The 70,957-nt window shown below is 43.8% G+C and overlaps 1 protein-coding gene, 1 long non-coding RNA gene and 2 other non-coding genes across 5 annotated transcripts; all 4 read left to right on the top strand.

The window, feature by feature from the left end:
• The first annotated feature begins 13,792 nt into the window (after window positions 1-13,792).
• On the top strand, window positions 13,793-17,264 carry rpl12 (ribosomal protein L12). Of its 2 annotated transcripts, none has more exons than XM_087835594.1 (6): window positions 13,793-13,954; window positions 15,802-15,875; window positions 16,288-16,386; window positions 16,478-16,559; window positions 16,645-16,731; window positions 17,102-17,264. In XM_087835594.1, exons 1-6 carry the CDS (start codon window positions 13,918-13,920, stop codon window positions 17,218-17,220), a joined length of 498 nt encoding a protein of 165 aa, XP_087691720.1. In that variant the 5' UTR covers window positions 13,793-13,917; the 3' UTR covers window positions 17,221-17,264. The 2 variants fall into 2 exon arrangements, with proteins under 2 accessions (XP_087691720.1, XP_087692166.1); XM_087836040.1 differs by having other exon boundaries at window positions 13,924-14,064.
• Window positions 15,916-16,043, top strand: LOC118455053 (small nucleolar RNA SNORA65). Its single transcript, XR_004844001.1, has one exon. It is a non-coding gene; the product is annotated as a small nucleolar RNA SNORA65 (small nucleolar RNA).
• Window positions 16,806-16,934, top strand: LOC148106237 (small nucleolar RNA SNORA65). Its single transcript, XR_015719495.1, has one exon. It is a non-coding gene; the product is annotated as a small nucleolar RNA SNORA65 (small nucleolar RNA).
• A 25,647-nt stretch (window positions 17,265-42,911) lies between the features above and the next one.
• Window positions 42,912-44,478, top strand: LOC148106236 (uncharacterized). The gene is made up of 3 exons (XR_015719300.1): window positions 42,912-42,990; window positions 43,584-43,730; window positions 44,277-44,478. It is a non-coding gene; the product is annotated as an uncharacterized LOC148106236 (long non-coding RNA).
• The last annotated feature ends 26,479 nt before the right edge of the window (window positions 44,479-70,957 follow it).

Raw genomic sequence — 70,957 nt, 5'->3', positions numbered from 1 at the left:
AAGCTGTATGTAGCGTGTCTCGCGGTTAGTATCATGGTTGCTAGGCAACCTGAACAGCGCGACGAAGCATATACCGTCCCATTTCACAAGCCTCTCACTTCCGCACTTCTCGTACTTATAGTACGCACCGTACGTAGTACGCGTAGTGTGCGTACTTCAAGCGTGCAGACCCCGAATTGGGACACAGCAACCGACTGAGCAGAAACACACGGATTAAGTACACATAAGGAATGATCAGGGGAAGCAGAATCACATGGGAAAACAGCTGACAACAATTAACATAATGACAGGACAGGGACGTGAAGCTAAATACAATAAACAAAAACACAAGGATCCTTCAAAATAAAACGGGAAACATAACGAGACCCAGACATGACTCGAACTAGACCAACAAAGAAAACTTGGACATGAAACATGACAGAAAAACACACGAAGACTTAACACAGAAAACTTCACACAGGGATGAGACCAATGGGAGCTCGATATGAAGTAAAACTGTAACCCAGGCATGACAGAACGTAACCAGATCAACTGAAATGAAACTAGACTGAAAGGAACAAAAACATCAAGAATACTGGGTCACATGACCCAGCACCATGACAGTGATGGTGGTGACTCGATGAGAGAATCTGTAAGGAATCAAATCAATAAGTGATACTGATAATATAATCATTAAATTCCTATTGATTCCCATCCCTACGATAAAACCTCTGGTAGGTCCAGGCTCAGGGAGCGTTGATGCATCCGAGGTTGGGGAGGTTCTTGTAGCATTTTTTCACTTGAGCGCTCGGTCACTAGTTTGAAGAGTTATTATCACAGAAGTATTTTCACCTTGTAGTTCGAGGTGCAGCGATAAAACCCAGTGTGGTTTCATTCATGTCAAAAACTACATGAGAGCCAAAAGAATCAACTCGAGGCTTCGGAGCAGAAATAACTGTTAATGTTAAATCATTAACAGTCAAAAGGGTGGAGTGCCCACTCCGGGTCGGGGATGAGTTCCTGCCCCAAGTGGAGGAGTTCAAGTATCTCGGGGTCTTGTTCGCGAGTGATGGGAGAAGGGAGCCGGAGATGCACCGGTCCGTCGTGGTGAAGAGGGAGCTGAGTGTAAAAGCGAAGCTCTCAATTTACCGGTCGATCTACGTCCCTACCCTCACCTGTGGCCACGAGCTGTGGGTAGTGACCGAAAGGACGAGATCATGGATACAAGCGGCAGAAATGAGCTTCCTCCAAAGGGTGGCTGCCTCTCCCTTAGAGATAGGGTGAGAAGTTCGGCCATCCGGGAGGGGCTCAGAGTAGAGCCGCTGCTGCTCCACATCGAAAGGAGCCAGCTGAGGTGGTTCGGGCATCTGACAGGGATGCCTCCTGGGCGCCTCCTGGGTGAGGTGTTCCAGGCATGTCCCACCGGGAGGAGGCCCCGGGGCAGACCCAGGACACACTGGAGAGATTATATCTCTCGGCTGGCCTGGGAACGCCTTGGTGTTCCCCCGGATGAGCTGGAGGAGGTGGCTGGGGAGAGGGAGGTCTGGGCCTCTCTGCTTAGGCTGCTGCCCCCGCGACCCGGCCTCGGATAAAGCGGATGAAGATGGATGTTAAATCATTTAGTATTCACATGTAGAGGAAACTGTAGAAGAGGGTGAATCTCAAGCAGATTTAAAAAAACTAAATGCAATAATTGTATATTTAATCACAGAAGACAGTCACGTGATGTTTGTGGTGGTTGTTCTTGTCTCTCTCCAGACATGCTTCACAAAACCTCAGGGGGCAGTGAGTAGATCAGCATCAGATAGATCAGGGTTGATTCAGGTTTTCTGATTTTGCTGAATTTTCATTGATTATTGCAGTTTAACGCCTGCAACTGTTAAACGAACCATCTAACCTGTAGTTAAAGTAAAACTCTACATGATGTATTAGGTTACTTTAAAGTGCCGTCAGTGATGTAAAAACTATATAAAGAAAAAAAATGATATTTTAAAAAAGGGATAAATGAGCCAATAGAAAGATTTCTCAGGCTGAGTGTGACGAACGAATAATTTCGAGTATGGTTGTGTTGTCAGGGTTCACAGACGTCAACGCTCATCTCGTTTCATTGTTTTGTTTTGTTTTAACTGTTATTTAATCGGAAGTGAAACTCTGGAGATTAAACCTCTGAACACAATCAGTGCGCTCTGCTTTTGCTCTTCAAACGTTTTCACTCACTGTCGGTTCATTTTTCAGACAATTAACGATCTCTATTTAAACACAACCAACCTCGCAGAAGGAGAAAAACACAATTACAATCCGAAAATTATTTTAAAGAAGACAAATTAAAGTTCGATTTCTGTCAACACTATTTTCAAAATCTTTGTTTATAGTATATTTTCAGGTGTTTAGCGTGCAACAAACAGCCACAAAGATCAGCAGCGAGGGTCTCTGTGAGCTCGTTTGGTTCACTGGTTCAGCTCTTCGTGAAGGCTGGGAGGTGATGGCCGTCATCTGTTATTTGAGCCAATCCCAGCTGACACAGGGCAGGAGGCAGGAAACACCCTGGACAGTCCGTCACACGACAAACAATCAAAATAACTTTATTTAATGATTTTTTTTAATGAAACATGCTTTTCTTTGCTGCCTGGTGGTTTGATGGTTGGAGCACTCCCTGCAGCAGTGATAACACTGAGCTGCTGTACTGCCTCACATTTAAAGGACCACTCCACATATATTACATAAGCCAGTATTGCCTCAGTTACCTCTGAGCTGGGCCAACCAGGCTAAACTTAGCTGGGCCCCAAAACCACAGCAGAGAGCTCTGTTTAACCTTGTGATGTTATTATATTTAGTCCAACAAACAATTTCCCAAAATGAAAAGTATCTTTTTTAAAAAGGTAACATCTCAGAGGGAGACGTTTCTCTAAATGCATCTTTATGCTTCTTTTCTTTCGCGTTCCAGACAACAGTTTCTGTTCTCGTGGTGCTGCGTGGCGTGCAGATTCTCTAATATGTGACCGCACTTTTAATGGAAGCTTCTAATAAAAATGTGGTGGGGGGATTTGGTGCCTCTCGCTGCTTGTCCACAAGAGATGACGTGCTGTTACCCACAAACCCGAGCAGCTCTGGCGGATTCACGTGGCTGCGTGTGCAGCTGGTAACGTGCTGAAATGTAGCGCTGTTTTCCATTAATGCACTGTGTTCACACTGTAAACAGGTCGATGGGAAGCACACGTTGCGATGCCTCCCACAGCTGTGTGTGTGTGTGTGTGTGTGTGTGTGTGTGTGTGTGTGTGTGCGTGCGTGCGTGCGTGTGTGTGTGTGTGTGTGTGTGCGTGTGTGTGTGTGTGTGTGTGTGTGTGTGTGTGTGTGCACCTGTCTTTGAGCTGGACCTGCAGCCCCCGGGCCCGGTGCTCGACCCGTATAAAAGCTTCAGGTTCGCTCTTTTCTCTCCATCTCTGACAGCATCACTATCTTTTGCTTTGTTTGGTTTCCACTCCACAGCACCTCCACCTCAGCCCGCCCACACACCCACATGCACAGCACTGACGTCGCTGACTAACACACATCACTTTTAAATGACTCCATTTGGTTTATAACGTTCGTTGTATTTTCCCCGTTGCTGTTTGCGTTCTGATAAAAATCAAATCCTAATAATCGAGAGTTACTCTGCTGTTCTGCTGTTTCTCATGTTCAGACTGTGGATGTGCTCTAAAGGCTCAGTGTTACGGTTTCTCTACTCGTGGATGTGCCGTTTTGTTAAAGCGGCGTTAAGGGATCCTTTTGCATCTATGCCCTGACACATTTGCAGCAAGTGACGTGAAATTAAACAGGAAGTGGAACAGAGAGGTCCCAGCAAACATAAACCAGTTTGCCTCATAAACCTGCCAATTACACCATGTGGTTCTCCAGCCTTGCAGCCTTCCTAACTCACACTGTGTAGGACCTCTGTCAGCTCAAGCGTTACTTTGCAGGAGGCATCTTAGATCAGCTGCATTACAACACTGTTGTGCTATGGTAACATATCAGCACAGATGCCCCGCCCACCTGCTGTCCAAACTTTATGTAAATGAGGGGAAGTTAATTAGAAGAAAGTTGTGTGGAGGGAGAGAGCTCTAAAGGAGGACGTTTCGCACAGAGGATGAACTGAGGAGCACCGAAGCCCAGATTAAGATACAGAAGGATTATTTTTAGCTGTTAATCATGCAAAGCTGCTGTAGTGCTAGAATAACAACATATGGTGCTGATGAACAGAAGAGCTTTGATTTAAAGGTGCTTATAAAAAATAAATTCCCTGTTTCACGATGTGGATGTTGTAGTGTTACCATGACGTTTGGCCACTCTTTGTTTCTTAAAGTTAACTTTAACCTGAGTTGCCAAGAAAACGGTCGTCATGAACTGGAAAAATAAAAATAATCTTAATTCTAACCAATATAGAAATTATCTATTAGATTACATTAGTCTTGATACAGCCTCTGCCACCACATCAGATCAATCGCTCTGAGCTCCTTTGATCAGCTCCATCACCTAGTGGGGGTGGGGGGTCATAGTTTGGTCCCACCTTGGCTGTTGTGATTGGTGTGGGGGTAGGGACAGGCTTGGGGCATCGGGGGGTTCCCCAGGAGCATCTCCCTTGGAGGACTCAACCCGGGGTAGCGGTCATGGCCTATTAAAGGGCTCTGTTGGCTCTTAGGTGACGGTTTCCTCGTGGCTGCGTGCAGCGGGGCTAGGGGAGGGTCTGCGCTGACGGATGCTGGTTACTGACCTGGTAGCCTGGCTGCTCCTGGGTGGGTCCGGGGCGAGCATGGGGGTGCTCCGTCTCCGGGCTGGGGCCCTGGCTGGGCCTTGGGGGCTTGGGTCCTGGTTGGCGTGTTGCCTGGGTTGTAGGCAGGTGGGTGTATGGGGGCTCAGCCTTGGCGCAAGGTGCCGCCAGTGCATCGAGCCACCTGGGGGGCTCTTTAACTGGTGGGGAGGCTGTTACATCTTTGCAGGTCTGCTCTCTCCAGGAGATATAGGAGAAGTGGAGGAAGAACTCAGCCTGGGCGTCTATTGTCCTGTGTAGTCTGGGAGATGAGTGGATGATGTGGTGGGTGCAGTTTTCTCTGCAGTGGGGTCGGGTGGGCTGCCCCGGGCTCTGTGGGGCCGGGCGGCGCTACTGAACTGGGCCCCGGTCCGGATGGGCCTGGGCCCCCTTGCCCTGGTCTCTGGGCCTCGGGCTCGGTCACTCTGGCACAGCTGGCTGCCGGCGAAGCTCGCGGGCACGTCACTGCAACCCCCCCTGGCTTCTGCTCCGCAGCTGCTGAGTGACCCCTCATCTGGGACTCTCCTCAGCTCTTTCTGGGACAGTGGCGCAGCTGCCCCTGTGTTGGTCTTCCTTGGTCTCTTGTGTTCTGGGGGCCTCTGGATGTCTGGAGCCTGGATCTCCTCCATACCTGCTTCATGCCCTGGAGGACGGGGCTGTGGCCCCCCCCACACCCTCTAGCAGATCATTGTGATGATGTTGTTTATTATATTGCTCTCTTTTTGCTTGTTTTCTCTTTTTTCTTTCTCAACAGGTGATTGATGTATTTTTTGTCTGTTTGTTTTGTTGTTTTTTGGTTTTTGCCCTTTATCCCCGTTCATCTTCCCCGCTGTTTTTCTTTCCCTCTTTCTTTCCCCAGTCATGTCTGTCCCGTGTTTAGCAAGTGAAAATAAAATAAAATAAACAATAAAAGCAAAGGTGAATCAAATAGACCAATACGGCAAGGTTGGGATGGTCCATTTGGTAAAGTAAATCCGTTGGGCACCTTTCTTCACCTTTAGACAATAATTCTGATGAAAAAGAGCCAAACGGGACAGGCGGGAAAAAAAGAAAAAACTTTTATCTGGGTTGTCCTACCTTTCACCTGAACCTGATTCTGACCTGAATCTCAAACAGCTCTGTAAAGTTCCTCCCTAAAAGAAATGACCAAGCATAATGTCCCTGCTTCCCATCCCGACGGTCCTCACAAAGACAGACATACAAGCACACACACCGTTGGACAGCTCATTTGTTAAACTCGGGGGGAATGATCTGATTTCCTCTCCTCCGTCTCCTACTCGACCTTTTCCCCGTGTTTGCCAATCAGTCTCTCTGCCTCTGCTCCTCTCGTCTTCACTCTAATTTTCTCTGCTTTATAATTTCCTCCATTGATTTTATGGAGGACGGCTACAGTCGAGGGAATCGGGCCAAAGCACACAGCCGTCTCTTTTAACTGAACTCGAGGAGAAGAAATTGTGTTTTGGCTCCTCGATCGTTTCAGTTCACGAGCTCGTTCACCACACGAGCACGTCTGACCTTGTTTCACACTGACCGGGTTTGTAAGAACTTTCATCTCCACTTCATTCGGTGCACAATAAAGTCGTGATTAAAGTCTTATAGGGTTTTAATTGCTGTGTCCAAAATCACACTTTCCTTCTTTTGTTGGTGACTTCCAATAGTTGAGAGTACAGTAGCTCACTCCTCTGACCCATCACACTAACTGCTCACAGCAGTGACCTCCAGTTCGTCACTAAATGTGTCTTTTTAAATAAGTTTGGCCATAATTAAGACCACAGATTTGGCATGTTTAAAAATCTAAAAGTTAAAGCAGCCCACCTGCCTCCCCTCATGTTGCTCACATCTAATCTCTTTGGCTCAAGTACATAATAAAACAGAAAGCATAAATATGTCTCCAGGGCTTATCTCAGTAATAACAATAATAACAGTGAAGCGTAAATAATATTTTTATATAGTCACACAAAAGATCACTTCCTGATGACCAGGAAAGCTGATCTAAAAATTAGCCAATGAACTAGACACAGTACACGTTCTGCATAATACAGAGAAAGCCTCCGAAGACCAAATGGATTCATCCAGTAAATCTAAAATATTATGACTAGTGCAACATTTATGGTCTACGGAGCCCCGCAGGGGACATGGGAGAAAAAAAAATTAAGACGGACTTTTGTGAGATCTCGCAAAACAAACTCGGGATCTCGCAAAACTTTTACGAGATCTCGCAAAAGTTGAATTCCAACAATGGCGGCAGCTACTTAGTTGTAATATTACTCTTTCTGGGTCACAAAATACACTTTTAAGATATTTTGAGGCGTGAATGTAGTTGTGTAAACGTCAGATACCTGCTCGGTTTACAAGACACATATTTGCAAAAGTGCTCCGACGTTTTCGGAGATCTGACACCCACTAGCTCGAAGCTAGCGGGAGGTCGAGACCTACTACAGCCGGGAGGAACACCGCTTTCCCGGCACATCGTGCCTCGACCTCCCGGTCGGCTTCGAGCTGGCGGCCTCCGAAGAATGCAGCTAAAACTTTTGCAGCTAAAGTCCGTCTTAATTTTTTTTTTCTCCCATGTCCCCTGCGGGGCTCCGTAATGGTTTGAACTGACATGGGATGGGAAAACTTGGCAGTCTAGGATTGGGTTTTATCAAAACCTGCAGTTTCTCTGACGTCCAGCAGAGGCAGCAGTGAGTCAGTCCTCATAGACTCCCATGTTAAAACTTTGCAGCTAATACAAACGCGTTCACAGCCTCATACACACACTGTTTGGACTCTATAGGTAACTTCCTCCTTTATAACACCTGTATGGAGGGAAAATGTTTTTATGCCTCACCTGGATTATAGTTTATATTATTATGGGCGTGGTCTGTTTTGACTGATAGGTGGATGGTGACGCAGGTATCTGCTACCTGTCTGAGGCTTCACCTCAGCTGTCGCCAGTGTTGGGGAGTAACGGAATACATGTACCGCCGTTACGTATTTAAAATACAAAATATGAGTAACTGTATTCCGTTACAGTTACCGTTTAAAAAGGTGGTATTTAGAATACAGTTACTTTGTTGAAATAAATGGATTACACGGCGGTACTTCCCTGTTTCATATTGTGGCGGGTCAGGACTGTTTGGGTTTTGTTTGACAGCTACGTTCTGTTGTTCCAGGCAGCAGCGTTATGGTTGCCATGGTTACAGGGTGACGCTCTCTCTCTCTGTGTGTTTCCTGGGTGAGAGAGGCCTTTTTGTTGTTGTTGTGCTAAGCTAACAGGCAGAATGCTACAGGTATAGCTCTAAAGAATGTAGCATCATGGGCAGTGTAGTCCGTGCTGCAGGGAGAATGGACTGCCATACCCGTTATGTGTCTGTGAGCGAGGGAGGGAGAAAAAGGAAAAGTACGAGCTGTCATCGAGCAGAAACGGGAGCTGGAAGCATGTAAATATAATAATAACCACTGCAGCCAAGAAGAGAGCCTGACGAGCCCAGCTGTAAGTAAGCTATTAAGACTCGACTGTACACCGTGTTCGTGTTTTCCTCCAAAAACAATAAGTTCCGTTGGAGCAGCCTTTCAACGCCTCTCTCTGTCTCTGCTAGCAAAGTTGACCCAGACAACAAAGTAAAGCTAGTTTTCAGCTACGAGCCCAACACAGAACCCACCGTATTAGCCAGAGGTCCCTTTACTACGGTTCGGAGCCGCGGACCTTCAGTAACAGTAATAAATCACAGCAATAGTACATTCATGTAGTTGTAAACAGCATGATAATATATTAAGTAATCCAAAGTATTCAGAATACGTTACTCTCATTGAGTAACGTAACGGAATACGTTACAGAATACATTTTGGGGCATGTAATCTGTAATCTGTAATGGAATACATTTTAAAAGTAACCTTCCCAACACTGCCTGTCGCGTCGCTGAACTGGACCACTGGACTGTGTTTGTGCTGTTGGAGCCTTTAGGGGCATTTTAATGAGATCATGTGACCTAGAAAGGAATGCACTGAGGTTACATGCACTAGTTTGTTGGCCCTGCATCTCTTACCTTCTGTTCCTAAAGCATCAGTGTTTGGATCAATCTTGTTTCAGGGGCAGCTTGCATCCATTGATGTGTTGAGCTGCGTGCACCATTTTCATCTTTGTGCTGAATCCACAAATCAGTCTCTCTTTGGTAAAAGTCTCTGAGGACATGAGGTATCAGACCAAAGCTCTTTTAACCTGAGGCCATAGTAGAATTAGTTTGTCTTTTAACAACAGCAGCTGAATGTATGAGTAGCTCGAGTCAAGTATTTGTGTAGGTGGCCTAAAGCTATCCACCGTTTTCCACAACTGAGTTATTTATGATCACTGGCAGAGGAGTGACCCCTCCCCCTTTCCCGTGGTCTACTATAATCGCTTTTGTCTTGCCAACATTCAAACCTGTTTTACGCGATTTTTCCAGGGTAGTCACATCTTCCCTGAAATCAATCTCTCCCACGAGTGCTGTGCAATCTGCAAACTTCGCAGTGACCTTATTGGCCTTGTTTGCCATGCAGCCATGGGTACAGATCGAGTGCAGAAAGGGACTGGTACACACATTCTGACTATTAGTGAAGAAGATGTATGCTGTCCACCTTACTTCTTGAAGATGCCCAGTCAAAACCTCTGTGATCTAGTCATAAAACGGAGATTAGACCAGTGGTGTGCAGTGACTTTTACAAAATGGCAAGCACGGGGAAAGCTGCCGGCCTCTGTGTTCCAGTCACTGTTAATGGGAGACAGATACACCCTTAAAATGGAGACAGGTACAGTTTCCTATGGGTGCGAAACAAGAAGTGCTTTCAGCGACAACAGCTGACTCCAAAACAGTGATGTCTGAGTTTGAGGAGCAGAGAGATTGAATTTCTTTGGTATGTTTTTATTTATTTTTAGATTTGAGAAGTCAAACACTGCTGGCCTTGCTGGTCCTGATGGATTGCCACTGGTTTACACTGAGATCCCCAAACTTACTGACCAACAGCTCGTCCACAAAGAGCATCCTCAGTCCCCATATTGGTGACCCTCCCGGATGATCTGATATCGTCGTGTTGGTGTTGTTCCCAGATCATCATGAAAATGTTGTTCCAGGTTCAACATTGCAAGTGACCAATCACATTATTGTGACGTTATTCTTTTGCGCACCAACCCATTCGTGCATTTATGAAATTCCAATGTTGCAAGGACAATATCAATTCTGCTTAGCGTTTATTAAAGGGTCAAGGTTAGGGTCCGTTGATCAGCGGACAAAGGCGGTTTCTCGCAGCTTAAGTACAGTTTTTTGTTTTACGCCGGTTTTTCCCGAAGTCGCAAAAGTATGACATCACAACATTCTGATTGGTCACTTGCAATGTTGATCCTGGAACAACCTTTAGTATGATGATCTGGGAACAACACCAACACGAGGATATCAGATCGTGCGACCCTCCCTTCCATTGCCTCTGTTCTGCAGGAGGGATCATGGAGCAGGTGATGGATTCAACCAGCCCCTAAAAAACTTGCTCACTGTGGGGATAAGAGCTCTGGTCACTGAAGCTGGTCACGTTCTGTGGAAGAGGTACGCTGATGACAGATTTAAAGTAGAACAGCATAATGCAAAGGGAGGTGGAAATATTAAAAACTGTCACCTGCAAGCTGCTGAACGCAGACATTCATAACATGACCAGAAACATCGTCCAGGCCAGAAGCCTCAGCTAAGTCTGCTAAACTGCTTAATGCGCATGAGTGAAGTGCACTTCAGTGTGCTTCCATCACCCGGGAGGAAGGATATTATATCACCGAGCATCCTCGTGATTATACAAAAGGCCAGCATTTGTTGCAATCATGAAGGCTCACAGTTTGTTTGTGCAGAAACAACAGCTGGCGCGTTGCCTTCATGCTGCAAATGTGTGTGTGTTCTCACACAAACAGGCGTGTTTCCATCACTTCAAAGGACACAGCATTACATTAACATACATTTCCTGCGGACCGTGAACCCAGTGTGCGCCTGACATTTGCTGTTTCTGTCTGCGACGACTTTTCGTGCATGTAAAGGAGAGCTGAGTGTGTTTGAACTGATGTTCACACAGCACGAGAGGAACACAGAGAAACAAAGCTGAAACTGGACTCCCTCACGCTTCACGCTGGTGTAGTGTTACATTACTGTAAAATGACCCGAGTTACCATTCATAATTTATAAGAAGTACGCAGCTAATATTAAGTTTTATTCTTATTTTGATCAATTATTCTCAGCTTTTAGAACAGCCTCAGCAGCCATGCATCCCTCTTCCTCCCTGTTTATCCTCATTATCAAACATGTAGTTGATATAGAAATAATATTTAGCAGGATAAAAACGTTGTTGAGCTTCAGAGCAGCAGCTTTCTGCAGCACTGGTGGAGCTGAAAAACATCAGAATGATTATTTAAATGTGACATTTGCTCTAACTGTCGAGGATTTCTGAAAAAACTCTTTTTATCTCGCAACTTGTGAATTTCTGACTCTTCTCACAGATTTTCATGATGCATATTAAGCAGCCCAGCAGTGATGATCTCTGCTTCTCACCCACTTACTCCCTCTTGTGTTCTGTTGCTATTCCTGTAGAGCAGCTCTGAGTCAAAAAGTCCTGCAGGAATCAAACAGGAAAAACGCTGTTTTCATGCAACTCGTGTTGTGATGAAACAGCCGGCAGCAACCTGGAAGACGAAGCAGAGACCTGCGGCACCGACACGACGCTTTCATGCTGCAGCCGCACACAGGCCCTTCAGCCCGCTGCAAAGGATGCTCGTCCACTCGGCGCCCACGAGCGGTGCTTTGGCCTCGTCCGAGGTCACGAGCAGGTCAGAAAATAACTTCCCACGACCGACTAAACTCTCAGCGCCAAACACGACACTCTGCATTGTAGTGTTTCCATCAAAGGCACTCATGGTTTCTCTTTCTGTTCCTCAGAGCTTTGTATTATTACTGTATAGTCAACCATGCTGCACATGCATCACTTTAAAACAGGCCCGATCATCAAATGAGCTAATTTACATCATGGAGCCCTGCTCTCAAAAACTGACATAGATGTAACTGTCTGTGAAACTGGATTTAAGAAAAAAGTTTGTTTTTTTTAAACTCCTGTCGTCTGTGGATTTGGTTTTCTCAGAGACGTCCTCCACCCATTTAATCAGGAACTGTCAGTATTTACTCCCACACAGCAGATATCTGCAGGTTGTATATTACCGATTGTAGTGGCAATTCCTTTTGTTTGACAAACCAAACATCCCACAATTAAAAGTCCACAAGCCACTGCTGCACTGAGATACTATTTTGTACGCAGGCAAAAGAAGTCCACTGTCCAAACTTGAAAGTTGCGTTTTTTATGGTTTATTTTATCCAGTTTGGCAATAACAAGATCCATTTTTTTTTGTTACTTCCTGCTGCTTCTCCTGCTCTGGTAAAAAACCATAGGCCCACCCCAGTGCATGCTGGTCCTCTACCAGTCTCTTTATTTATAGAAACAAATTGGCCCTACAGCTCTTCCTGACTAATTTAACAAAGTAACATCAAACAAACATTGAAACAAAATATTAACCGACAAATAAACTTGTAAATAAATCCCAAAATATAAGTAAACTAACAACAAATTTTTAACTAATTTCAAAATAATAAAAAATAAGAACAAATAGCTCCAACACCGATACATCTCAAAAATTAGAATACTGTGAAAGAGTTAAATATTTTTGTCACTTATTTCAGAAAGTGAATGAATAAATGATATTTCAAAATAAATGTCAGGCTTCTGAAAAGTTTGTCCGTTTCTGTCTTGATGCACGCTCAGTCATCCAGGCAAGCAAAGAAAAGTCCCAGAAAGTTGATTCTGTTCATCTGGATGTTTTCAGTGGGAGAAACGTTTCGTCATCATCAGGGTGACGTCTTCAGTCTCAGCTGACTGCAGCTTTCCAACTTTATAAACAGGACATTTGCACAATAACTGAAACCAGCCCACTGAAGGAACAATGGACTGTGAGATCAGTTCCTTGATCGTTAATATGCAAATTTTCATGGCCATTGATCAAAGACGTTCATCAATGGCCACGAGTACCGTGGGGAATGGCTGCAATCACAGCATTGTAAGTTATATCCTGTCACGCACTCCAGATGTGAGGAGTAACGTGTGATTCGTAAAAATAAGGTGCTGTTTGGTCTGCACAGGATAATAACCTGGGTTGTTGTTGTTATTTAAACATTTCTCTGCTTGTTTTTAAAGGAAATCCCATCTGATTTCTGTCATCATTTACTGTATTTGTCTTTATTGTTTTAGATAAAGTACTGATTAAACTGAATACCAACATTTTACTTCGTTTTTATTGTAAGAACATGAACATACAGTGTATATTTGCACGATAAACTGGCTGTGTATTGTGCTTCTGGGATGCCACTGTGTGCCTTATTTGATTGTTAAAAACTCCATGATGTAAATTAGCATTTAAATTTGCCATGAGTAGCGTTTCATTTTCCTTCATACAACAGACGGCGTGTATTTCTATGGAACGCCAGGACTGCCATAATGAATTAATTAAATACACCATTAAATAATTAATTAAATGTGTCAATAATTAATTAATTACATGTGTCCTGGCGTTCCATATATTTCTGTGTCTCTGTGCTGTTTACAAAAATTCTCTTTATGAAAGATCCTCAGGCTGAGACTGGGAGCAGATCACATCAGAAAGAGCTTCCGGTGTAAATGTATTTACGTCCAATGTAATTTTTTTTTCTAGTAAAATACAGTTAAATATAATATATATCACGAATGTAATTTATGCATTTATTATTTGAAACTATATTAATTCAAATTTCATGGAGTACGCTCGTCTTTTCAGGTGTCTTTTTATTTATTTATTGTTCAAATAAATCCCCTAAAATTTTAGAAATGATTTTAGCAATTTAGTTATTGGCTAAAGTAAGTTTTAAACCACGCCCACATGGCGTTCCGTCATACGTCTCAACGCGAACTGCGACACATGTTCTCGCGGGACTTGGCTGAAGTATAAATTCCTCCGCAGCCGCCGCTCTTCCTTTCTCTTTCTCCCCTTTAGAGGTGAAGGTGCAACAGTTATCGGTCGTCCCGAAGCCGGGTTCATCCGACACCCTCACCAACCAAGCTGAACTGAGCTCAACCTCCACAGCAGCAAAATGCCGCCCAAATTCGACCCCAACGAGATTAAAATTGGTATGTTTTGAATGTAATAAAAGCAGACGCTTTTTCACAGCCGGGATGGAGTCGCTCTCTGCCGTCTGCCTCCGCCTGCCTGGCGGCCTGCACACGGCGCTCACAAAATGGTAAAGATGGGACACGAAACGCGACGAAGAAACTCAGTTTAGGCGTTTGTTGATGTTTGTAGAATTAATGATGCCAATTGAGTAAAATATGTCAGATCGGAGGCAGGTGTAGAGGGTAGTGTAGTGGGTAACGTGCTGACCCACGTGCTGCTAATGCTAACGTAGCAACTAATGCTAACGTTAGCCGCAGTTAATTACCTTACAAAGCGCTGAAGTGCACTTATGAGGAAACCGTTAATCTTCTAAAGGCTCTTAATGCAATATGGAGACCATGTTTGGACAGCTTTTAGCGATGAATAATGACGTAGTTTTAGCAATTGTTATGGTGCTAATTTTGGGATTGCGTCAAACACTTGACGCAATGCTGCGGTTAAATCATTTGTACGTGAGAGCATGTACTGCTATTATATCATTAGTGTAAACACAATAGCGTTAGCATGTAAACTTGTAGCCTTTTAAGCCTTAAAACTACATTTCTCCGGTGGAAAGTGTAGTTTGATCAACGTGGCACAATATGGAGCTACTTTTTTTCCTAATGTGCCCCCACCCCAAGGGCTTCAGTGGGGTAAAGAGCATCCTAAAATATGTCAAAGATACTGGAACTGCTAAATTGACACTTATGGTTGATGGAGGTTACTTATGATGGGACTCTTAAAGGTCCAGCTGCTGTTTATTCCTTTCAAATTCCTGATCTGCAAACACTTGGTTGGCTAAAGCAGGTGTAATTCAGAATATTGTTATATCTAGGCTTTTTATGTTGAGTGTTGCGTATGTTTGCCAGCGACATGTGGGCGAAGGAAAATGGAGGGAGTGTGAGGGTCAGCTGTTTGTACAGAAGGTTCAGCTCCTGTTAATCCTCATTAGATGAGAATTTTGGGGAAGCATCAGGTGTTGTCTGACCACTTAACCTCTGGGAGAACAGCTGTTTCACAGCTTCAGATGCAGCCATCTGGCTCAGGACTGGGGTTGAGGTCATCGCTTACAGTCAGGCTGTGAATGCAGGAGTGCATATTGGCCAGTGGGTTCCTGTCTTACTCTTTATGACAGCCAAATGTGATCCATCACTACTGCGTTAACTACAAACCTAAAACCAGAAAGCTTGAGTGTTGTGCAGATATCTGACTAATAAATGCACATCAGTTGCTACTGTAAAGGTTTCAGCCCACCTGAAATGAGATGTTTGACGTACGAGCGCAGCTGCTGTGAGTTCAGTCAGCACAGAACTGCAGGAATTCACCAGTTTGGTCACTTTCATGTCACGTTTGAGGTTTCTGTGATGCAGTGAAGAACAATCAGTCACTTCATAAGTGTTTGGCATTTATTGGCCAAAAACCCACGTAGAGTCAGTGTTTACAGTGTTGACCTTCTTTCAGTTGACTGGCGTGCTGAATATCAGCGTCTGAGCCACATCCTGGTTTCAGAGCTCTGTCTGTGCCTCTGTTTTAAAATGATCACTTTTAGGGCTTCTGCTCATTTACTGGTGTTTTAAAGACTGGCCATGCTGAAAGATCTAAACCATTTTCTGTCATGGTTTCAAAATGATTACCAAGTGGCCCCAAAATGATTAAACTAACATTTCCGGACAGGCAGACGTTCACAAACTGAGATCGGCTTCATGTAATCAGCGCGGCTGGTTTCTTAACATGTAGCTTTAGTTAGCAGTTTTATTCTGAAGCTTCAGAAATGAGTTTTCTGTCTGTGCGCAAAGGCTTTAATGGAGTCTGTCGTTTCTTTCAGTGTACATGAGGTGCACAGGAGGAGAAGTCGGCGCCACCTCAGCCCTGGCCCCCAAAATCGGACCTCTGGGTCTGGTGAGTATCAGGAAATGTGTGATTTGGGTCAAAGCAGCCTCCCGCCACTATGCCCGTCTGTCCCAGTGACTGAGTATAATCCAGTGGAGGCTCAGATCGACCCAGCTTTAGGAAACAGGGCGGCCCAAACCCGATGGACCGCTCTGTGCCGAAAAGTCTGGAACACAAACTGAGACTCTGTTCCTGTTCTCAGCATGTTTGATCGTTTCAGTTTGACTGTGACAGCACTTCAGTGTTTGTTTTGCTGGTCAAATACATCTGTCAGTAACAGGAAAATGCAGAATGAGAAAATCACGGCTTTAGAGATGTGTGCACAACTGTCAATATTTGAAGGACCGTTTTAAGACAGGAAGTCCCCTCTGTCGTACCTGAGTGACTTACAGAGCGCCCTCTCTCTCTCTCCTCACTCCAGTCTCCCAAGAAAGTGGGTGACGACATCGCCAAGGCCACCGGTGACTGGAAGGGCCTGAGGATCACCGTGAAGCTGACCATCCAGAACAGGCAGGCAGCGGTGAGTTAACCAGCGCCTGCAGACACACAGGCCTCGTGTGGGTACCTGTGGTGATCGGTGTGTTTCAGTGGATGCTGTTTGTGTTGCACAGATCGAGGTGGTTCCCTCTGCGTCGGCTCTGATCATCAAAGCCCTGAAGGAGCCTCCTCGTGACAGGAAGAAGGTCAAGAACAGTGAGTGTCTCTGAACGCATGGCTTGCTCGCGCTCGGCGTGCTCGGCTGCTTTCTGCTCACCATAAACTCTTTTCAATCTTCCAGTTAAGCACAGCGGCAGCGTGACCTTCGATGAGATCGTGGGCATCGCTCGCGTCATGAGGCCTCGCTCCATCGCCCGGGAGCTCTCCGGTAAGACCTCACAGGGAAACCTGGGTTTTTCAGGGCTGTTGATTGGCTTCTCTCCCCGACCGTCTGCTCAGCCTCCCGCCACTATGCCCGTCTGTCCCAGTGACTGAGTATAATCCAGTGGAGGCTCAGATTGACCCGGCTTTAGGAAACAGGGCGGCCCAAAAACCGATGGACCACTCTGTGCCGAAAAGTCTGGAACACAAACTAAAGCAAATCAAAGATGGCCGACTCTCGGCGCCGTCCATGCTCAATGTTAAAAACCCGTCTCTGGGAAATGAGCCTTAAGTGTCGTTTCTAAACCTGCTGCCTGATGTTAGATATCTGTTAGTCTTTCATGTGTTTCTACTCTGATCATTTTATTCCTCATCAGGAACCATCAAGGAGATCCTGGGAACCGCTCAGTCTGTGGGATGCACCATCGATGGCCGCCATCCCCATGATGTCATCGATGACATCAACAGCGGCAAAGTTGAGTGCCCATCTGAGTGAACAGGACACTGTTCTAAAAAATAAAGGTTTTAAAAAAAACAAAATGACTTGGACCATTTTTCCTCCCAGTTTAAATAAAAAGATGTCGACAGCGTTTCAGCGTCGCTGATGGAGCGTCGGGTTTTCAGCACCTTGGAGCCAAAACTTTAGTATTTATCCTTTATTGATCGAGTGACGTTAACACGGAGTTTTGCTGTATCCGAAATACAAAAAGGTTGGAAAGCAAAACTCGGAATTCCGAGCTTCCTGCCGGTGCCTGTGGTCTCGCAGGGTTGGTGGCGGAGAAACACTCGGCAGAAGCTCTAAACTGCTGTCAATGTCTGTCTGGATAAGTGAGGCTGTCCGCTCAGCGTCTGTGGCTCAGTTTGAACATCGACGTACTTTTAATAGAAAAATAAAAACCTGCATGTTACAGCAGCTCAGCGGACTCCGCCTCCTTGTGCACATCAGATTAAAATGCAAATTATTGGATCAGCTGACTGTCATGTGGTGCTTCAGAGTCCAGTATCAGATGTGGTGACTCCACATGAACATCAGCTTTAAACTGGTGTAAACGTGCCAAATCCAACATGCTGAGCTGCTGTGGGCAGGTGAGCCGCTGACCTCCACAGGTGTCAGGATACCACAGCGTGAGTATCTGATCAGAGGGGAAGTACTTGTGTCTTTAAGCTTTAACGATGAATAAGGTGAAACTGCTCGTGAAGGCTCCTGCAAAGGCCTCGGCCTCATTTCTAGTGTAAATAACAAATCTGAACAGCGCAAACACCCAACTAGAATTTGAGTATTTGGCGCCCCCGTGTGGTCAAGTATGGAGCATTTCAAAATAAGAGAAATTGACACAGGGTAGTTTTTTTTAAAAAAAAAAAAAAAAAAAAAAAATCAGTTGGCTAATGTCACAGAAACCTAGGAAAAGTAAAAAAACAAACTTCATACAAAAACTTCTGTATCAGTGAAATGTAGAAAAGTTGCTGGAGTTAAAATGTTAAAGTTACGTCTTCCGTATAAAATTTCTAGTGGAAAACACAATTTCTGTCTTTATACATACTTTTTCTTTCCGGTGGGGTTTGTGTACACGTGCTGTGCAGAAGTGGAGGAAGTCGATGTGAAGGTTCCTTTTCTTCCTGATTATTTTTCCCTGTAACAACGTTTTGGAAACATTAAATTCACACTGATCATTTATCCTTCAATTTAAAACACAAATTTCTCAGTTTGGAAATCTGATATTTTCTCTACTTTTCAATCAACATCTGTTAGGTAAATGATGATAACCTGAGCTCAGCGCACATTCAGGAGGAGAAACACTTTCAAACCTTGGAAACACTTGGATGGACACAGGAGCAAAGACTGTATCACCAACCTTTCACAGGGCGCGTTGGAGCTGTGCTGTTAGTTCTGGTTGGATGTGCACGTAGCTGCTGAAGCTCTGCTGCTCAGCGTTTGTCAGTTTTCACCTGCAGAGGCTGCAGCTTGATCCAGATCCGCTGATTGATGAGAGAAACCATAATGAATCCGTTTGATCATCAGGTTTACCTGCTATTAAACACAAACTCACTGACCTCAGCTCACACCAGTCATGATGCTGCCTCGGTTCAGCGCCGTGATGGCAGACGCTTACATCAGTGAGTGAAGCCGGGCTCCAGCCGAGTCTGTGTGCTGCTCTCCTGTTGGGAAGGCTTCATTATAAAGACTGCAGTCCAATTACGCGGAGCCCGAGGCGGCGGCCTGTGCTGCAGACCTGCTCAAATGAAGATAAATTGGTTGTAAAAGATTTAAGCAAACACAGTGAAGACAGAACAGCAGGAAAGTACAAGTCTAGACTCGGCTCTGCAGTCCCAGCCGGTGTGACAGCGCTGAGAGCTTCCAGGCCGCCTAATAACTGATGCGTCTGTGCGGACGGATGGTCTGTTTTTGCTGCTGTCACAAATATATCAAAACAGAGTGAGTGCAGCACTTTAAGAGTCAAAACACGGCAATTATCCACTCTGTTCCTGCAAACACACTCACACTCAGGGAGATATTATATGAGACACAGGGCAGGTTTTAAAGGAGCAAACACAAACTTTAATTTACACACAGTATCTTTCAGACTGTATAAAGAGGTGGGCGTGGCCACAGTGATGTCAGCCAATGGTTTGGGAACTAACCTGATGACCAGATCTAGAGTTAAGGTAACCTGTTCTGCTTCCTGTTAACCTCAGAGTAGAGACGCTGGCCTCAGGTCAGCAAATGAAGAGGAGATAAATAAGATAAAAGCACAAATGATGACGTCATCAGGAGCCTGCGCGCTTCATGCCCCAAATAATAATGGAAGATGCCACAAAGTCACTGGAAAAAACATCTAAAGCAGGAAGCATACCTGTTCATCGAGTAGCTTTGAAGTCGCTGCCTGAACCATGTGAGTGTTTATGTGAGGGCGGGCACTTTAGAAAAAGTCCTGGCAGGCGATTGGATGAACCATCAGCTTGTGTAGGAGCCATATGAGTTGTTCCTTTTTGACTAAGTGGGTTGGTTTAAATGGACTTACTGTACTGGTGCACGGGTGTGGGGCGTGTCTCATGGGTGTGGTAGATGATAAAGGTGGTTGCACTCACCTGTTCACAGCACCTGATGTTGATGAGCAGAAAGGTAGGGTGAGCATGAGGCAGAACTTTCTGACTACAGCTTGAATGATTTTGATGTATTTTGACTGGAACATGATGGTTTATGTATATTTGTGCACTAATTGATGCCATAGGCCAAGTTGTAAGTTGGCATTGTAATTAGTGCAGTTATTGGTGAGTTGCAGTTATTTGTTTGTGCAGTCTGTGCATTTGTTTAATAATTAATCCCAGGCACTGATTTGTATATTGGACAGCTGCATGTGGAATAAAAGGAGCAAATGGTACAGAAGTGTATTTTATGTGTTTATTGTTGCGTGTCATCTGTGTCCTCATGTTTAGCCTGCCGTGGCCATTGGTTGGAGGAGCCCCAACAGCTTGTATCACGGTTCTTTGAAGGAGACGTGAAAAGAAGAAGAGATTTGCTCCGTTTGTTCTGCATCCAGCTTCGTGCCTGAACTGTACTCACAAATCACACGTCAGCTTTGAGATTATGGCACCAGATCCATCCTAATCCTGCAGCTTCAGGATCTGGAAGTGAAGCCTTGAATGAACTGCTTTAAAACGCATTTCTTTTTATGGCCAGCAGGGGGCGACTCCTGTTACTTTGCTCTGTGGGCTCAGCAAACTTGGTTCAGATGAGTTTATTGTTTCAATCATGTGTTTCAAGCCTTATTTTAGCTGAACGTGAAGCTTATTTAGTAAATTATGGGGGTGGGGCAGGTATGCTTATCAGCCACAGTCTTGTCCAGAGATGGGCAGTAACGCGTTGTGTCGCGTTACTGTAATCTGATTACTTTTTTCAGGTAACGAGTAAAGTAAGGGATTACTATTGCAAAAACGGTAATTAGATTACCGTTACTTTCCCGTAGGAACGCTGCGTTACTGCGTCACTAAAACCGTGATTTTTTTTGCGAGAATGTCTCATGACAGTGACGTAAGCGAGTGCGACGTTCGTGACAACAGCTGTGTGCAGATCAACAATGGATCATATATCGAGTGCAGAGAGAGTATGAGCGTGCAGCGTTTAAAGCGTGGAAGTACTGACCTTACTTTGAGTTTGATTCCATAAAAAGTGACAAAAACATTAGTGTCCGTTGTGCGTGGGAAGAAAACTTCTTTTTACAGCGAAAAAAACCCCTAAACTTCCGAGCAAGCACCGAGTAGCTACGACGTAATGGGAAACTCACAGAGAAACTCGCGGATTCTTCCACTGACCGCAGCACACCTGCACCAGGGTAAACCTCCGCCTACCCCACTCCTGCTTTACAGGTGAAAATAGAGCAACAGGACCGCTAGTCTTTGACTTTATTTATTTTCTGCTGTGTTTTACTTGCATCTATTTGAAAGACAAGAGGCTTTTCCATTTAATTACATTTTGTATGATGATTATGTAGAAAAAGTAGAATTGGGCTGAAAGATCTATCACTTTATCACCTATTCAGGTTGTAAATTGTGTTTTTAAAAAGTAACTAAGTAACTAAGTAATTAATTACTTTTAAAAATAAGTAATCAGTAAAGTAACGGGATTGCCTTTTTGGGGAAGTAATCGGTAATTAGTTACTGATTACTTTTTTCAAGTAACTTGACCAACACTGGTCTTGTCCGTGACAGGAAGTTGGCCAGTGAGTGTGAAAAGCACAGAGTCTGTGAATAGCTGCCGTTCTGATTCAGCACTTCATTCATTTCAAAATGATTTTTAATCTCAGTAAAAATTTTCCTGGTTGCAAAGATGGAACAGTAAATTCATTAGTAGCTCTCACCGACTGCGTTTGTTGCCAGCGTCCGGATCAGCTCTGTTTGGGCGGCGAGCTCACGTCATTTATTTCTGTGGCACGAAAGGTGTGTTTCACCTGAGAGCTTTACCTGTTCCTGCCTTTGGAGCCAGTGTTAGCAAAGTGCTGACTCTTATTCACATTTCCTCACAGGTGAGAAGTACAAATACTTCATTACTTCAGCAGAATATCCAGGTACCGGTACTTTACTTGACTGTGCTTACTTTGCTAAAAATAAATAAATAAATCTGTACTTCCTACTCTTTTTTTTCATTCATCTAGAAAGCAGACAGCAGCAAACGTCTGTGCTTCTACAGAAGTGAAGAATATGATGCATGCTGTTCCCTCACTGCACCACCGAGGGGCAGCAGAGAGCTTCTGGTGGCTCACACTCAGCCCTGTGCCTGTTTCTTACATGCACATACATCCCATGTAAACATTCTCTACACAAGCACGTCACTTTAAATGAATCTTCTAAATAAATTTGCATTTAATAGCAAAGTTAAAAAACACTGAGCTGTCAAGAGCTGGAAGGATGGTTGAAATCCACTCTGACTGAAATGTAACTGAGTATTTATTTAAGAGAAGTCAGCATAAAAAGCTCGGTATGCAGACAGAAGATCCCGACATGTTCAAACAGACTGCATTTACTGCAGCCGCCTCACTGTGGAGACATGAAAGACAGCCGAGGGAGTCGGAGGCGAGCGTGGATGAACTCGCCGTGAACTCTCTCATCTTTCCACCGCCTTCTGAGCGAACGACAGAACTCAGGGAGGAGGAGGAGGTCTGAGGGGCCCACGTTTGATCTCTTTACATTCTGGCTCATTGATTCATCTCCACCACAGAAAACGTGTGGCTGTGTTTCTTATTTGTGATTTAACAGGTGGAACATAAAAGATCAACATAAGACGCTGCTGAGATAAAGAGCGTCAGTCTCACGGGCGCGTTACAATTCAATTTTATTTATAAGCCAAATCACAACAACAGTCGCCTCAGGGTGCTTTATACTGTAAGGTAGATCCTACAATAATAGATACAGAGAAAAAGCCAACAATCATGTGACCCCCTATGAGCAGCACTTTGGCGACAGTGGGAAGGAAAAACTCCCTTTTAACAGGAAGAAACCTCCAGCAGAACCAGGCTCAGGGAGGGGCGGGGCCATCTGCTGTGATTGGTTGGGGTGAGAGAAGGAAGACAGTGAGAACCTGTATAATTAATATCAGATAATAGTTGATTAAATCTCGTGAAGACAGTCTTCTAAAAACAATCTCAGCTCTCATTAATGACTCTTAACGACGACGTATTAAAATAATTATCTTGTCTTCAGAGCTGAGTCCTGTTCTCTTTGTAACGGTGTGATCATCAGGATCAGGATCATTTCCTGTTTCATGCCAGTTGGAAGGTTCTCGGTCAGAAATTCACCTAAATGATCTGCAGTCGTGCAGCTCGAGTCGCCAGCGGCGTGAGCAGGGAGTAACGCTGGCGGTAATGGCACGCTCGAGCACTGAATCGGATTCATCCACAAACACAAAGTGACGGATGGCGTTCTGCAGGGCATCACTCAGAGACATCCTGCCTCTGAGTGATGCCAGAACTGAACTAAACTTGAATAATCAGGCCCAAACTTATCTCAATGACCCCAGTACAGCACTTCACTCTCACGCTGCAGTTTGGATTGCTTCATATTTCCTTCTTAAAGCTCAGCTGATCTCCTCTATGGTTGGTCTGATTGTCTTTTTCTTCCTCGCTGTCGACAAGTGCTGTTCAACAGGGAATCGATGGCTTGATATCAGGCCTGCAGTGTTGTGAAGGTTACTTTTAAAATGTATTCCATTACAGATTACAGATTACATGCCCCAAAATGTATTCTGTAACGTATTCCGTTACGTTACTCAATGAGAGTAACGTATTCTGAATACTTTGGATTACTTAATATATTATCATGCTGTTTACAACTACATGAATGTACTATTGCTGTGATTTATTACTGTTACTGAAGGTCCGCGGCTCCGAACCGTAGTAAAGGGACCTCTGGCTAATACGGTGGGTTCTGTGTCGGCTCGTAGCTGAAAACTAGCTTTACTTTGTTGTCTGGGTCAAGTTTGCTAGCAGAGACAGAGAGAGGCGTTGAAAGGCTGCTCCAACAGAACTTATTGTTTCAGAGGAAAACACGAACACGGTGTACAGTCGAGTCTTAATAGCTTACTTACAGCTGGGCTCGTCAGGCTCTCTTCTTGGCTGCAGTGGTTATTATTATATTTACATGCTTCCAGCTCCCGTTTCTGCTCGATGACAGCTCGTACTTTTCCTTTTTCTCCCTCCCTCGCTCACAGACACATAACGTGTATGGCAGTCCATTCTCCCTGCAGCACGGACTACACTGCCCATGATGCTACATTCTTTAGAGCTATACCTGTAGCATTCTGCCCGTTAGCTTAGCACAACAACAACAAAAAGGCCTCTCTCACCCAGGAAACACGCAGAGAGAGAGTCACCCTGTAACCATGGCAACCGTAACGCTGCCTGGAACAACAGAACGTAGCTGTCAAACAAAACCCAAACAGTCCTGACCCGCCACAATATGAAACAGGGAAGTACCGCCGTGTAATCCATTTATTTCAACAAAGTAACTGTATTCTAAATACCACCTTTTTAAACGGTAACTGTAACGGAATACAGTTACTCATATTTTGTATTTTAAATACGTAAATCCGTTACTCCCCAACACTGTCAGGTCTTGACCTCAGTAGTAAAAGATCGGAGAAGATCTGATTATGATTTGGTGCTGAATGAATAAAACTGGATTGAGCTTGGCACGGACAGAATTTAAAGTGCTTGAGGGAAATCAGCTTTTAGCTCCTATTTGTGAAAAAGAATAACAGTGCTTTGCATTTATTATGAGCTGTTATTTCCTTTTTTTAAACATAAAATATGTTCATAATATAATGTGACTTGAAATTCCTCACCAGGTAAAAAGGCAAAGCTGTTAAAAGCACCTCTGTTTTGTTCCAGGTACATGTAAAGTATCTGTATCTACACTAAAGGCCGTGTTAAATATTTGGGAGCCTTTGTAAACCTAGCTAACTCGCTGCGTGCTTGTCCTCCTGCCACCTAACAGACAGTCAAACATATGGAGGAAGGAAGGCTTACCCCGTCTCTGTGTTTCTGTCTGTCATGCAGTCTGATCACAGAGCAGAAGGAGAGCGGCAGCCAACTGTAATGTGGATTAAGGTCCTGAAAGAGTGTGTGCCGCTCGCCAAGGCCCCGCTGTTCCAGCATGACGAGCTTAAAGTCAAAGCCCTGCAGCCAAACTATATCTGTTTGAGCAGAAGGTTCATCCTTTCAAACCTCCCATCTTCCTAAATTAGGGTGATGAGTGAGGTGCCGGCTCAGCGATTAATGCCACCTAATCTCATTAAACACCTTAAAGCCAACAGTGAATATTATCAATTCCCACCACATTTGTGTTTCTTTTTCTTTCCTGTGTATGTAGCAGGATCTGATGAAAGGGAAGGGAAGCGTTTGTTTTCAGCTCAACCGCAGAAACACAATCCTCTCGCAGCACTGTTGATATCTTTTTCCCCCAAATAGCCAGAAAAGTCAGCTCATAATGCGTCGCATTATTCTGCAGCTCAGAATCCCCAAATATACTCTCTGCTTTATTCTGCAAAACACTCGACTCAGTTTTGGGATCGCAGTATCGGCAGATCACTAACTTTAAGTCTTCTGCTGCTGTTGTTACACCAGCGTTTGCTTCAACAGACACGTCAAACGCCTTGTTGTCTCAAGGTGCCTGCGCACTTTTGTGTCATCCTTCAGGACCAATAAAAAGAAGCCAAGACCTGCAGTTCCTCTGACGGCCAGCAGAGGCAGCAGTGAGTCGGTCCCCATAGACTCCCATGATAAAATAAACATGTTTACAGACTGATATCCAAACTCATTGGCCTGCGTAGATAATTACCTGCTTCATAGCACCTGTACAGGAGGAAGATAGCTCACGTGGGTTATATAATTAACCTGGATTAAAATTTGGATTATTAGTGGGTGTGGCCTCTGTGACTGACAGGTGACTGACAGGTGACTGACAGGTGAAGCCTGCTGGACCTCTGCACCGTGTTTGTGCTGTAGGAGCTTTTTGGAGCATTTTTAATGACATCATGTGACCAATAATATGGCTGCTGTGGGTTCACTCCACTAACAGACTGTCCAAGAAGGCGGAGCTCCGGTGCTTTACCTGGATCTTTGTTACAGAGTAACTGTTTATAAAACTGTTACACGGTCAAATAAAACATCTTTTTTTCCTAACACACTGCTGCTAAATCTAATATGTTCATGGCTGCTGACGTTGGACGGTGACGATTTCTTTCTGGAGTGTTTTTGTGTGTTTTCAGACACATGCAGCACTCGAGTGACCCCCCCAGCAGTGACCCCGCCCCCTCCTGCCCTCATGTGCTTCTCCTTCAAAGTGTCATCGAGCCGATGTCAGCTCTTAAAGCCCGTCCGTCCTCCCTCTCCTCCTCCTGATCCTCTCCGCTCTTAGTCAGACACTTGACCCTGTTACCCACATCAGGATAATCATCCCCCCCCCCCCCCCCCCCCCGACCAAATCACAATGAGTCTTCAACACACAAACATAAAAAGGCATAAAGAATCCCAGTGTTTGAATGGGACTCCCCAGTGATTTTACTAATTTGAACCATTTGCTGATAGTGTGTGTGTGTGTGTGTGTGTGTGTGTGTGTGTGTGTGTGTGTGTGTGTGTGTGTGAGTGTGTGTGTGTTATCTAGCAGTGTACAATTATTTATAACAGCTGCCAAAGAAAAGTTGGGCAGCACATTGCTCATCGTGCATCCCGTGATTCTGGCCAAAATTAGACGCAGCTGTCGAGTGTATTCCTGCATATTCAGGAAAAATTAATTAGCAGATGCTGGACGAACGAACAGCAACTTTAACCAAAGTCATAAATCTGCACGGTGAAATAATGATCCTGATACAGCATTAATTAAAGGAAGAATTCATCAGTTTTATGCATAAACGATTTACCAGTCTGGGTCTGTAATTCCACAGTTTCTCCACAGGAACTGTGTCTGATCTAAAGTCGTTTTGATTTCAGTTATTCTTTGCAGTATTTACTGACCACAGTCTATGTTTGTGTGTCAGCTACTCAACAAGGGACAGCTTCAGGTCTCAGAAAGACTTTTAAAGATGCCAACTGAAAAGAGACGTGAAGAAAAAAGGCATGGCGCTCATGAAACCCTGGATGGAAATCAGTGGAAGAGGCCGTCATGGCAGAGATGGCGATCGTCCCGATCTTCCAGCCAGTCATGTTTTTGTACAGATTCACAGCAGTTTGAGCTGCGGCGGGTTTATCCGCTCATCATCGCACAAAACCTTCTTACCGAATCCGTAACTTGAAGCAGCATCAGGCTTGTTCAGGGCTGTTGGGAGCAATATTTTCATATATTTATGCACAGCTGGGACGGGCTCCAGCTCCCCCCGTCACCCTGAATTAGATAAGTGGAAAAAATGTCTCCTTTTTCCTTTCAGGGCAAAAGCTGGAACGCTCTAGTCTATAGATGAGAAATGAGGTTTCACAGTTGATGAAATAATTAATAATAAACTCTTTTTGAGGCGACCTCCACGAGCAGCATTTTTGCACTCATTAGTCTCCGCCCTCTTCCTGTGCAGGACAAAGGTGTCTGATTGTAGATCCAGCGGTTTCTGTTCAATGCTGCTGTTCTGCCCAAGGTTTCTTCCTTTTAAAAGGGAGTTTTTCCTCCCCACTGTTGCCAGCGCTTGCTCACAGGGGGTTATAACATAAAACGTTTATAATAAAGCACACTGAAGCCACTGTTGTTGTGATTCGGTGCTCTATAAATAAAATTGAACGGATGCTTCCTGCCAAAGTGAGTACTCCCTGTTGTAAATGTTCATGATGTTAGAAATGAACTCAGAGACTCGTCATGCGTCACTCACAGGGTGACCACATCCCAACAAAGCAAGTGTGGGACACAGCAACACTGCTGAGAGGCATCGTGTCCTCTGTGTGTGATGTGTTCTCATTCAGGTGATTATTTGGGTTTCATGCCACAGGTGAAAGGCCCTGATTGGTGGAATATCACCAGGAAAGATTCAGTGTGTTCATGGACTCTGTTAAGTGAGCCTGTGTGCGAGTGTGTGTTGGCGTTTTTACACCTCGCAGTGAAAATGAAGCTGTTTTTATTTTATTTTGAAAGGGACGCTAAATCAATAATAAACATACTATAACTTGTGCACGTCACCACACCGTCCCATAGCACATACAGGCCACATATATATTTTAAATTCGATTGCTAATAAATACATCAAGGACAAACAAGGCTGACGTTTTGTCTCATGGTCTCCTCCACGCCTGTTTTGTTTCACTCATATTTCAGCTGCTTTTCTGCCCAGTAACAGTTTTGGGGTTTCATATCTTTTTTTGAGCCATTTCTTGCAATAATAGCAATTTTGATTTTGATTATTATGACACACACATGCTTCACACCACCCTGATTCTAACAGCAAAGACAAACACAATGATAGTCTGCGTGCTGATTTCCATCATATCCAACAAAATCTGCAAAGATGGTGACTTTTGGTGATTTATAACTTTATTAACTAACATTATGGTGTTAGACAGACAGCGACCTTCTTACGGCTGTGATAGGAAAGCTTCCCTTCATGTGCGCTGGGTTAAACTCAGTCCTGCAAAACCAGTGAAAATGTTAGAAACAACGCTGTGTCCACACCCTGTCGTGGCTGATGAATGTCTGAGTTGGACTTTAAAATTTGATCGATGAATGTTTTTATTTGGGTGAAGAAGACTCGGTTGTATGGGATGAAACAGCAGTAATGTAAATTAAAAATAAGAGGATACGTTATTACGTGCAGTGCGTACTCTCTGCTTGAGCAGGTAGGTGTGGCAGATTTGTGTGCAAGCCTGTGGTCATGATAATGTGTTTATGGTTGTTATTAGTGTTGTGAACCACTTGTCTTGGCCACAAGGGGGGGCTGTAACACCGGCTGCCGCCCTGTTATGAAACCTTTGTGTTCCTCTTTGTCTGACTGCAGCACTGCTGCAATGAAGACAGACAGGGGTGGGGACCCTCTCCCACTCTCACTGCTCTGTGTCTTCTGTGTGTGTGTGTGTGTGTGTGTGTGTGTGTGTGTGTGTGTGTGTGTGTGTGTGTGTGTGTGTGTGTGTTTTGTCTTACTGCAGCAGTCCTGTGCTGTAGACTTCTCTGGGGCGGGGTCTCTCTTCCTCTCTGTTTTCTCTCACTTCACTTCTGTTATTATCATGACGTTTATTGACTTGATGGGAAACTGCATGTGTTGCAGGACTCCTCTAAACACACACACACACACACACACTGCGGTGCATAGATGTAAAATCATGAATGAAAGACGGACGTGCTCAGAGGCTCTGAAATGCATTCGCAGGATCATCTGAGTCCAACTCTGAGCAGCGTTCTTATTATTTATGTCATGTCTGGCTCGTCTGATTGCTCTCTGGCAGCGAGATTAAACAGATATCTGATGCTGATCATGAATGAGAGACACACACAGACTCACAGTCACAGGAATGAAGCACACACCCCAGAGAGGAGGAACAAAGCCAGACAGGTGGGGTTCAAACACGCAGGACTTGAGTCCTTATCAGAAATGCCGGCAGGGCTGAGTACGGCAGCATTTCCTCCCCCGGCGGCGTATATTCAGATCATCCTGACGGCGCTCTCCTCCGTCTTCGCTCTGACCTCCTTAAACCTCCTGCTCTTCTTGGCTGTACCATGCATGTATCTGCGATGTACAGTGCAGCACTGACTACACAGAGCCATCCACACGCTGAAGCAGAGAGCTGACGGAGGAAGAGGTGGAGGAAGACGGAACAGTGTAGGTAAACACTGCAGCACCCCAGGGCCCGCTCTGTCAGGGCGGGTTAGAGAGCAGATCTATTAGCAGGAGCTGATTCGACAGCTCTGCTAATTGCTGCTCATTATCTTCCTACATTCGCCACAGTAACTTCAGTGGTGCAGAGACTGGATCCTTTAGCCCACATAGGATGGGGGTAACGGGTAAAGGTGCCCGTGGGAGCGCTTGGAATGAGAGGGAGAAGGTGATAGTCGGGTTATTGACTGCCAGCTAACCCCACCAGAAATACTGCCTGTCTGGTTGTTGATGGTTGGCTAACATGATTAGCTAAAAGGGAGCTTGTGAAACTAAATCCTCCCAACAACAAAGGAAAATCAGGGTGCAGAAAAGGTGGGAAAGATATTTTTATTTTTGCATTTTCATCCTTCTGTTTGTTACCACTTCTTTGCACAGCCTCCATCTCCAGCTCTTCCACGGTACACCAGTGTCCCGGCTCTGCTTGAAGTGAATCGTGCATAATAATAATAATAATAATAATAATAATAATAATAATAATAATAATAATAATTTCCGGCCCCTATAAGTTGCTCCAAAATGAGATGAAAGCTCATGGATTCAGTTCAGAAGACTGAGATTATTTAAAGTTTAACTCTTTTCTCTGATATCCGTCAGTGAGACACGGTTGGACTACTTTGGTCAAACCACTTCCCACATTTCCTCCGTTTGCTGAGGCGAAGCTTAGCAGACAGTTAGCAGCAGCAGCCACCTCTAGTCAAAGAGGCCACGCCCCTAACAATGCTTATTTAATTTAGACCTATCCGATTATTAAGTGATGACGTGACGAATCCTACTTCCGGGCCTAAAGTAGTCTGCGTTTAATATGGCTTTTGTGTTGTTAACATGTTTAATGTTTTGTATTTTCTTCTATTTAATCTCAAAAAGCTCCTAAAACAGTCAGTGATCACTGTTGACCTCCCTCGGCTTTTATTGCCGCTAATCATTTATTTAAGCTCAGTTTTTAAAACCTTAGGATGTAACTACAGCCCAGCCCATGCAGCAGTATATGAATGACTAACCTCGTATTGTGGATGGATTATCTCAGTTGTTCTCCTGGCTGAAGTTTGGTCCTTTTACAGCATCCTGCCATGCGATTACATTTGTTCCTGACCACCGAGAACACTCACGTTAACTTTTATCAAGTGGAAAAAAAGTTAGCTTGTTTATATTATGCTAACATAGCTGTGTCGCTAGCGGTCACGTAGCACATGATTATATACCAGCTAGCTAAACTTCAGTAACCCTACAAACGTCACTGCTGTTTAGTTTTCTGTCTTCATTTATGTTGGAAGTGATAACAGAGCTGTACGTTTGAATTTGTTTCCAAAACAAAGTCAGGACATGCTATATTGTATTTAGATAGAAGCTAGCGAAGCTAGCAAGCTAACTTCCTGCTAACTTCTAACTCCGTTAAATGTCATAAATTCCGTTTTCATGGATGCCTGGATGTTAAACTCAATTGTTACACCTGGTAGAGCAGAACGCTGATCATTTTATTAAAGATGAAAGACTTTAGACAGTTTTTAACTCTCAGTAATGCCATAGTGATCGTTTGATATATGGACCTGCAGCGGAGTTTAGGTCCAGACATGGCTAGTGACGTCAGACTTAACGACCGGATACAATTTAATACAATTTAAACAGGTGAGCTATAAAAACATTTTGCCCTGCACAGTTTGTATTATGGTGAAATTATCTAGAGACCAAGCAGTTTGTGTATCAGGCCGTAAACATGTTTACTGTAAAGCTTCAACATGGGAGTCTATGGGGATGGACTCACTGCTGCCTCTGCTGGGCATCAGAGGAACTGCAGTTTGTAACACTTTAGCTTGAGCTGTTTTAAATTTGTTTAATACACAAACTCTTCTTACAAACAACTTTTCAGCATTGAGCCCACAGGAAGCTCTGTAAATATGGCGGTCTGTGCTCCACGAGCACGTTCTCTGTCACAAAGTCAAAGTGACAAAGACGTAGATTAGCAGGTAGAAAAACACCAACAAACAGGAGGTGACTCAAAGCAGAATCCGATCAACGCGCTCGACTCTGTAGCGTGCTGGTAGGGCGGGCCTCCTCCTGAGCTTCAGCTGTCCGGCTTGTTTGTCGTAGCTGACGTGAATTAGCTTAATTGGAAACTAGAAGCCTGTTGAAGATGTAAAGGCACAATAACAGCTGGACGTCTTAATTACTCAGCATTGATTAAACATCAGCATCACAGACAGTCTGTCTCTGTCACTCTCGCTGGATGAACAGCAGGCAGAACAAAGCACTTTATCTGAGTGAATTTCATTATTCAAAAGTTATTGACATTTCATTAATTGGGAACTGGTCATTAAACAGCTGAGTTACTCGATCGACTCATTAAGGTAAATTTCAGCAGCAGGTAATTCATTTTAAATATAAGGAGGAGCAGTTTGGTGAACTGACATTTACTCAATCTGATAAATAAAGTGAACACAAAATAAACCAGCCAGCAGTAAATTACATTTTCAAACTCTGTTTAATGTGATGGAGTTACTTGTAGTGCAACACAGTCGTCTGCAGTTGGTACGTGTTTACTGACTGTAAAAGAAAAAAGGACTTTACTTATCCCAGAAGATCAATAAAAATATTAATAACACGCTAAAAAAAGTAAAAGAACATCATCAAATTGAATAAAATGTGACAATTTATCTGACAAAAAGCATAAAAAGATGATGTAAACGTTTGAATATAACACAATAAACATCAAAAATAATTTCATAAAGAAAAATAAAAACTGAATCAAAAGTAGTTTTAAATGTTGGCAGATTCTCTGAAGCTCTAAAACTCTGATGTTTCTACTGTACCTGTCTTTTATGGGCTGAAATAATAAAGCAGATTCTGCTACAGCTCCTGTGTTCAGCCACAACACTGAACCGGTGAAGTCAGTCACATCATGTCATCACAGCGCTGCCTGCCGGGCAGCGAGAGAACAGTCGGTACTTGAAGCTGAGGCTCTGACTGGTCCGAACATCTGCAGTACAGCCAGACTTGAGGGGTCCTACTGGCATGTGGCGTTTGCAGTGACCAAAAGAGCTTCTGGGTCAACCAATGACCCGGCGACATGGACACGACCGACTCCACTTATCTGATCCTGTGGGTGGACCCATGTAGAGCAAACCTGCAGGCTCACGGTCACACAGAGCATCGGTGTTTGCAGCTGCACGCTGCTCAGAGAGCCCATGCTAGCCCCCGTCTACCTCGGAAAACTAGCCGCCTAGCCAAGGCTCTACATAAGGCTCTGACCAATCGAAGAAGGCGACGTGGTCGGATGAAACTTGCTTCCTATATTTTTTATGGCCAGGTCTTTCTGCGTTGTTTTCCTGGGGTAGAGACAGCAGCACGATGCACTATAGGAAGAAGATGAGCCAAGGGGGGGTTTGGTAAGCTTCATTCCTTTTGACCTCCCTCTCTATGACAGCATGTCAAACACGCTTCACGCAGCCACTTCTGCACGTCTGGCACATATTTCCTGATCATTGCAACACTTTCTTTAACAGATATTGTTTCTTAAACCTTTGCAACAATCTCAGTGTCATAAATTATGTGATTTACTTCAAAGCCGTGTGATGATTCTGCCCCCTGCTGGATCGAGCTCATCACTGCAGCTTAGACTGAAATCTTTGACCCGTCTACACGTCGACTACAGAATGGACTATTCATGGGCCCGTCCGCCTCAGGCTAGCTTTATGTAAGCGTGTCCTCCCCACACCATCCACAGTAACACAAACCAGTCTTTGTGCTCTGCATCCTGTAGTCCTGACACAGCAAATTAAAACCTGAACACACACACACAGACACACACACTGAAACAGCAACATGGGCTGGATGTTGGCAAATTATCAGGAACGGCACCCTGTCTTTAACTTTGAAAGCAGATCCCGGTCTGACCTGCATTCCAGCCGCAATCAGAACAGTGAACTCATGCAGGGGCTGCGGTGGGAGTGGAGGTCTGGGCTTGATCTAAGACACAGGAACCGCAAGCCGGGAGAGCCAGCACGGCAGGGTTTGGCACCGGCTAGCTAGGTGGCCTCCTGGGGCATCACTCGCTTGAAAAGGGAGAAGAAAGATTTTGTCATTGCTCTGGATATCCTGTGAAGTTAAAGTGGTGTCCACAGAGCCCAACTCACCCACAGTTTCACATAACCACGCTGTGATTACTCAGTGTGCACTTTTGTTTTAAATATTACAGCTTCATCGTCTCTTGATGGTTAGTAGAGCGCCTGCTCAGGTCACTCTGGGTTTGTTTGGCCTGAATTTTGAGCACAGAGAACCATTAACACCGACATCTGTGGATGAACACGAACTACGATGGCAGCGTCATTTTGAGTGACATCTTCCTGAGCTGCTGTTAAATGACAGCAAACATGCAGCCCACCTCTAAGAGTACAGAATAAAATATCTGATTTCTATCTAGGAAACGAGCATTATCCATGAATGTGCTATTAATTGAATCACACTGAGTTTTCCCACAGGTGTGGGCCTGCTGATGTAAAGCATTTTCACTGCGGTGTCATAAAACCAAGCCAAGTCTCGTCCTCGGTCATTTAACCATCGCTGAAACCCGGACAGGCGTCTGTGTGTGTGCCGGGTCTCTCTGTGCTCCACTTCCTGTTACCTGACTCGTCACACCTGAGTCCCTGCTGGTGCGTTCGGATCCTTTCCACCTGCGTTTAAGTACATGCTGATGTGGGCTCAACCTTTCCTGCTGCTCCTTTATATCTAAATGTTTCCACAGCAGAGGAAAGAAAATGTGTTTGTCACAGAGTTTTAGTAGCTTCATTAACAGTTCATGAACGTTTCTGTAACGTGCAGCAGAAAAACACACAGGATGATTTCGGTAAGCTGGCTTCAAACGAGACCAGGAACCTGTACTGTGGCGCAGGTGAGCAAAATTAAAACATAATTCAAAGCGTTCAGTAAATTTGAATAAGGTCAGTGAGTTCAATCGGCACATTAAAGCTCAGAGAGCGACGCTGTTGTTTTAAAGTCACTGGCAGCCGACGGGGAATAAAATCTGGAGTGAAGTTGCTCTTAATAATAAATGTCTCTGTCCTTGTTTTGAAGCCTCAGGTGGAGTTTCTGGTCCGGCTGCTTCCTCCTGCTCCGCCTGTTTGCAAACACCTGTTTGTGCTAACTCAGTTGTCTCGTTACCTGCTCTGAGCCTGTTCACCTGTTGCTTGTAGAAACCTCCAGTGCTACTCACCAGTCAAAGGAATGCCTTACCTGCTCATCCGCCCACCTGCTCCACCAATTTTCCAATTTCACAGTGTAAACCTGTGTTTGTGTTTAAACCTCCACGATGACCAGAGTGCGTGTGATGTGTGGAAAAAGTGTCACGGACTACGTTTCACGTTTCTACCAAAACGTCGCTGCCCCCGCCTGTTAGCGCCTGTTAGCTGCTCATCCGCCCACCTGCTCCTCCAATTTTCCAATTTCACAGCGTAAACATGTGTTTGTGTTTAAACCTCCACGATGACCAGAGTGCGTGTGATGTGTGGAAAAAGTGTCACGGACTACGTTTCACGTTTCTACCAAAACGTCGCTGCGCTCGCCTGTTAGCGCCTGTTAGTGCCTGTTAGCTGCTCATCCGCCCACCTGCTCCTCCAATTTTCCAATTTCACAGCGTAAACCTGTGTTTGTGTTTAAACCTCCACGATGACCAGAGTCCGTGTGATGTGTGGAAAAAGTGTCACGGACTACGTTTCACGTTTCTACCAAAACGTCGCTGCCCCCGCCTGTTAGCGCCTGTTAGCGCCTGTTAGCTGCTCATCCGCCCACCTGCTCCACCAATTTTCCAATTTCACAGCGTAAACCTGTGTTTGTGTTTAAACCTCCACGATGACCAGAGTGCGTGTGATGTGTGGAAAAAGTGTCACGGACTACGTTTCACGTTTCTACCAAAACGTCGCTGCCCCCGCCTGTTAGCGCCTGTTAGCGCCTGTTAGCGCCTGTTAGCTGCTCATCCGCCCACCTGCTCCACCAATTTTCCAATTTCACAGCGTAAACCTGTGTTTGCGTTTAAACCTCCACCATGACCAGAGTGCGTGTGATGTGTGGAAAAAGTGTCACGGACTACGTTTCACGTTTCTACCAAAATGTCGCTGCGCTCGCCTGTTAGCGCCTGTTAGCGCCTGTTAGCTGCTCATCCACCCACCTGCTCCACCAATTTTCCAATTTCACAGCGTAAACCTGTGTTTGCGTTTAAACCTCCACGATGACCAGAGTGCGTGTGATGTGTGGAAAAAGTGTCACGGACTACGTTTCACGTTTCTACCAAAACGTCGCTGCCCCCGCCTGTTAGCACCTGTTAGCGCCTGTTAGCGCCTGTTAGCTGCTCATCCGCCCACCTGCTCCACCAATTTTCCAATTTCATAGCGTAAACCTGTGTTTGTGTTTAAACCTCCACGATGACCAGAGTGCGTGTGATGTGTGCAAAAAATGTCACGGACTACGTTTCACATTTCTACCAAAACGTTGCTGCGCCCGCCTGTTAGCGCCCGCCTGTTAGCTCCTGTTAGCGCCGCTAACAACCCGCCTGTTGTGTTTTGTTCCTGTGACGATGAAGCAAACGCTGATAATAAACACGTCTTTTCCGCTGCGAGCTCTGCACGTGTAAATAACTTAAAGAACTGAAAGTGAAGTCAAAGCCCTCGTTTACGAGTGCTCAGCTGTCTGCCTGGTCCAGATATTTCATCAAATGCTTGGCAGACCTCTCCAGCAGTATCAGGAGACCACTGCAAGGAAGAACACTCTTGAAACAAATTGCATTAGCTTGCAAACTTGTGATTATTTGACTGCTTTGGTGAGTACCTGTATTAATATGAATTGAAACTCCATTTTTAGACGGGATATCACTCGAGCGACTCGATCTCGGCCTGTGCTGAGGACGCCCAGGTGTTCTCGCTGCTTATTCACCTTCACCGTGCAGCCAGCGGAGGCGTCCCAGTGGATATGTAAAGTGTGACAGATCGCTTTATTGATGGTCTTCACGTGCTGCTGTCTTGTCTGCTGGTTAATGAGGCTGGCAGAGCCCCCACCTGACAGCGCTGTGCTGCTCTTAGTGCAGCCTCGCTCCTGCAGAGGTGTCGGCCACTGACCCGAAAACAGCTCGAGGCAGGAAACAGAACTCTGCCTTCTTTAGAGGATTAATAAAGAAAATGAAATCAAACTGTCTTCAAGCAGACTGGAATAATATGCATTTGATTAATGGCCCAGCTGAGCCGCAGGGCTGTGATAAATGCCCTTCCTGTCTGTGTAGTCTCAGATGAAGTCTACCTGACAGCTGGTGGCTGGCAGTGGGGAAACTGGTTCTGACTCACCGAACAGAACGCCGCATTATTCTGCAAAACTCTGCTTTCTCAGCTATAAAACTGCCACAAGTCCACGTTTCAGCCACTACACACTGCATCACTCACCCCGATCCATCATCCTCCCGTTTCGTCTTACCTGACTTGACCCGTGGGAACAAAATCCCACAGAAGCAGAAGTGGGGATGTCGACCAGATGTTCATTTGACAAACCAAACATGTGGTTTTCATCTGTGATGTTGTTTGAAAATAGTTTTGATCCATCCATCTATCCATTTAGCCTTTTCTATGTCTCAGCCACTCGGCCTGCAGTCTAAGCAGAGATGCTCAAACCTCCTCCAGCTCCTCTGGGAGATATGGAGGAACTGGCCAAAAGATAAGATTTCTCCAGCATGTCCAAAGATCTAAAGGATAAATCTCAATTTATTGCTTCCAAATGAAAAAAGGCTGAACATTTCTGTTTTGTGATCCTCTTTTGGTTTCTAAACGTGTTTCTACCCAGAAAAGAGCAAAAACATTGAATCTTGTTGGGAAACACAAAATACAAAAACCCAAAGAGCAAATCCTGATAACACGATGTTCATATAGAGAAAAACCAATGAAGAATGAAATGATATCAGTGGACTGGACTAAACATCTGCAGTATGGTGCATGAAGCAGGTGAAGGTCCGCCATCCTTTGACATTCACTGCATTTCCCAATGAAGGAAAAGATGATAATGTGACAGATGGTCATGTAAAATGGAACCAGTTTTAGAACCAGAACCTTTCTGGAAAAGAAAAAAGAAAGAGAAGTAGAGACACTATCTCTAGTTTCAAGATTAGGCTTCAAACTTTCCTTTTTGCTAAAGCATATAGTTAGAGCTGGACCAGGTGACCCTGAATCCTCCCTTATTTATGCTGCAATAGACGTAGGCTGCCGGGGGATTCCCATGATGCACTGGGTGTTTCTTCTTCACTCTTCATGTGTTAACCCTTTAAAGCCGGTCAGAGCAGCACGCTCCGTTTTGCGTAACTACTTTTAAATCCCGGTAGCTCTGCAACCACGTGAGCTAGCGCAATAATTTTTTTTGCATATGAAACCGGAGGAGTTGTACTTACATCTTATGCCATCAGCTTGTCCTCGGTCACAGTTTCCTTCCACATATAGTTTTGCAAAAACTGCATAAAAAGCACTTGCAGCAACAAAAACATAATATTCCAGAAACACGCTTTGCCGATCCGATCAGCTGTTTGTAACACTTCCTACGTTAGAATAGACGTCAGCGTGAGCTATTGCATATTCGCCATTACCTGCCCGAAACAGGAAGTGACGTCATTTTCGCGGAAATGTAGTTTTTTACCATCAGGGCCTCATGAGCCTATACTGGTGTTTTTAAAAGTTATCTTTGACTTTATGACTTTCTGTGTGGTTTCTGGGATGCTTAGGACTCATATTGCACTGCTGGAAATAGTTTATTTTGATGCATATGCTGCTTTTTTGCAAATTTGCATTATAATATTTATTTTCGTTTTTCCTGCAGTATATAAAAATTGGTGTATTTCAAAAATAAAACTATGAAGACACTCAAAATAAATTTCCTGTGGTGGGAAACTATTTTGTGCAACTTTTTTGTATTTACAGTTTTGAGGGATAAGCCTCTTAAATTTCTCTAACTAGAAATATATGTTAAAAAAACAAAAACATAGTAGTTTATTGCACTTTATTGCAATTTATATAATTTCTATGCACTTAATGCAGACATATTATTAAAATCTGGGCTATAATGGTTGTATTGATGTATAGCAACTTGAAATGCTCCCAAAAATGGCTCCACAGCATGTAAACATATAATATAAGCTCTGGTGGACTTGGTTCTATGGTAGGTCTTAAAGGGTTAACAGACCTCTCTGCACTGAATCATACTTGTTATTAATCTCTGTCTCTCTTCCACAGCATGTCTTTGTCCTGTCTTCCTTCTCTTGCCCCAACCCAGCCGGAGGTTTCTTCCTGTTAAAAGGGAGTTTTTCCTTCCCACTGTCACCAAAGTGCTTGCTCATAGGGAGTCATATGATTGTTGGGTTTTTCTCTGTATGTATTATTGTAGGGTCGACCTTACAGTATAAAGCGCCTTGAGGCGACTGTTGTTGTGATCTGGCGCTGTGTAAATAAAACTGAATTTAAGATGGAGAAGAAAATGGACTCAAAAACAAAGTGGAACAAGCCGTACTGCTGTCGTCCTGGGTCTCTGATCCAAAGGTCCGTGCGTTGGGATCCTGATTTTAATATTTTGGTGTGTGAGTTATTAGCTCTCTGTGTTTAGTCTTTATCCTCTCTGGCCTTTTTCAGTTGCTCCCCTGTGTCCTTTTTGTCTTGTTGTCAAGTTTCCATCTCTGTTTGGTTTTATTTTGCTAGTCTTTTATCTCTTTAGTTTCGTTTCCTTGTCTGATTACTTAGACTCAGTTCACCTGTGTCTCGTTTCTCCAGCTGTTTCCTCTCTCGCTAATTATCTCATGTGTGTTTGTGTGTGACCAAACGAGACGGCGTGCTCATGCTGTTCATCTGGTTCCTGAACATAATCTCAGCTGGTTTACGCATCTCTTGGTTTGCTTTCAGCAAAGACAAAAAAAAGCAAAGGTCAAAAGACATTTTCTGGACAACTTGGTTCATGTCAGAACGTTTTACAGTTTCTCTGTATTTGAGTTTTTCTGAGATGTCAAACTGGTGAAAACAGAAACACTTCAGAACAAAACCAAGAAGAAGAAATATAATGTAATTTGAAGTGACTTTTTTATTAGGGAGGATTTGTTTGTTGTTGACTGCAGTGTTAAAATAAGTTCTTTAAAAAGAACAAAATGATATAAAATGAAACAACATGAGCAAAGAGCACAAACATGTTGAGGGATTGGCTGTGTTAGTTCAGTGAGACAGTAAAAACTAGTGTACACTCATGTCTGCATTTTATTTTTACGCAGGAGTGCTGCCACGTGTCTGACCAGCGTGGTTATTCAGTAGTTCAACGAAAGGCTTCAGTTAGTGAAGAGTGAGGAAATAAATCGTGTCCACGTTTCCAGTTTTGTCTTGTTACACAATATTTTAAATTTAAAAAGCAAACAAAACATTTTCGGAAATATTTGTGGCTGTTTTTTGCTTGTTTGTTTGGTTTGTTTGGTTTTTTCAACTCAATCAAGTTTGAGATGCCTGATTTAAAGGAACCGTCAAAGCCCTCGGGACGGCGCAGGAACCATCTGAGATCATGTTTGGATGTTGATGAGAGAAGTCACTGATTAAGCTTGCTTGGGGTACTGATGATGGAGATAAGAACCAACAGCTAAATGATAAAACGTCCCTTGTTATGAAGGTTAAATTATCTATAGATGAGGCTGCAGAAAAGTTTATCTGTGCTGTGAAGTTGGACACATCGGTCTGTGGGGACGGGCTCACTGCTGGAGCCTCTGCTGGATGTTAGAAGAACTGCAGGTTTTGGTGCTGGCCTCGTTTTGTCAGTCGTGGGAGTTTCCATCTTGATTAAATCTTAACTACTGTGGTGCAAATAAAGAGGCGCACCAGTCTCTGTAAAGCATGAGGTGATTGAACCACAGCAGTCTGACAGCAGCACCTAACAGCACATTTGTGGCTTGAGTAACATTTTGTCAGGTATTGTGAAACTTTGATGCTATGAGTCATTTCATCCCGATGAAAGCTTAATTACGTCTTAATACACAGATGGTAAATTCATTAGGAACAGCCCGCTTTGAGCCAAAATCTTAGTGACGACAGGCAGCGACAGAGCCGGCAGGTACAAACCAACGGGAGACGAATGAAGAGCTGAAAGCTCGAATGGACCACCCGGCTGGAAGCGGCCAACCTGATTGGTCTGTGTTTCTGTCAACTGGCTATCAGCTAAAGTGGGTGACGGATATTTTCTGCCTTCGGTGATGCAAAGCTTCATTTATGATCTGCACAGTCTGGATTTATTTTTCCATTGTTTATGTGCTGGAAGTCGCTGGCTAGGCTTCACCTGGCAGGTTTCAAAACACGCGTATATTAATTACAGGTCATGCATACGTTTCTCTTTTCCTTTAACATATGAGTGACTTAAGCTTTCGTGCAGGTCACCGCACAGAGAAATGTGATTTTCCCTGAGAAAATAAAGCCTTAGACGCACAAAACGAGCCGCTGCTTTGGCCGGTGGCGTTCAAAATCTCACCGCAGACTGGCCCGACTATAAACACTGTCAGGTTCTCATTAATCTGTATACCTGCAGGTCAAAACATTAAGACCACTTAAACCACTGCATAAACAGCATGAAAGATTCAACTGGATATTTCATGCTCCATAAATGCTTCACAATGTCTGACAGCAGAACAGGATGCAGAGCCGTGCCAAAACCTTCCCAAGAAGACAGAGCTCTCCATTCCGATCTTCTTCCTTCCTGTTTTTATCCCTGCAGTCATCGCGGGGTTGATCTCATGTGCATGTGATGTCAGTTTATTTCAAACTTAGCAGCAGTTTTAGTCTGGAATAACTAATCATTTCATGTCCTTAGTGACAACTGATGATGCTCACTGGAAAAGTTGTGCAGGGGTTGAGTTTCTTCTTAACTGTTTCTCCTGACAGGAAGCTAAATACAACTGAGAAACCTCTGAGCTGCAATTTTACAGCTTTGATTGAAAGCATGAATGTTTCAGCTCCAGCCGATTTAAAAGGAACGCTTTAGATTCAGAAAATATTCTCACAGCTCAAAGTGACAACGGCACAATGCCGCTTTGTCCCACCAACAGATCAAACCTCTAAATCATCAGAGGTACTGAAAGGTAAAGCAGCAAAGTGGAAGCACAGAGCGGTGGTATTTTCACAGCTTTGTTTTGTTTAAAGCATTCAACTTTTGATTGGCGATCTCTTATTCAAAAACCAAAAGTTCTACTGCAGCGTGAGTCCAACCTGGAATAAACGCTGCCTGCAGACAACAAGTTTGAGGTGAAAACATCTTCTGAAACATGCTGAACCTTTTAATCCTGCTGTCAGAGTAATAACCAACCATTGTCTCCTGGTTATTTTGATACAGCATCCTCCAGGGAGGAAAAACCGCAGTTCCTCTGCACTGCCACTAGAGGCTGGCTCCAAAAGCGAGTCAGTCCCCACAGACACCCAACGTTTGGCCTCAACGCTTGTTACAGTTTCAGCTCCTAGTTACAGTATGTAAAATTTCTGTTTTCTTACCCCTCCCAGATTTTAAGTGTGTCCAGCTACGGTGGCTCCTGTAGGACAGTTTTAGACAGACAAGACATATAAAGTGCTACATTTAGATTGTAGCCCATGATGGCCACAGCTGGCAGATGTGTTTCTACTACTGTTTACCTGTGTGCCTTATAGTCTAACGTATTTGTTTTACTGAGTGAACATCTGGATTAGTCTGTCATTGATCAATAAATGTGTTTGTTTTTTTCTATTCTATTCATACAGCTCACTAGCCTAGCTTACTAGCATTAGCTTCTGGGTAAATAAGCCACAATGGTAGCAGCTAAAAACACTGAGGCTTGAAAATCCAGACTTAGGAAACCAACTGGTGATGTCAAGGTTCCTGTGTACATCTTTGCTATACAGTCTTTGGACCCCTTGAGTTGAAATTATGCAAAATAAAATCCCCAAACTGACAAGCTGAGCATTTTTCATGAGGACATTGTAACGACGATGGTGATAGCCGAGCAGACTGAGAGGTGATGGGAGCGTGGCCGGGCGGGTGTGCAGGCAGCAGAGCTTCGAGTCAGACTAAGGCTGCTGTGTTTTTCATAGCACCTCCAGCAAATCCAGTTTTAAGTTGACGGGTGGAGCTTCACCCCATCCACATGTCCTTCAGGAGATTTCTTTGCCTTCATTGACGAGCATGCAGCTACAGGCAGCTCTTAGTTACAGTATATGAAATTTTCACCTCTAGATGATCAAAATGTTTAATCAGGAAGTGGGTGGGGCTTCTGTGATGATTCCATTCTAGGGTTATCCCCTCTTGTTGACATTCAAAAATAAGAACAAAAAAAAAAGAAAAAAAAAAAAAAAAAAAATAAGAACAAATTGATGCAACTGAAGATTTAGAGCAACTTTCTGCTTACAGGAATGAGTTGTACATACGATGACCTCATCATTTGTAAGTTTGACCATGTTTAATATGAATATTCACCATTAGAACAGGTGGAATTAAAGAAAACCAGGAAAACCACGCATGCAAGTGGCTATCCTAAAACCCAGAGTGCAGTTTCAGCTGTTCGAGCTCATGGACAAAGCGCCGTCCTGAGCAGAAGAGCTGAGATTTTTCCCCCTGCAGTAGAAATATGTCGGCTGTATTGTAAGCTGTGACTGCTTGAAGCTGCTGTACGTGTCAGCAGGAGAGAAAGCCTGTTTCCTTTATTATTGTGTGCCTGCGAGAACCTTGTCTGCTAAATACATCCTTTCACTATTTAACGGCTGAGTGGAGAGACAGATGAAGGGAAGGAGGAAGTCGACAAACGTGGATAATATTCGTGTCCTGGGGACATCACGCTGTACATCTACGACGTTTTCCTGCTGAGAGCAAAATGATCGCTGTCGTGGTCTTCATAATTATCTCTGCTATCTGTTATACTCTCGAGGTTTTTCCCTGCTTTTGTGTTTTTGAATGTTGGTTTGACTTCTCCTCCTTCTGGTTTTCTCTGACTGGGTGACTTCTGCCTCTTTCTATTGGCTCCGTGTTTTTTGCTTTAGGTTGTCAGCTTCTTTGAGCCGACGTACGCCATCGCTCAACATTTTGCTTTCATTAGTTGTGGTACAGTTCCTGAACAAACACCAACCTACAGGACTGAAGCAAAGGAGCCAAAGCTGCAGTTCCTCTACCGTCCAGCAGAGGCAGCAGTGAGTCAGTCCCCATAGACTCCCATGTTAAAGCTTTACAGCAGAAATAAACATGTTTACAGCCGGATACACAAACTGATTTGTTCTATAGACAATATCCTCCTTCATAACAGCTGCACAGGGGAGAAGATGTTTCCTGTTTAAATTAGATTAAGGCTTAAAGTTTGCATGATTAGGGGCGTGGCCTCTGTTTGTTTGTATTTTTAATGACACTGTCTGACCAATAATATGGCTGCTGTGAGGTTACTGTACTAACAGACCGTCCAACATGTCTAAGCTCCAGAGCACTAATTATCATCTGCACAGTTCATTGATGAAACTAGCTAACCAAGCTTGCTAGCATTAGCTGAATGCAGAGTTCAGGACTAGTAAAGAAAAATCCTTAAGTTTGCTGTGAATTCCTTCAAGAGATTTCTGCATTTTTATCATAAAAGCAAGAAACATTATTATTGTTTATTTCATGTTTTTTTGCACATGTGCTGTAAATCAGGTTTCCCACACACTACACCACTCGTTAAGTGGGCGTGTCTGTCGATCCCTCCACAGTTTGCAGCTCCATCCAGGAAATGATACCCATTACATAGAGGTGGCATGAAGTAGTGAGCAGCAGAAATGAAGTGCATTTTGAGTCACCTCAAACCTTCAGAACATCACTGTGCATAAGTTGCATTACTTTGGATATTCTGAGCATAATTTGGGGCTTCAATAACACCACAGTTACCTCATATCACTTTTATGCATCATTAAAGAAAACGCCAAAGTCTCCTGTCGTGAGTCTCCAGCTAATGATGACACGACTAACACTCAGATATGGATGCAAAAGCAGTTGAGGAAAACAAATTGGCCTGGGTAGGAAACCAGTCCGACGGCCTCTGGATTCACTCCCAAACGCCGGGGCTCGTCTGTGGCTAATGAGCGGGGCTACAACATGTCGCTAACAAGCAGAAAATATTATCAGAAAGGAACAGCCTGAAACGCAGACGGAGACTCAATTTGATGTAGCCGTCCCCAACTGTGGAGGCTTCAGCGTGCCGAGCGAAAGGAGGAGCAGCAGTAATGATGTCTAATGATAGAAACTAGTTAAACCTCCAGATGTGGGTCCCAGAGAGCGCGCCAGCCAGACATCCATCTCTGGATCCTGTGTTTATTTTAAGGCTTGTTCACTCTATATGTTACTCTAGCCCTCTGCAGCTGGCCTGACTGACTTCCTTTGTTCACAGTAACCCACCACCACCACCACCACCCGCGACCCCAACCCCTCTCCTCCTCCTGCCTGTACTTTTATTTTTCCTGGCAGCGCTCACCTCCTGCAGCTCTTTTAGTCTGTCAGAGCAAAAGCACAATACCGTGGGAGGGAAGCAGAGGAGATACCTCTCCATGCAAATCATAACCACATGCTTCTCCTTGCTTCCAAATTTCTGCTTTTCCTCTTATTTTTTCACTCTTGTCCTTTGCTCCTCTCACCTTTCTCCTAGAAGAGCTTACAGGCAACATTTGCAGAGCGCTTCAGCATCGAACGCTCAGATACTTTATTCATTTCAGCATCTCTCGCTTCATTCTGAACGTATAAAATCCAGATTTTTCTAGTTTTTACTCATTCTCATCCTCATTCTCCACTCTCCCTCCCCTGTAAACTTAAAGGCTCATAATATTTGCTCAAGGAAGTAAAGCGAATAGGAAAAGTATTTCTTGGCTCAGCATGGTAAGGGCAGCGTGTCTGCCCCCATCCCCCCAAATCATATCCAGATGGAGCATAAAAAAGGAAGGCGTCATGGATTAGCTGGAGGTAGCTGCCATGTAAATGGATGTTTCCTGTTTGTGTTATTCTGGTAAATACAGATCTATTCGCAAAGGCCGAGGCGAGGCTCTTTATCGTAGCAGCGCGTCTGCAAATAACAGCAGCAGGTCAGGCGGCGTCGGCTTCAGCCGCCGGATGAAGAGTGGTGTTTACCACCCAGTTGTACACAGAGCTGGTAGAAACCATGTTCGTGGGGGTTAAACTCAAGCTGTGTGCCTCAGCTGCTTCTTCTGCTACAGTAATATCATTAGAAACAGTCTGCATTTGTTAGGCTGAAATACTGTAAATCTTCTAAAAGTTGCCAGAAAAGCCTTCAGTTGATCTAAAACGCTGCAGTGTGGCGACGGCAGCGAGAAAGAGAGTTCTTCCATATTAGCATCTCTTCACTGGCTGAGAGGGAAACAACCTGTGATAATAACAGAAACATGGGATCAGGTAAAAACAGACATTTAAAGTATTTTTACAGGACGTTATTTTACACTATGTCTACTTTGTACGGAGCCCCTCTGATGACATGGTCCAAAAAATAAATAATACTACTTCGTGCCCTCGAAATAGCATAATGTGCGCACAAAACACTTGACCGATAACCGTGATCCTTCCCAGGCCCTCGCAGTTGGTTGACAATAAAATCTATCCCGGCGTCCAGAGGTGGGTAGTAACGAGTTACATTTACTTGAGTAAGTTTTTGAAAAAATGTACTTTTTAAGTACCTTTTTTGCACGATACTTTTTACTTTTACTTGAGTACATTTGTGAAGAAGAAACGGTACTTTTACTCCGCTACATTTGCAAAATTTGACTCGTTACTTTATAAAAAATAATTAGTTTAACACATTAGATAACGTGCCGCCAGTGGAGTTTCCGGTAACTTTTTTACCAATGAGATGTGGCCATGCAGTCACATGACCAGTTTGAAACTGTGGCGGGCAGAGCGGCCCAAGCGTTTCAAAGTAGCGAGACACGGAAAGAAGAAACCCGTGAATACATGGCAGAGCCAGTCGTCTACGCTAGAGCTGAAGAGGATGAACACCTTTGGCCTCACATACAAAGGATGTTTTGCTTAAAAGCAGCACAAAAGAAGAGCTTTGTCTTCAGCGACCTGGACGCCACCGGCCCTGCCAGTTGACCGGTCACACCCTCACACACACCTGGCGCCGATCAAGCCTCGTCAGAGGAGCTACAAAGCAGTGTGGCTGCGAGCTCCTCGACGCTGGATCGTTGAGTAACTACCCGTCAGTGTTTCAAAATGCATTTGTAGTTCATTCCCAGCCTAAAATAAAACTCAATCATACTGTCTCTGTCCACGGTGAATAGGTTTAGCCTACTCTCATGCTTATGTCTCTACGCAGTTGTCCAGGAATTGTATCAATATGATGTGCGCACGTTATCTATTTCATTGCCACGTTATACCCAATTTGTGGCCACAAATTAGCATTTTGTACGCACGTTATACTATTTCGAGGGCACGAAGTAGTATTTTGTGGCTGCAATTTATTTATTTTTTGGACCATGACATCAGAGAGGCTCTATAACTGTTATTTTATAGATACTTCATGCAATTTAAAAATAACTGAAAAATTCTGTGAACATTTATTTTAGTTTTCTTCAGATTAGAACTGAATTTAAAATCCTTCCCTCACATAAAAAGCTCTCAATAATCAGGCTCAGCATATCCTAAAGACTGCCGTTGTCAGACTACAGGCTTTTGTTACAAAAGCACAATGTGACAGGTTAAAATTCATCCAATCAGGTCAAGAGAATGTCAGCTGATCGGTAGACACTCAGTTTAAACCAAGCACCTTTTCTTAAATGATCAATTAAAGAATGAATGAACAAATAAACGTGGATTTGATGTTGGTTTCAGGCTTCTTCTGTGGAACTCCCAGTTTGATGCAGGACTCACGAGTCTGTTAGCATTTAACTGGAATCCTTAATTCAGCAGTGTGGTGATCATTATTGGAGTTGTGTTGTGTTTCCAGCTGATTGTTGTGTGATGTGGTTTCAGTGTTTGTGTGGATGAGAACAGTGGAAAGGTTTAGTTATTAAGAGCCCACCATGAGCGAGGCTCTTGAAGACATTAATGACTCCTGCAGGGTTGTCGTTTAACCCGGTACGAGCACGGCTAACCTTAACCTGACGATGCTATCATTGTCTGATTGTGAAAATGTGCAACACACAAAACTAGTTTTTGTTTGTTTGTTTTTAGAATGAGAAATGTTACTTTTGTAACATAGCATAAAGGATGCATTATAGCTACAATGTAGCAAATTTTGAAAACTAGTTGTCCTTAAATGCAAACATTGATTAGTTCAGAAGGAAACACAGAGGAACTTGTTTCAATTCAGGCAGTACAGTAAAATAATCACGGCGTTCATTTCTCACATCTGTCAGTTATTCGAGACCGCAGTCAGCTGCACAGTGACCCACAAAAGACACCAACTAATCACACAGCAGATCTGAGAGCTGACAGTAAAAGTAAACATATTTAAGCAGGAGCCCTTCCTGGCTTTGAGCTGCTCTTTAGATACACACAGACTCCACATTACTTCCTTTATTTTTAATCAACAGCTGAAATGGATTTATTATTATATTTAACCTAAAAACTCGGAGGGTGGAGCTGGTATTCTCTTATAGTGGCAATAACCAGACCTTCATCTCCAGGGCCAGTCTCCATCATGTCCTGGGTCTGCAGGGGGCTCCTTCCAGTTGGACTCACGTAGGAGGCATGAGGAGGCATCTCGGTGAGACATTAAACCCCCTTAACTGACCTCCACCAACAAGGAGGAGCAGCAGGTCTGCTCTGAACCTCTCCCGATGCTGACGATGAACTCCTGTAATGATGGGCCGTCAGAGTTTGGGCCCCTTCATGTTTGCTCAGGTGGAAATAGTTGTGTAGCATTTAATCAAGTAAGGAATCCCCCAAACTGATTACTGCTGGCATAATCTATTCAATATTTATGCCTGTGGGCTGTATGTTCTGTGTGTTTGCGAGCATTTCATTGCAAATGTGACCCCAAAAAACAACAAAGATCCTGTTATTTATTTTACAGGACTTCCTCATACTCTCACGGCTTTGTGAAGAAGCCACGAAGAAGAAAAGAAACTGAAAAATGATTAGAGTGAAGCTGCTTCACAACCAAAAAGACACAATTTGAAGACAGACCTGTGCTAGAAAAATAAATAAATAATATCTGAACAAAATAAAGTCTCCTCACATCTCCTCTGCTTTGGTTTTTTATGCGTTTATTTATTTTTAATGCATTTAATTTTCATTGTTTTTATTATTAACCTGAAACTCCTCACCGGCCTTATGAGACACTTTCAGGCTACACAAGGTCATGTGACCACGAACATCCCTATGGGAAAGTGGAAACCGCATAGACTGTACACAAACAATGGACATTACTTCCAGTTCTGAAGCGCAGAGGTGTAACCGGCATCCTCCTTCATGCATCCAGTAGGGGGCGAGCCTTGCTGGATGCAGATGTCGCCGATTAGAGTGAAATGGATTAAGGAAGAAGGAAGGAAGGAAGGAATGGTAAATATGGACAAAGGAAGCATGAAGGGAGTAAATGACGGATAAGAAAAAAAAAGAAGCAAAATAAAGGAGTCACCTGCTCCAGGTGAGGGAGGGCGGGTCTTTAGCAGAGGCAGACAGGAGAGCAGAGCGAAGATGTTTAGATCTTATGAAGGTTTTTCCGTCTCTTCATCATTTATCATGAACGACTTTGTGAGAAGAAGGCTTTGAAGTGAACGACACGAAGTGTTGGATGTTTCCGTAACGCTGTGTTCTCTCGCCGTAAAGAATCTCCCGACTCTGTGGACGCTGCTGTTTCATCCCGATAAGACGTTTTTGTTTCTCCTTCAGATAAACTTAAACACATCCTGCACGCCGTCTCTTTCAGTTTCATGTTTCTCTGTGTGGATGTGAATGAAGCAGCTTTCTGTTCTTCAGCAGTGACTCACTCAGCCCACTGCAGGCTCTCTGTTAGGAAACTGACCTGAATTCCAGCTTCCAGAGGAGAGACGAGGCAGCGCAGCTGACTTATCACCGGCCATTTCATCGAATTACACTGAGTGCTGGGGCCCCGGGATGCCCCCCCTGCCCCTACACACACACACACACACACACACACACACATGCGCACACACACACACACACACACACACAGACACACAACTTTTATAACAAAAATCCTCCAGATGAACGTGAGCACGGGGCTGGCAGAGGCTCATTAGGTTTAAATTTCCTGATGCTGTTAACTGTCAGTGAGGAAGGTGGTGCGCTCTGTTTACATCATCCTCATCTTCATCATCATCTATCTCATCACAGTAACACAATCTCACAAATACAGTAACTCCATGACGGCTGCAGGATTCTGGATTTATACTTTCATATTTGTACCTGAGGAAAGGTGTGCTGAGGTGAGAGGAGATGAAGGAAGGAGGAAATGAAGGATGCAGGGAAGGAATAACAAGTAAAGGAAGGAAAAAATCAAAATGACGTAAAGAACAGAGGGTAAAGGAAAGGAAGGAAGGAAAGGGATTAAGGAAAGAAAGAAGGACGGAAGGATGGATGTAAAGAAGAAGAAAAAAGGGAGTAAAGCTGTGAAGAAAGGAGAGGATGAAAGTAAAGAAAAAGAAGAATGTATGTGGGAAAGGATGAATGAATAAAAAACAGAAGGAAAGGAAGGAAGTTATAAAAGTGAAGGAAAGAAGGAAAAGAGCAAGGGAAGAAGAGAGAAATAATTAAGATGAAGTAACATGAAGTAAAAAGCAAAAGAAAAAAGATGAAGGAACAAAGGATGAAGGAACTGAAGAAGGAAAAAAGAAGGAATTATAAAAGACGGAGAGGAAGATTTAGGCTGAAGGAGAGAAGGGAGGAGGAAAACTAACAATGACAAAAGAAGGAAAGAAACAAGGAAAGAAAGGAGGGAGGAAGGAGGAAATGAAGAAAAAGTAAGCATGAACGAAGTAAAGGAAACATGACGGGGGGAAGGATGGATGAAGGAAGGTTTGACAGAAGGAAGTAAAAATTTCAACAAAGAAGGAAGAGAAGGAGGACAACAAGGAAACTGACAAGGAAATAAAGAAAAAAAATGGACAAAGAAGGAAAGAGTAAGGGAGGAAGGAAACGTGTGTTTTTACTGAAACTGAGTTGAAAAAGCAGCGAACAACACTTCCTCTGCTCTGTCCCTCGTGCACGGTTACCTCGACTCACCATTGATCACAGATTGAGGATTTTAAAGATTTGTCGGTGCGGGAACACAACAGAAACACCCCGTGATGAACTGTCCCTTCTCACGGCCACCGCTGCTCCGCTCAATCAGCGTCCACACAAGCACAAAGCAGCAGCAATTCAAATGGGTGGGGGGGTCATGAGGTGGGGGCAGAGAGTCACCAGAGTCACAGGGGTGGAGGACTCTCTGTCCCTTTGTGCCCTGACCCAGCAGATCTCCTCTCAAAGGTCTTATTGTGAGCCGAGCAGAGCCCATCAATCTTCTGCTTCAGTGCTGTTGAGGAAAACACGAGACGTCGGGTTGAATAGCTGCACACAAATATTAGCAAGTTCACGAGCTTCAAATGAAAGCACCAAAACCTGCAGTTCCTCTCACGGCCAGCAGGAGTAACTCTGCATGTGTGGCTGAGAACAGCATCGTTTTGTAAAGTTTATTTAGCTAAAGTTAAATAATCAAGACTCAGCTTCGCTCAAGAGTGCAGAGAGCTTCATGGAGTGCATTTCAATCACCAAGCACACTGCAGTGGTGTAAAGCACGCCGCCACTGGACTCTAGAGCAGTGGTCTTCAACCTTTTTTGCGCCACGGACCGGTTTATGCCCGACAGTATTTTCACGGACCGGCCTTTAAGGTGTCGCGGATAAATACAACAAAATAAAACTAGTACTGGTACCGAAAAAAAATAAGATTTATTCATAACACACGTGAAAAGACCCAGGAAAACTGAGTAAACGATAAAAACGATAACAAAATAACGCTGAAAACCGATAAAAACCCTGAAAACTATACCATGCCTCAACTCTCGCGGCCCGGTACCAAACGACTCACGGACCGGGCCGCAGCCAAGGCCCGGGGGTTGGGGACCGCTGGTCTAGAGCAGTGGAGACGCGTTCTCTGGAGTATGAATCAAATTCCTCCGTCTGCCAGTCCGACGGAGGAGTTTGGAGGTTTCCAGGAGAGCTTGTCTGACTGCGCTGTGCTGTGTAACACGGCTCCAGTGAAAGGAACTGTTCATGGGACATTTTGGACAATTTCATGGGAACAGTTCCAGCATGGCTGCGCACCAGTGCACAAAGCAGGTCCATAAAGACATGGATGAGCCAGACTGGTGTGGAAGAAGTTGGCTGTCCCGCAGAGTCCTGACCTCAACCCTCTGGGATGGAGACTGAGAGTGTCGCGAAATCGATCAATGTAGAGCAGTGAGACAAACCACGGAGGCCCCAGAAAAGTGCAACCAAACGATGAGTTTATTAACAGCCTATGTCTTCTGACAAAAATACCTGTTGTGGACACTTATAAAGCAGTGAGGTACACGCCCCCCCATTGGCGTCAATTACAGATTAAAATAGGGTCCAGACATTAGTCACAATTAATGGTACATCTTGTACATCTTTAATGGCTATAAACAGACATAGAACTTTCTATAACATCTTCCATACGAGGTAATAAACTTCGAGCCCTCAGGGTCTCTGAGGCTAATTATTGACTCTGGTCATCTGTTGCCAAGTAGAGTAAAATATAATGAGACACCTCACTCAAGGCCTCAGGCCTGACACATTCCTAGATTATATGTATTGTAAGCATGCATTGCAGTTATCCTTCTATGTTCCAGTTTCCCTCAGCATGGATCACCTGGACAGTCACGCCAGTGAAGCTTAAAACCCTTAACCCTTTAAAACCGATCGGAGCGGGCACGCTCTGTTTTGCGTAACTATTTTTAAATCCCGGTAGCTCTGCAACCACATGAGCTAGCGCAAATTTTTTTTTTGCATATGAAACCGGAGGAGTAGCACACTCTGCCGATCCGATCAGCTGTTTGTAACACTTCCTACGTTGGAATAGACGTCAGCGCGAACTTTTGCATGTCCGCCATGACCTGCCCGAAACCGGAAGTGACGTCATTTTCGCGGAAATGTAGTTTTTTACCATCAGGGCCTCATGAGCCTATACTGGTGTTTTTAAAAGTTATCTTTGACTTTATGACTTTCTGTGTGGTTTCTGGGATGCTTAGGACTCATATTGCACTGCTGGAAATAGTTTATTTTGATGCATATGCTGCTTTTTTTTTCAAATTTGCATTATAATATTTATTTTCGTTTTTCCTGCAGTATATGAAAATTGGTGTATTTCAAAAATAAAACTATGAAGACACTCAAAATAAATTTCCTGTGGTGGGAAACTATTTTGTGCAACTTTTTTGTATTTACAGTTTTGAGGGATAAGCCTCTTAAATTTCTCTAACTAGAAATATATGTTAAAAAAAAAAAAAAGATTTTCAATTTTTTTGTAGTTTATTGCACTTTCTTGCAATTTATGTAATTACTATGCACTTAATGCAGACATATTATTAAAATTTAGGCTGTAATGGTTGTATTGATGTATAGCAACTTGAAATGCTCCCAAAAATGGCTCCACAGCATGTAAACATATAATATAAGCTCTGGCGGACTTGGTTCTGTGGTAGGTCTTAAAGGGTTAATGAACCGAACATCAACTCCAAATAAGCACAAATATGCAGTGTGTATGAAATACTTCTAACCGTACTTGTAATAAAAGTTAACATAATGGAAGGATCCTCAAATTTATCTTCAATAAACAACTTTAATGCAATATCTATACTGTGAGAAATATTATTAGATGAAATGATGCTGTAAAAAATGTTATCAATGCAGTTATAATGATGCAGATTATATGGCAGCAATAAAATAATTTCTGTGACTCCACAAGAGCCAGACCTCGTCCTACATCAGTGCCTGACCTCCCACACGTGCTCCTGGAATAACGCTCAATGATTCCCAAAAACACTCCTAAACCAATCACAGCAGATGGCCCCGCCCCTCCCTGAGCCTGGTTCTGCTGGAGGTTTCTTCCTGTTAAAAGGGAGTTTTTCCTTCCCACTGTCGCCAAAGTGCTGCTCATAGGGGGTCATATGATTGTTGGGTTTTTCTCTGTATCTATGAAGCACCTTGAGGTGACTTTTGTTGTGATTTGGCGCTATATAAATAAAATTGAATTGAATTGAATTGAATTCCCATAAACACTCCTAAACCTGTGGAAAGCCTTCCCAGAACACATCATGTTAACTCTATGGGTAAAGAATGGGATGTCGCTCACATTCATATGTGTGTGAAGACACACAAGCAAATACTTTTGGTAATATAGGGAATTAATTGGTCCAATCTAAACATTAATGTGTTTTTCTTTATGTGCTAAGCATAAAACAGCACCTGTTTCCATATTTGTATCAGCCTACAGTGACTCTGATGTTTTACTTTTATTTGTTCCTTTATTACCTCCACAGCACATAAACACAAACTCTTCCTAACAAACCGTTTCACATGAAGAGGACGCCTCCTTCAGCTGCGTGCTCATTATCTACTGCAGACATGCATATGAATGGAGCGCCAGCAGTCCTGCTAGAAGCTGCCTACGTGAACAGATGGTGGAAGGATGCTGCTGTCGGGTGAATGACAGTCAGTCTTTCCTGATTTCAGTGGCAGTGGGCCAGTCGCATTATTCATCCATCCACAGGTTTGATGACGATGCTCAGCAGGGATGTTTATGAGCGCACCTATTAAGTCATGGCAGGTTTATTAATGATGGCACTGTGCTCTGCATAGACATCGACGTGAGCGGCAGTATATGACGACTTTTCACATATATGACTATATTTAAAAACCCAGCACTGAGGTCAACAGTTTTACAAGCAGGTAAAATATAATGACGTCCGGCTGGAGGTAAAACTCGCTTTCAAAGAGGAAGCCAGACGTTATTGGCTGCGTACGTTTTTGCACACTTGCACATTTTTTGTCAGTCTGGCTCTGTACAGTGTCGACTTTCAGCTTTAATTCGAGGGTTTAACAAAGGATTGCATGCACAGTTTTTGAATTGCACACAATGTAGAGTACATTTCTTTTCTTTCTGACTGAGAGAGAAACGAGAACAGTTTGTCGCTTGTTGTCTTTTTGCTGGATTTATTCCACAGTCGAGCCTCACGGCCGGCAGTTTGTTTGGCTGCACTGTGAATAGAAACAGGAGTGTTTCTTCCTCTGCTGTATGTGTGACAGCGCAATCACTCCGAGTGTAACCATCAGCTGCAGTAATGAATACATAACACAGTCCGACACTCCAGTTTAGGAGACACTGAAGAAACCGGAGCTTCAAATCAAGCAGGAAGGACTCAAGGGCTAAAAACTCCTCTCACGTGTATTATGTGCTTCTGAGCAGCATGTGTGTGCCAGTTACCTGCTGCTGCATCTGCTGGAAGCTGTGTGTGTGATCCTGTCACAGCTCAGCCTGCAGACCGTGAAAAACAGGAGCCTAAAGCTGAAGGACATCTGCCACGCTCAGGACCACAGGCTCGCCCAATCTGAAGGTATTTCAAGGGGCTCAGTCCCGGGATGTTAATGTTTCACATCAGCAGGTCTAAACCTGCTGCTGCTGCAGATAACATCTGTGAGATAAAGCCAGAGGAAGCTCTGGAAAAATGTTGGAACCTCTCATAAACCACAGGGATGTGCATGTGTCTCCCCAAACTGAGGGTTACCGTATCAGTGACTTGGCGCCATCACCATCTTACTTTTTAGAAACAGACATCACAAACAGATATCACATGCTGAAACACGAAAATATTTTATTTATTATTATTATTATTATTATTATTATTATTATTATTATTATTATTATTATTATCATTATTATTATCATTATCATTATTATTATCATTATTATTATTATTATTATTATTATTATTATTATTATCATTATTATTATCATTATTATTATTATTATTATTATTATTAGTATTAGTATTATTATCATCATCATTATTATTATTATTATTATTAGTAGTAGTAGTAGTATTATTAGTATTATCATCATCATCATTATTATTATTATTATTAGTATTATTATCATTATTATTATTATTATTAGCATTATTAGCATTATTATTATTAGTATTATTATTATCATTATTATTATTATTATTATTATTATTATTATTATTATTATCATCATCATCATTATTATTATTATTATCAATATTATTATTATTATTATTATTATTATTATTATTATTATTATTATCATCATCATTATTATTATTATTATTATTATCATCATCATTATTAGTAGTAGTAGTAGTAGTTATTATATATATAATAACTACTAATAGTTATATAATATTTCCTATTTTACAGTAAATGGAACCATAATTCATAAATCCAGAATCACATTCTGTCAGATCCTGGGTCTTATGACCCAGTGTTTTGAGTTTTAGTTCTTTTGACGTTCATAGTGTATGTTTAAGCTTATTAGGTTTCCTATGTTCATTTGCTTATTAGTTCCCCCTTGTGTTTTCAACCCCTGTGAAGTCTCCCTTGCCCTTCGTGTGTTTCATGTCTGTGTGTCTTATGTTGTCATGTCTGCGTCTCATTATATTTCCTGTTTTATTTTGAAGGGGTCCTGTGTTCCTATGTTCAATGTTTTTAGTGTTACTCTCTCCTTGTGACGTCGTTACGTTCATGTGTGTCAGCTGTTTCTCCATGTGTTCCCACTTCCCTCATTATCCTCCTGTGTGTATTTAGTCCACACAGGACTTTGTGCTTTCAGTCATTCTTCGTCTGCTCATCCATGTCAGTTCACCATGTTTAAGGTTATTGTTTAGTTTCACCAATGCCCTTTTGTTTGTACCTTTTTTGCTAGCCTCAATAAACGGCTTGTTTTTTGTTAAATCCACGCCACGTTCAGTTTTTGGTCTGCGTTTGAGTCCTCTTTTGCAAACACATACAGTCTGCCCCAGCCAGACTGTGACACATTCAGTGAATCTTGAAACTTGTATCCTTCACACACAGGGTGTTAAATAATCAGGCTCCTTATCTTCAACCCAGAGTATTTAAAAGTAGAATGGGAGGCAGAGCCTTCAGTTTTCAGGCCCCTCTTCTGTGGAACCAGCTTCCAGTTTGGATTCAGGAGACAGACACTATCTCTACTTTCAAGATTAGGCTTCAAACTTTCCTTTTTGCTAAAGCATATAGTTAGGGCTGGACCAGGTGACCCTGAATCCTCCCTTAGTTATGCTGCAATAGGCTACTGGGGGATTCCCATGATGCACTGGGTGTTTCTTCTTCACTCACTCTGTGTTTAATCATTAGTTATTATTAATAACATCATAGCATGGTCCTGCCATCATCACCCTCAGTTATGCCCCGCCCCTCCCTGAGCCTGTTTCTGCTGGAGGTTTCTTCCTGTTAAAACCGAGTTTTTCCTTCCTGCTGTTGCCAGGTTCTTGTTAATAGGAGGTCGTCTGATTGTTGGGGTTTTCTCTCTAATATTAGCACCTTAAGGAGAGCGTAGCTGTGGCTTGCTGATATATAAATAAAACTGATTTGAATAGACTTGGGAAAAAAATCATCTTCGTCTTTTCCGCCTCGTATTTTATGCAAATGTTAAACTTTTATTTCTACAAGTCAATTGTAGAAATTCTCCCTTTACAACGACAGCACAGATGAACTTGAGACCAAACCTCACAAAGCTGTTGGATTTTTTTCGATTTCTGTTTGAAACTCAGCAGTGAAGCGTCGCGTGTTTTCTCCTCAGTCATTTTCAACATTGTTGAGTATTCAAATAACCAAAACTGTTGCTTTCAGCAAAAAATTTTCCTTACATCACTCGGGATCAGAAACACACCTCTCCCTGAGGCCTGAGAGCTGCTGCTGTTACTAATAGTCTGGTTAACCGACAGCATTACAGCTCTTCTGTGGGGCTTCTTGGTTTCCCACGCAGTCCCAAACAGTGCCGTGTTACCACATCTGAAGGATGTAGAAAACCAACACGTAACAGCAAAACAGCTGAGCTACAACAAAAGTGGCCGCTGAAGGACGCAGGCTTTGCTCCTAAAAGGCTTTCCGTGAACACATGTGTGCACTATGGTTACTCCTTACATCGGAGATTAAAGGGAACCCATGCCATTTCTGCTCACCACAAGAGCCATAAGTGGCAACTGTGACGGTAAAAGTTCAAAGGGCAACATGTCGAGAGGAGTCATAAAGCTACTGAACTCAGTGTAGTTTGCTAACATTAGCTCCTGTTTATTTTCACATGAGAACAAGTAAAAGTTAAGCAGTTAAATAATAACATCGTTAGAACGTCTTTACTCATAGAAGTTGAATCACAAAACAAAAACCCAAAGATTGGAAAATCTTTGGGTTTTACTTTATGAGATAACAGGTAAGAAAAGAAAACAAAAGAAGAAAAATTAAAGCAAAAGAGCAGGAGATCAATGAGATGAAGTTTCTCTGATAAGAGTGTCTAAAGGAAGACTGATCACTGCATCAGGGATGAGTAGAATGGGAGGCAGAGCCTTCAGTTTTCAGGCCCCTCTTCTGTGGAACCAGCTTCCAGTTTGGATTCAGGAGACAGACACTATCTCTACTTTCAAGATTAGGCTTCAAACTTTCCTTTTTGCTAAAGCATATAGTTAGGGCTGGACCAGGTGACCCTGAATCCTCCCTTAGTTATGCTGCAATAGATGTAGGCTGCCGGGGATTCCCATGATGCATTGAGTTTTTCCTTTCCAGTCACCTTTCTCACTCACTATGTGTTAACAGACCTCTCTGCATTGAATCATATCTGTTATTAACCTCTGTCTCTCTTCCACAGCATGTCTTTATCCTGTCTTCCTTCTCTCACCCCAACCAATCACAGCAGATGGCCCCGCCCCTCCCTGAGCCTGGTTCTGCTGGAGGTTTCTTCCTGTTAAAAGGGAGTTTTTCCTTCCCACTGTCGCCAAAGTGCTGCTCATAGGGGGTCATATGATTGTTGGGTTTTTCTCTGTATCTATGAAGCGCCTTGAGGCGACTTTTGTTGTGATTTGGCGCTATATAAATAAAATTTAATTGAATTGAAATGAAATGAATTGAATTTTCCATGTTTGGGTAGTTGGAGGTCAGACTGTCGAGGTAAACTGTGGCTGTCATGTGATTCCACCTGCAGGCGGCTATAGAATAGAATAGAATAGAATAGAATAGAATTCAACTTTATTGTCATTGCACATGTCACAAGTACAAGGCAACGAAATGCAGTTTGCATCCATCCAGACGTCCTTTAGCCATGATATAGATATATTACAAAATATATATTAGCAATAATATAGGTAAATAGATATATTACAGAAATGGGTCTATTGTGTGTATGTTACAATGTACACGTATGAAGGTATGTTATGAATAAGCTATAAGTATGTACAGGCTATGAACAGGATATAAATATTTATAATATTTATACAGGATATATAAATATGAAACTAAGAGTCCATGTGCTGGGTGACTGGGGTCTTTGATGATTTTCCCAGCCCCTTCTCAGACACCGCTTCCTGTAGATGTCATTTATGGCAGGAAGTGGTGCTGGGCAGTTTTCACGACCCTCTGCAACGCCTTCCGGTCCGAGGCAGAGCAGTTCCCGTACTAGACTGTCTCGATAGTGCAGCGATAGAAGTTCACCAGGACGTCTGAGGAGTAGAGGAACGGGCTCGTCACACAGCCTTGTGGTACACCGGTGTTCATCGTGATTGTAGATGAGCAGCGGTTATCCAGCTGGACATGTTGGGGCCGGTTGGTCAGGAAGTCCAGTAACCATTTACACATCAGGGAACTGATGCCCAGGTCTGTCAGTTTCCTGATGAGTTGTGAGTCTATAAACACCATTGTAGCGTAGGTGTTGTTGTCCAGGTGTGAGAGGACAGAGTGCAGCGCGATGGAGACTGCATCCTCTGTGCTCCTGTTCTGACAGTATGCAAATTGGTGGGGGTCCAGGGTGGGGGGGAGACAGGATTTGAAGTGTGCTAGGACCAGCCGCTCTAAGCACTTTGTGAGGATGGGGGTGAGGGCTACTGGGCGGTAGTCACTGAGGCTTGATGGGCTGCAGGGACGATGGAGGTGGATTTGAAGCAGCCGGTACCACAGCGTGGGCAGAACACCCCAGGACACGCTCTAGAACACGCCGGGGGTGGCATCAGGACCGCTCCTACATCGGTGGGGGAGAGAGTCAGTGGGTGGTTGTCTGGCGTCACGTATGCTTTGGTTGTAGTTGTTGGATTCCCTCGCTCAAAACGAGCATAAACATGAAACATGCTATTGGCCCGTAGATACTTTCAGTCCACCAAATCAGGTGCTTTATATTGTAACGTAGACCCTACAATAATACATACAGAGAAACCCAGCAATCATATGACCCCTTATAAGCAACCACTTTGGCGACAGTGGGAAGGAAAAACTCCCTTTTAACAGGAAGAAACTTCCAGCAGAACCAGGCTGAGGGAGGGGCCCCGAATAGTCACTTTAGTGCTAAACATTGTAAGTTAAAGACCCTACAATGAAACATACAGAGAAACAAACTTTGTCACTGTTCCATTCAGAAGTTTTTAGGGGAGGAATTTCTGGGCGGAGCCATGTGGGACAATGCTTCCAGTTTGGTGGGCTGAGGATCTCTGCTTTTGCAGATGATGTGGTTGAGTTGTCTTCATCAGCTGGTGTCCTTCAGCTCACATTGGAGCAGGATGAGTTTCTGCCCAAAGTGGAGGACTTTAAGTGTCTCCGGGTCTTGTTCACAAGTGATGGGAGTTCAGCATCTGCAGTGATGTACCTGTGTGCTGTGGGGAAAACAGAGCTGAGCATAAAAGCTGTCAGTTTACTGGTCAGTCCACATTCACGAGACCAAAAGAATGAGATCACAGATACAAGCAGTGGAGCTTTCTCTGATGGGTGGCTGACCTCCCCCTTAGAGACAGGAGCGAGGAGTTCAGTCACCCAGGAGGGGCTCAACGTAGAGCTGTTGTTCCTCCATATCCACAGAAGCCAGCTGAGATAGTTCAGGCATCTAACTGGGATGCTTCCTGGGTGAGTTTTTCCATGCATATCCTACTGGGAAGAGGCCTCAGGGTAGATCCAAGACTGAGTGACGAGATTATGACTCCTGACTGGCCTGGGAACGTCTCGGTGTTCCCCTGGATAAACTGGATCAGGTGGCTGGGGACACGACCCAGGATAGGCATAAAAAAATGGATGCAATTGTTTTGCATAAGAGTCTGTGCCACTATATGTAAGAGGGTGAGCTGGTCAATTGTCCATCCTGTAATGTCAACGTTAAGAAGTTGCTGTTCACAGGTGGAGACGGGCCATCACGCCTTCTTAGGCCTGACTGAGAGACGGTTTCAGCACCACCCTTGTGCTCGTCCTTGTTCCATCTCCTGACAGCAGTCTCACTCTATTTCTCCTCCATGTTGTTTCCCACCGGGACTACATTATTGTCTTTCTAACAAGCCAGCAGTTTCTTCTTGGATCAGTACCTCTGAGGATCCCCAGGGTAACTTCATAAAGTCCTTCTGTGGCTAGTCTGGGATCTTATACAGCTAATTTTGCCTATATGATGCCCCCCACGATGTGTCTTCAAGAACTGCACTGTTAAATTACATTAATTAAAATGTTGGTCTTATTTAATCTACCTGCGTTACCTGCGCACAATAATCTCTTGCTTATCTCTTGCTTAGTTTTGCAGCCTGCAGATGCACAAACGTCAGATCCTGTGTTAGTGGCAGCGATGCTGCATTTGGACAGGTGCAGTATGTTCACATGCATACTCCACACTTTGCCAGCAGGTGTGGACAAACTGACTGAACGACTATGCAGCATTTTGGAGGAGCAAACATGGTAGAAACATTTTCTGATTTTTGACTTCCATCAGTCCCATTATTACAGATCAAATACGGCGATTCTCCCCAGCGACAGCCTCGGTGTGCGAGAGTGCGTCAAAGTGCTTTCTGCACTTTCCAGCAGTTAGCTGTTAGACAGCGGGGGAGATAAGGGGTTACTGCGGGCGGTCACACTCCAGCACACTGATAGATAAATGCGAGGAGGTCTGTGCCTCACTCTAACGCTGCACTCAACACATTTCATTTCATCTTTTCACACCGCTCGGCAGCTCATTCGGTCCAAAAGGTTACCTTATTCTATTAATGGGCTGCTGCTGCCCGAGGATGTCATCCGGACCGGGGAAGCGAAACACATTATTTCTTTGTTCTTCTCACCACATATTTATGTGTGTGCACGCACAGCTGTGTATGTGTGTGAGAGCAGCGGTGCATGTTTGCACAGTCAGACTCTCATCTCCTACCTGATCACCCTGGAGAAAATAGCAGTCACCTGTGGGGTTGCTCTCACCGAGACACGCTGCATTCTGCTCCCTCAGGTTATTGAACTGTGTTTTCTCTCTGCGTCAGTAAAGGAACAACCTCCCGGTGCGCTAATGTCACATCCATGAATGAAGAAGAAATCTGCAGGAAAATATTTCCATTTCTTTTACACCGCGGTGAGGTTGTGAAGGGGGCTCATCGTCATTCCTTTCCTTTCTTTCCAGGCTGGAATGTGGAGCTTCTAGCTGCTCCAGCTCGCAGCCATATTTCAAGGTCACTGAAAGAATTTTTTTTAGAGTTAAAGATCAAGAGGTGATGCTTGTGATGTTTCCCTGCTGAGGGTTGCATGCTGTGTTAAAAACTATTTGGAGGATATCCTTTTCATTATATACTGCACTGCTTTGGAGCACCTGGGCTCCAGCAGTGAGTCCATCCCCACAGCCTGATACACAAACTGGTTTCTGTGGATCATTCCCCCCTTTATAACACCTGTACAGGGGAAGATGTTTCTATAACTCACCTGTTTAAATCGTCTTAATACTTAAAGTTTGCATTATTGGGGGCGTGGCCTCTCTGACTGACAGGTGGATGGTGACACAGGCGGTTGTAGCTGCTAGCTGTCTGCTAGCTTCACCTGAACTGGACCTCTGGACTGTGTTTGTGCTGTTGGAGCCTTTTGGTCCAACAACCACTCATCAACTGATCGGTCATTTTTCCCTAGCAACCAGTGGTTGCTAAGCAGTCATCACCTGGTTTCTAGGCCCGTATAACTGCAGTCTAACTTGGCATGAGAGGAAAAACATGACAGAGGTAAAATTATTCCAATTCTGAGAGCTGGTGGCTAAACGGTGAAATCCTCTGATGTTGTGACTTCATACCCGTCTAATTATCCTCATCCACTTTGTCGGCACCACGATATGTACACAAAATGCACACATGCAGCTTCATGACCATATAAACATATTTCTAAGGAATTTCTGGAATGCCAGTGAGTCTGTTCAGAGTCCGGCTGCTTTTATTATTTTCATGGGTACAGTTGAATCCTCCTTGTTATCCTCGTCTGTGAAGTGAATTCAAACAGCAGCCCTGGAAAGTGGAGGGTGGGGAGGTGGCGGGTGCTTTCTATGCTGCTCACGTTGGCAAAGAGATCTATAATTCCCTCCAGTCCCCTGTCTCCCACACACAACCATCTTCATCGGCTCCATTCGAACTCCATCTTTTTCCCTTTTTGTCTCGTCCACCTTTCATCCTCTCTCCCTGCGTTTTGTGTGATCAACATTTTTTATGTTTCTCTGTATCAGATCAGAAATGTGATACAAAGAATCCAGCAGAGAAAGAAATTCTAAGGGTTTGATTTTGCGTTTCACCACCCTTCTCGCGGTAAATGGAGGTTTTCAGACAGAGGCGGGTTAAGATTTTCGTTTACAGCTTATTTCCTGCATGTTTTCTCCCACCTGCCTAACTGCCCACTGACTGGCAAATGAGAACAAATTGGCTCAGATTGGAAAAAGCTGCTGGAAAACAAACACTGCTAGATTTGTTACGTAACGCTGCTGTGTACCGGACAGCTCGGTCCAGCGTTGCTGACAATGAACACCCCTTTACCCTGAATTTAAATTAATGCCTCCTCTCTGGCTGGTGCAAAGATACACACTCCACGGGTCCATCTGGACCAAATGGAGTCAATAACATGACTCATTGTGCATCACCGACATTGATTTTGTGTGTTAATTGTTTGTTTTGTATCTGAAAGAGATTGAAACACAATGAAAGTTAATCAAAGGCAGTTTCCAAAAGCAGGGCTGCGTGATTAATTCAAAGTGCTGTTAAATCACTCTCAAAATAAAGAATTCTTTCTTTGCACTTTAACCTGCTGACATCGACCCGGTCACCGGCGACCTGTCCGAGGTTAGGGAACTGAAAACTGGTGCCAGCTACTGTTTCCCACCCAGCAGCTCATCTGTACAGAAAATGAATACAATACAAAGATTCTTTCATTTTCTTCAATTTAGATGTTGGTGAAACGGATGCTACATCTGGCATTGGGCCATATCCTGTTTCGGGCTTTAGATAATAAAGCAGTTATATTGTGTAGGTACATTTGTTTCCTTGTATGCAATTGATAAACAGCTGAATCAATAAGCAGACTGGATAAACTCACTCGTATCAATAAAGGTCATGTCCAAATTCATGGGCTGCATCCTCCTGAGGACCCGCCCTTCGCGGTCTACGTGGGCCGGGTCCTCAGAAGGTCGGGTAGGCCGGAAGTAACCGGCTGTGAAATTGGACGGTCTAGCCTTCTGATTAGCGTCACCGCTGTCTCGGTGGAGTTTAATAAACTCGGCCGTCTGCTCCTTGCTATCTAAAATATAACAGGACACTGGCGTAAATTCTCGACCGTCTCACACTTCTGTTTAATCAGTTTTCTGTTTGACATTTAGTCAGCTGTGTGAAAACCAAGGAGGAACCCACCCGGGGGATTAATAAAGTTTTATTTTATCTAATCTAATAACTTTAATCTCAGCCAAACCGATTTACTCACAAACAAACAAAACACTGAAAAAAGCCCAACAAGAACATCTTTAGGTTGTCTAAGTGACTTATATATTACATTTAACCCGAGTAGCGAAACTCTGCGGTGATCTCAAAATGATGTGCTGCGAGTCGTGCCGTTCTCGGCCGCATCAGTGACCCTCGAGCTCCCGGCGAGCTATCGAGCTGGTGGGTAGCAGATGCTCCGAAAACGTCGAAGCACTTTGGCAAATATGCGATATCTTGATAAACGAGCAGATATTTGATGTTTACACAGCTACTTTCTCGCCTGAAAATATGTTAAAAGTTTATTTTGTGACCCAGAAAGATTAGTAAGAGTAATTTTAAAACTTAGTAGCGGCCGCCATTGTTGGAAACTGGAGTTTGGCTGGGCCGCGCTATGAATTCTGGGATATGGTAGGCCACGAAGGACACACCCGACCCATCCTTCAAATTCGGGGAAAAGGAGGACGCATTTGTCGGCTGCATTCGGAGGAGTCTACGAATTTGGACAGCCTTCAGCGCGTCGCTGTGATGTAATCGGTCTACAAATGCGTCCTCAGGAGGAAGCAGCCCATGAATTTGGACACGACCAAAGTGTTATCAATCCCCAGCCTTAGCTTAGCCACATGCTAAACAGGCAAACTTTCAAAAACTAGCAGATGTTCCTTTTCCAATGAAGTCTCATAAATTAATTTCTGTTGGAGTTTTCCCATTTGTGTTCCAAACAGGCAAAAATATTTTAAAAATTCGTACACGTTAAAATAATCTCTGGTGTCACTGGGCAAGAGGAGGGCCACACCATCGACAGGTCACCAGTAAGTCCAGTTCACTTCAGTGTTTTTATGTCACGTTTGCAAGAACAAGAAGCTAAAGACCCAACGATAATAGAGAGGGAAACCCAACAATCAAATGACCCGACTATGAGCAGCATTTCCCAACAGCAGGGAGGAAGAACTTCCTTTAAACAGGAAGAGACCTTTAACAGAACCATCAGCATCTGGATGTTTTTATTTCTTTTGTTACGACAAATGGAACAGTTACAAAGTTACATATTTGAAAAAGTAACAAAATTCAGGAGCATTTGCTGGATACAAGCTACTACTTTGTGCGACCACAGCTATCGCCCCCTGGTGGCCATTAAAACGAATGCAAGTCTGTGGAACTTCTCCATAGGGATCACTTTTTTGACTCAGAAGCTACTTCCTGTTTTTTCCTTTGCTGCAAGTTGGCAACGTTGCAGTGATGTGTTGAGGAAACAGCCGTGTGGCGACCTCCCCACTCTGCCTGTCCTTCCTCTTTCTGGCTCGGTGGGTCAGAGGGAGCACACCTGTTGCCACTTGGCTAATTGCTTAAAAGAGCCTTCCTCTCTTGTCCCAGCAGATGAGTGTGTGGTGTGTTTACGTCTCACTTCTTTTCTTCTAAAAATCTAGTTCTGCTCCAGTCGGAACACCGAGATGACATTTCCTATAAAAGCACTCAGACGCAGACTCAGCGTGATAACAGTGTAGCGTCTGCAAGGCTAATAATCCATATTTACCCCACCCCTCACCTCTTTTCTGCATTCTCTCCATCTCCGCCCCTTCCTTCACTCCTTCCCTCCCCTCTCTCTCTCTCTCTTACCATCTGCCTGGTAGAGCGAGCAGCTTGTCTGCTGCCTCCTTTTCCTCAGAGCCCACGGATAGCGCCGGGCCAAACGAACACAAGTCAGCCACCAGCAGCCACACCAGCTCTGCTGGAACTGCGGACACACTAATGCACACACCTGCACCGTAATAGCAGCCCGTTCAACTCAAAGCAAGTCAGAGGGGCTCTTGTGGTGGTGTTACGGTCAAAGAGAGGAGGAATATGCAAAATCAGCTCGTATGTGCAGTGATAAACAGGCGTGCCGGTGAACGGAGTGTGGCATCAAGCTCGAGTGTGAGCTGCCTTACGTTTAGGCACTACGGGACTCCCGGCTCAGGGAAAGGGCAGGAAGGACTGCCACAGCCCTGCAGACCCGGAACACCATCTGTTCCAGAAAGTTTGTGCCACCGTAGGAGAACGGGAGCACCTTCACCCAAAAGAGCTTTTCCAGCCAAGGTCCAGCCCCTGTAATCAGACAGACCAGTACAAAACCACATAACAAACCAGTCCCCCGCACATGAAAATTAAACAGTACTCTCGGTATCATCACCTTTTAATTCATTTACTCCCTGGGTGCTTGCAGCTTCTCTTTGCCTCAGCCTGCTGATGCAGAGGTCTCCACACCCAGAACCACAGCTGGCAAACATCTGGGCTGCAACTTGAATGTTAAAATTCTTTCATCTCACGCTTACACGTTCACAGTTGATTGTGCGTAGGTGGAGGTGATGGGGCAAACCTATAGGACTTATAAGTAACTGCAACCATCTTTTATATACAGTCTGTGTTATCATTGGCACTGATGACATGCCCTCCTCCTAATGGTATCCCCCCATGTGATCACATGACCACGCCCGTGACCTTGGAAACATCCAGTGCATGTGTGAGAGTACACAGTGTGAATCCACACAGCGACTGAGCTGAGATCGCTTTGTAAAAAGCACAGTTTGGAATTTTGGAGGAATATCAGAGCGCTGGGGTGTTTTGGATGTGCTCTTCCAGCCTCGGGATAAACAGTGTTCATGGAATTATTGCAGGTTTCCTCTGTATCTTCTTCTATATCTCTCTGTCTCTCCCCCTCCCTCTGCTTTTTCTCTCGCTCAGCCTGTCTGGTAGCCTGGAGGCTGGCCAGCTTTGTGTTTCTCAGAGCTACGTAGCCGCTCAACACCATCCAATATTAATAAGATACATAAATAGATCGATGGATTTGATGAATTTTTACTCTGTAATTTCAAGAGATAGATGTGTGCACTCACTGACTCTGTTAAAGACTGAACGTAAATCCCCAGATTTCCTCCCATCTCACTGCTGAAGTCAACACAGTTCACAGCTCACCTCACATTAACCGTGAGTTGGAAGTAAATTTGAAGATTGGGAGGTGAAGAGCTGAAGTCAGATTGAAAGGTGCACTTTAACAAAGGTACGTTTGAAATATGCCCAACTACATGACACCAGATTTCAGACCTTGTCTCTGGACTTTGTTTAGTTTATCCTATGTCAGCCTTCCAGCCTATCGCTATATTACATATACGTTATTTGAAAATATGTCAGCGAGCTGGGATTTCTAAAAAAAGCAGGAACCACCGTGATCCTGTGTACTTTGAGGACCATTATAGTATTTATTGGCTTATTTACTACTGCTGTCAGTGTAATGCTTATAAAATTAATATGAACTAAACAAGCTTACAATTTCAATTTTTTTATTTAACCCTTTAAGACCCACCATAGAACCAAGTCCACCAGAGCTTATCTTTATATGTTTACATGCTGTGGAGCCATTTTTGGGAGCATTTCAAGTTGCTATACATCAATACAACCATTATAGCCTAAATTTGAATAATATGTATGAATTAAGTGCATAGTAATTACATAAATTGCAAAAAGTCCAATTAAGTACAAAAAATTGAAAATCGTTTTTGGTTTTTTAACATATATTTCTAGTTAGAGAAATTTAAGAGGCTTATCCCTCAAAACTGTAAATACAAAAAAGTTGCACAAAATAGTTTCCCACCACAGGAAATTTATTTTGAGTGTCTTCATAGTTTTATTTTTAAAATACACCAATTTTTATACACTGCAGGAAAAACGAAAATAAATATTATAATGCAAATTTGCAAAAAAGCAGCATATGCATCAAAATAAACTATTTCCAGCAGTGCAATATGAGTCCTAAGCATCCCAGAAACCACACAGAAAGTCATAAAGTCAAACATAACTTTTAAAAACACCAGTATAGGCTCATTGAGGCCCGGACAGTAAAAAACTACATTTCCGCGAAAATGACGTCACTTCCGGTTTCGGCCAGGTCATGGCGGACATGCGATAGTTCGCGCTGACGTCTATTATAACGTAGGAAGTGTTATGAACAGCTGATCGGATCGGCAAAGCGTGTTTCTGGAATATTATGTTTTTGTTGCTGCAAGTGCTTTTTATGCAGTTTTTGCAAAACTATATGTGGAAGGAAACTGTGACCGAGGACAAGCTGATGGCATAAGATGTAAGTACAACTGCTCCGGTTTCATATGCTGAAAAAAATTATTGCGCCAGCTTATGGGATTTATAAATAGTTACACAAAACGGAGTGTGCTGCTCCAACCGGTCTATTTGTAGCAATCTCAGTGATGTTTTAATCAAATACAACAATCTGGATAGTTTAACGTGCCACAGTTAAATCCCTCCTTCCCCTCGGCACTGTGTCCAGCTGTGCTTCTTCATTTCCATATTTAACATGAAATAATCCCAACAGCACAACATACGGTCAATTAAAAAATAAGTAAATGTTCCACCAGAGATCTAAAACCTGCAGGGACACCGGCCCTCATGGACTGAGATTGCCCACCCCTGCTCTAGACTCTGCTTCTTCTATGGAAGACGTGCTGAAGTCACCAGTGCTCCACCTGCACTATATACAGTGTCTTTTTCCATGGCCTCTCCAAACTTCTCCCACACCTGAGTTTTTGCTTCAGCCACATCCTGCTTGGCCTGTTGGTACCAATCAGCTGCCTCCGAAGTTTCACAGGCTAAGTCCTCACTATATGTTTAATGTGTGCCAGGTCTGTCCAGCATCCCCCCCCCTCCGGCCCCTCTCTATGAGACTGATTCCTGAGGTGAGCTCGACTATTTCTAGCCGGTACCTCTCAACCTCACGCACCAGTTCAGACTCCTTCACCACTCGAGACGTTCCACGTCCCAGTCGGTCTGCCAGGCGCTCCATTCTTGGTCACCACACTGCACCCAACCCTACGGCACCTCCTGCGAGTGGTGGGCCTACAGGTGGACTAACACAGGTGAGCTCCAGAAATCAGTGATTAAGGTTGCAGGTCATCATTTATATACAGTCTGTGATTTATTGTATGTTTTAATCTTGGGGTGACCTGGAAGCACTCGGCACATAGCTAAAAATTAGGGGTGCAACGATACTCGTATCGATATTGAACCGTTCGATACAGTGCTTTCGGTTCATACGCATATGTATCAAACAATACAAAAATTTTTATTTATTTTATCAACTTTCCTTCTGATGGTGCTGTCTGTGTTGAGCGCTCAGTGGATCTGCGCTCGACAGTGCAGCCTAGGCGGAGTAGTCGAACGCAGATTCACTGAGCGCAGGGCAAGCTAGCTTAAGCTCTCCTTGCAACATGGCAAATTGAACCTCCCCCACCCTCATTCAGATCTGGCATTTGGAACTATTTTGGTTTTCATGTGACGTATGACCCTGAAGGTAAGCGCGTCATGGACTAAAGTAAAACAGTATGTTGGATGTGCCACGCAATGCTCAATTACATGGTGGGAACTAGTGCGTTAGCGCAGTTAGCTCGTTAACGTGTTGGCCGTCCAGCCCCACGCACAGGGTGATCCGCAGTAGCTCGTTAAAGGAGATTTGCCGCGTTATGGCGTTAATGTCATTTCAGATTAACGCTGACAGCACTAGTGGGAACACAACGAATATGACTGCACATTTACCCGATAGCATCCTCGTGCAAAGACAAGTGGAAGCAGACAAAAACAACAAGCACGCATGCTACAAACTTTACCCGAGTCATTTAGACAGCCGTTAGCACATGATTCTCCTTATGGGGACCTGATATGTTTAATATGCTGCTGAGAATATAGCCCAGAAGAAGCGTATAGTAGAGCTTTTATTTTGGAAAGAGACATTTCTCTGTAATAAACTCTCTTTTCCAAAGATGAGTGATTTCTCCATCAGATAGATTTATTATTATTACTTTGTTTCAGCAACATTAAATTTAAAAACTGTACTTTTGAGTTAAAATTATTATTATTATAATTATAATATAATAATCCATTATTATATTATATTTATAATTTTAATAAATGACAAATTAAAAAGGCATGAACATTTTTTTTTTTGCATCGAAAAAATATCGAACCGAACCGTGAATTTTGTGTATCGTTGCACCCCTACTAAAAATAATAAGGTAAAATGGCTTATTTACTATCCGTTGGTCTCGTGCTGCCTTTAAGCAGAATTAACTGAAGCGACTTATCCAACTTAGTTTGGTCTGAAACCCACAAACGTCACTTTTAAACCGAAGCTTTGAAACACACTTGCTGCCTAAAGACAAATGTTATATCTGATTCCTTTTCCTCACCTTCTGTCTGGGGTTTGTTTAATCACTTTACTGTATTTTTATCTCTGTGACCAACAGCCCAGTGAATCTCTATCTGCAGTCTCATTTTTCCTTCACAGCCTTCCTCAGGTTCCCAGAGAGAACTGCTGAAGTATTTTGTTCCAGACCACCCACATGCTCCGACAGTTTCCCCTAAATTAGACACAGAGGTACAATTTAATTGGTATATATATTAAGCATTTAGCAACAGCTTG

The sequence above is a fragment of the Neolamprologus brichardi genome, chromosome 1 (assembly GCF_056152115.1).
Source record: "Neolamprologus brichardi isolate AB-2024 chromosome 1, ASM5615211v1, whole genome shotgun sequence".
Lineage (NCBI taxonomy): Eukaryota > Metazoa > Chordata > Actinopteri > Cichliformes > Cichlidae > Neolamprologus > Neolamprologus brichardi.
This window is presented reverse-complemented; position numbering and strand designations above follow the sequence as displayed.

Excerpts from the sequence above, each read along its gene's own strand:
- rpl12 (XM_087835594.1), top strand. The coding sequence starts at position 13,918 with ATGCCGCCCAAATTCGACCCCAACGAGATTAAAATTG. Across the intron at positions 15,876-16,287 it reads AAATCGGACCTCTGGGTCTG|TCTCCCAAGAAAGTGGGTGA; the intron begins GTGAGTATCAGG and ends TCCTCACTCCAG. Across the intron at positions 16,560-16,644 it reads CAGGAAGAAGGTCAAGAACA|TTAAGCACAGCGGCAGCGTG; the intron begins GTGAGTGTCTCT and ends TCAATCTTCCAG.